General features: G+C 37.5%; 9 protein-coding genes across 11 annotated transcripts; 3 read left to right on the top strand and 6 right to left on the bottom strand.

Annotated features, from left to right (window-relative positions):
* Nucleotides 1-9,965: 9,965 nt before the first annotated feature.
* LOC103449101 (NPL4-like protein 1) lies at nt 9,966-13,690 on the top strand. Its single transcript, XM_029089233.2, has 2 exons — nt 9,966-11,348; nt 13,179-13,690. The coding sequence occupies exons 1-2, from the start codon at nt 10,356-10,358 to the stop codon at nt 13,431-13,433; spliced, it is 1,248 nt and encodes a 415-aa protein (XP_028945066.1). The 5' UTR covers nt 9,966-10,355; the 3' UTR covers nt 13,434-13,690.
* Nucleotides 13,691-14,433: 743 nt separating this feature from the next.
* On the top strand, nt 14,434-22,221 carry LOC103413417 (sister-chromatid cohesion protein 3). Its single transcript, XM_029089232.2, has 21 exons — nt 14,434-14,684; nt 14,778-14,976; nt 15,384-15,496; nt 15,741-15,833; nt 16,226-16,389; nt 16,482-16,718; nt 16,860-17,004; nt 17,094-17,272; nt 17,369-17,514; nt 17,618-17,745; nt 18,325-18,498; nt 18,923-19,084; nt 19,167-19,367; nt 19,450-19,587; nt 19,682-19,879; nt 19,997-20,141; nt 20,391-20,497; nt 20,743-20,880; nt 21,000-21,268; nt 21,370-21,494; nt 21,722-22,221. Exons 1-21 carry the CDS (start codon nt 14,631-14,633, stop codon nt 21,976-21,978), a joined length of 3,372 nt encoding a protein of 1,123 aa, XP_028945065.2. The 5' UTR covers nt 14,434-14,630; the 3' UTR covers nt 21,979-22,221.
* Nucleotides 22,222-22,840: 619 nt separating this feature from the next.
* Nucleotides 22,841-24,710, bottom strand: LOC103413389 (protein SLOW WALKER 1-like). Its single transcript, XM_008351853.4, has one exon. It carries the CDS (start codon nt 24,633-24,635, stop codon nt 22,986-22,988), a length of 1,650 nt encoding a protein of 549 aa, XP_008350075.3. The 5' UTR covers nt 24,636-24,710; the 3' UTR covers nt 22,841-22,985.
* A 950-nt stretch (nt 24,711-25,660) lies between these two features.
* Nucleotides 25,661-29,431, bottom strand: LOC103449100 (pentatricopeptide repeat-containing protein At2g22410, mitochondrial-like). Its single transcript, XM_008388382.4, has 2 exons — nt 27,504-29,431; nt 25,661-27,087 (listed from the first exon to the last, which is right to left on the bottom strand). The coding sequence occupies exons 1-2, from the start codon at nt 29,353-29,355 to the stop codon at nt 27,062-27,064; spliced, it is 1,878 nt and encodes a 625-aa protein (XP_008386604.4). The 5' UTR covers nt 29,356-29,431; the 3' UTR covers nt 25,661-27,061.
* An 868-nt stretch (nt 29,432-30,299) lies between these two features.
* Nucleotides 30,300-36,595, bottom strand: LOC103413390 (serine/threonine-protein phosphatase BSL1). The gene is made up of 21 exons (XM_029089231.2): nt 35,969-36,595; nt 35,813-35,873; nt 35,620-35,698; nt 35,349-35,428; nt 35,144-35,238; nt 34,926-35,025; nt 34,775-34,844; nt 34,545-34,646; nt 34,201-34,282; nt 33,931-34,101; nt 33,625-33,811; nt 33,331-33,532; nt 33,083-33,250; nt 32,724-32,962; nt 32,388-32,472; nt 32,199-32,297; nt 31,912-32,111; nt 31,752-31,827; nt 31,102-31,237; nt 30,892-31,031; nt 30,300-30,790 (listed from the first exon to the last, which is right to left on the bottom strand). The coding sequence occupies exons 1-21, from the start codon at nt 36,171-36,173 to the stop codon at nt 30,707-30,709; spliced, it is 2,661 nt and encodes an 886-aa protein (XP_028945064.2). The 5' UTR covers nt 36,174-36,595; the 3' UTR covers nt 30,300-30,706.
* A 346-nt stretch (nt 36,596-36,941) lies between these two features.
* On the bottom strand, nt 36,942-40,614 carry LOC103449097 (uncharacterized). 2 transcript variants are annotated; one of them, XM_008388379.4, is made up of 11 exons: nt 40,391-40,614; nt 40,107-40,315; nt 39,940-40,028; nt 39,789-39,845; nt 39,440-39,548; nt 39,245-39,346; nt 39,085-39,149; nt 38,857-38,960; nt 38,690-38,754; nt 37,962-38,016; nt 36,942-37,551 (listed from the first exon to the last, which is right to left on the bottom strand). In XM_008388379.4, the coding sequence occupies exons 1-11, from the start codon at nt 40,446-40,448 to the stop codon at nt 37,391-37,393; spliced, it is 1,074 nt and encodes a 357-aa protein (XP_008386601.3). In that variant the 5' UTR covers nt 40,449-40,614; the 3' UTR covers nt 36,942-37,390. The 2 variants fall into 2 exon arrangements, with proteins under 2 accessions (XP_008386601.3, XP_070664675.1); XM_070808574.1 differs by having other exon boundaries at nt 39,245-39,298; nt 40,391-40,590.
* Nucleotides 40,615-41,529: 915 nt separating this feature from the next.
* On the bottom strand, nt 41,530-42,601 carry LOC103449096 (histone H2AX). The gene is made up of 2 exons (XM_008388378.4): nt 42,302-42,601; nt 41,530-41,842 (listed from the first exon to the last, which is right to left on the bottom strand). Exons 1-2 carry the CDS (start codon nt 42,494-42,496, stop codon nt 41,621-41,623), a joined length of 417 nt encoding a protein of 138 aa, XP_008386600.1. The 5' UTR covers nt 42,497-42,601; the 3' UTR covers nt 41,530-41,620.
* A 1,517-nt stretch (nt 42,602-44,118) lies between these two features.
* LOC103449095 (protein VAPYRIN-LIKE-like) lies at nt 44,119-46,154 on the bottom strand. Its single transcript, XM_008388377.4, has one exon. It carries the CDS (start codon nt 45,760-45,762, stop codon nt 44,278-44,280), a length of 1,485 nt encoding a protein of 494 aa, XP_008386599.3. The 5' UTR covers nt 45,763-46,154; the 3' UTR covers nt 44,119-44,277.
* Nucleotides 46,155-64,867: 18,713 nt separating this feature from the next.
* On the top strand, nt 64,868-67,406 carry LOC103449094 (gibberellin receptor GID1B-like). Of its 2 annotated transcripts, none has more exons than XM_008388376.4 (2): nt 64,868-65,557; nt 65,891-67,406. In XM_008388376.4, exons 1-2 carry the CDS (start codon nt 65,519-65,521, stop codon nt 66,887-66,889), a joined length of 1,038 nt encoding a protein of 345 aa, XP_008386598.3. In that variant the 5' UTR covers nt 64,868-65,518; the 3' UTR covers nt 66,890-67,406.
* The last annotated feature ends 1,039 nt before the right edge of the window (nt 67,407-68,445 follow it).

Genomic DNA, 68,445 nt, shown 5'->3' with positions numbered 1-68,445 from the left:
GTCTTTCTCTAATACAATACTCTTGACCACATTGTTTGGTTTGATAGTTTATTCATGTTTACTATCCAATGTGATTCATTTACTTATATGATTACCTTGAATGTGATTTGGAACGACTTCCTAAATCTCATTCATACTCTGGCCAGAGATTCTTAATCATATCATAGAGTATTCTCCCTCAAACAGTTTGAAGGTTAGATATCCCTTGTTGCGCATTCACTTGCCTCCATGGCTAAGTGACTTAACCCCAACTATGTCGTGGACACTATCGGATAGGGTGACTTTGACATAGTCAAAGATCAAGGACCTAACCACAAGACAACTATGATGCCTCAGGTCAAATGACTACATTGCATTATCCCAACCATGAGTTCTCATGTGACATGAGTAAGAGAACTCCTTGTTGATCGCGTTCAGTGAACTCATTCTCTATTGAACACCTACGTACTTGTCTTAGTATCAGTCACGGCAATGACTCGAGACCAGTCACTCTCCCTAAGAAAAGACATAGCATGTACTGATCTTAACGGATTGTCAATGCTCAATTGGCAATCCTATGATCAGGAACGTTTAGGATATGTATACGAAAGAGAATGGTCTCATGAATCTAACTTCTTTAGATCGCATTCTCCCAATTACATATTCCTTAGACTTATCGTTTAAGCGTATAAAATTTATATGAGACGGCTTCAAACAATAATCTTTGCCCTTTAAATTAAACTATATTAGTTTAACATGTGAAATGTCCGTAAAGTATTATCATATGATTGATTTTATGGCACATTTCCAACATTCTCCCACTTGCACTAGAGCCAAACAGCTTAGTCATCAATGATGATACCTCTTATGTAGTCATTTCAAAAATGGCTAAGTAGTAGGCCTAGACAATGAATATCTATATGTTATCCATAGAAGCAACATTGAGAATAACGGCGTCACCATTATACATGATTCCTAATCATGTGGTTTAGTCTCTCATTTGAGTTCGGATCATGATGAGACCTTGATTCCATGGCTTGAGCTATCGCCCCATTAGTGTCATAGTGTCGGTACACTGGAGACACTTTCTGGTTGGAACCGAATAGAGAGTTCATAAATGAACTTTCCCATCCAAACAACATTATTGTAAGCTTCTATATGGCAATATATTTTGCATTCACAATGGAACACACTAAAGTCATTACTTTTAATGTTTCCATCCAAATATCTATTTAGTCATAATAAAGAGATATCTGATTATCTCTTCATTCATAATGAAGAAACATCCAATGATGGATTAGATTCATAATCTAATACATTTACGCCTCCATTACGTTACTCTAATTCTTCCTCATTCTTGAGGAATCCATCCTTTATTATTTCTCAAATACTTAAGGATTCACTTGACAGTTGCCATGGTTCTGATCCTGGGCTTGCATTGATATCGTCTTGTACCGATTTTGGTACAACTCGTATCAACGTTTTTCATACAATATGAAATACATAAATCATCTTTTTGAGTATACATAAATGATTCTATTTACGCCTTATTTCTTTGGGGGTCAAAGGGTACGTTCCCTTTGAGAAGAGTTACCTCCTAGTCTCACTAAAGTTGTTCTTCTGATTGAAGTTTATCATCATATGAGAGAAGCTTCCTAGCATCTTTTGTCTATCATTAGGGCTTGATATAATCCAATTATATCCTGAAATCTATCATTATAGATTTCCATCCCATGTTTATAGACTATGTCTCCCATATACATTCTATCGTTATAGAATGTTTAAAGTCATAACTTTAACGAAGAAGTATTCTTTTCATTTCCAAAATTAATATATCATATATGTCTATATATATATATATATATTCAAATTTAGGAACATGATTAACTCCCACTAATCTTTTGTAAACCTAGTAAACAAAAGATTCATTTACATCTTTATGAGAAATCAAACGATTTGATCTTTCTCTCATAAGACGCTTATAGCTCCCACTAGCTTGCTAAGATTCATGATGGATGGATCTCTACAACTTACATGTCTTGTAATTCATAGTTTCAGACATATATTATCAAGACTATCTTAATAATGGTTTTGGAAACCCATATTATATCCAAACATTGAATCACCATTTAATTGTAGCTAGCAATCTTTGATTGTAGTCACCTTAAGCTACCAATTAGCTATTAAAGGTTTCACTATTTCGGGTCAAATGATACTTTACCATTTCCTTGAGTATATGTCGTATGTACACTCAATGTAGTCATAAGGATTTTCATTCTTATTTCTTTCGAATTAAGAGGTGTAACTCTATGACATAGTCATAAAGTTCAAACCATTTAATTGAGACGGTTTATAAATTCTTCTCGACCACCTTGGAGCTTGTGGTGTAAGAACTAGGTTGTTATATTTGTTGATTATCTTGTCTCTCAAATAACCCATTCTTTGAGTTCTATCTCTCGCTCACTTGCGCTTAGGCAAATCATATTGTAGGATTACAATGAACTACCCAACAAAACAACATTTGTTAGTTGGTTTATAGAAGTGATATCCAAAGGTTAATTTAAGGATATCCACAAGATAATTCTCAGACAAATATTGCTTATTAGCACACAACCCCAAATCTTAACACGATTAAGACTTATCTTTCTTTCCAACTACATCCTATGGAGTCATGAAAATTTTGGAAGATCTTCTAATTGACAATCATATTGTCTTAGAAGTATATATCCTATATATAGGTAATTGATAACATCCAACAAACTAAATCTTATTCAAGTTCGTTCTTCTCCTAATGGAGAAATCCATTATCTTATGATGCTTCTTTCCTTGATATCTTTCAAGGAAACTATTCTAAAGTGTTACCTTTCCTTGGATCAAATCTAAGGAGGTAAATACTTTAGACGTCTTACTCATCAACTTACATTATTGAATTCTTTGAAACCTTTTGCAAAGTATTCGGACTTGTGTTTATTCAAAATAAATGATAGTCCAACCGAGAGCGATCTTCGGTGAATGTCATACAACATGAGTAATATTATATTGTGGACAAGTGCCACTAACATCTAAGTGAATTAACCTCAACAACTTTATGATTATTTCTTCATTTCCAAAAGAATAAAGATTCAAACATTTTGCCTCTATACAATTTTAACAAGAAGGCATTGGATCCGGATCTAACAATCAAAGCATCCATCTATGACCAACTCATAATTTATGTTTTAGAGGTGTCACAACTCAGTTGGGATTAGTCACTACCTTGAAACCTTTTGAGTTTTAAGCATCATTATATTCTAAACAGTTGACACTACCATATCATCTCTACTATAGAGATAATCAATTAGATTACAATAATCTAATCATTCATTAATAAAGAACAATGTTTTGTCAAACAAAACATTCATCCATTTCTCATACGAAATTAAGTTCCTTTATTCAAATTGGAATGTAAAGACAATCTTTGTTTTTCCATTTTCTTTGGTAGTTTATATGAGGAAGTAAGTACTACTTGCTTTCACAGAGATTTACATTTGATTCATGTTCCGAATGTGAAGTACTTTCTATTCTCTCATTAATCTTCTACTTCTTATTAGCCACATTTTTACAATGATTGTAAAACATAGTTACTAATACGGAATCAAGCATTCAAGTAGAAGAACCAACTGTTTTGAACTATTCAAGAACAATTTACAACACCTTCGAAATGTGTGTTCTTGACATTTGCAAGACATTTCTTGCAAATACCCCTTCCAATGTCCATCATTTCATAAAGAAAGTTTGTTCCCTTGGAGTTATTTCGCCTTCTTCATTTGACTTCTCCTTTGACTACAATAGTCATGGTCCTTGAACTCCCACTATCTCTCTTGAAACTTATTTCAATTATGTTATATACATCAAACAATTTGGAGAGCGTGTGGTTATTGTTCACTATATAGTTTACAATAAACTAAGTGAACCATTTGGATAGGGACACAAAAGTGAAGTCCTTGCCTAGTTTCTATCTCGTGAAGTGGTTTTAACACTTCAACACTCAATGATTCAAAATCATCATAAGTCCATGTTGATGGACTATTTTTGTCAACCAACCATTATGTTCTAAACATAATTACAAACTTTCAAGAGTTGTTCAAGGCAACTCTCACTTCTTCATACAACAATTTGTAAGTGAAGAAGCATGGCACATAAAGTGTCCATACCCTTGTGCTTACTTCTCAAGTTCTTTGTTCATTTAACAAAGAAACAAGCACTAGTGTTTGCATTAACTAAGGGTTGTTCAAAGCAACTCTTATTTCTTCATATAACGATTTGTAAGTGAAGAACTATGACACTAAAAGTGTCCTTGTCTTTATGCTAATCTTCATAAGTTCCTTTGTTCATATAACGAAGGAATAAGCATTGGTTGTTTGTGTTGTCCTCTTTATGATAGACTTATCTAACATATTCTTCCAATGATACATTATCAATAGGAAGATTATGAGGATGAGACTACTTAGGTACATATACAATCCATTTAAGACAATATATGGGATTATGGTACAAAGTCTGGAAACTAAAGCATTCGGCTTTTCTTTGTCAAGTTTTGGATAGCGTTTGCAAATATATTGGTAAACAAATACATAACGAATATAAATTGATTGATCTTAAGCCATTTGATCCGGGTCTTTAAATCAAATAGCACCACCCACTAGTTTGGCAAATTCCATATCCCTCATCGGAATTCGAGAGTTTTAGAGGAAACTCTTAGTAGGGTATGAAAGACTCACCATTACTAAGCCCACCTCACAATGATATGATGTTGGCTAGCATCAATAATAATGAGAGAGTACGTTTACTCATTTGCATCTCTTGCAAGTACCCATCTTATTTGGCCTCTAGAGAATGAAGCCTCACAATGATATGATGTTGGCTCCATTGCACTTAGTTAAGTCATTCCTACCATGCAAGTTCGAGTAGGGGTTCAAGAACAACCTCACAATAATATGATGTTGATCATTCTCGTTGCTTACCTTCACAACATCATGTATGCATATAGAACTCCTCCTGAGTGTAAACACGCATTTTGTACTCCCCCATGATAGGGTGAACTCGATGTACGAGTCACAAATGGTCGGAGCCTACCACGGTGGAAGGCCATGAAAGAGTGTTCAAAGCACTCTCACGCTTATCAACTTAATAATGGTTTGGTTGAGGGTTTTAAGTCTCATCACATATAAGCATGCATTTTAATCTTATTAAAACAATTTGGTCATATTACAACTATTGATCCATGTGATTGATTTAGTTGTATATGATACTCCCACTATGCTTGTAAAATGGTTTTTAAAGCAAGAGTATATGGTAATACTAACATAAGGTTTGCATTCATTGATGGACTATATAGTTGCCTTAGGGCCTTAGGATGACTATGAACCTTTGATTCAATCCAACACGAGCCTAGTGTTGAATCTCGGTCTAGGGATGGTGATTGATTTTAGTTACACATTTAATCACATTAAGGCGTGTTTTCTTATTGGGCGTTGGACCCTCTACTTCATTTTCATGCATATCAAATAAAGTAAGAAAGAAGTACTTCAAAGTAAAGAAGAGCTTATGCTCTTTTACAACATTTGATCAAAACAAATTACTTTAAAGTAAAGAAAAGCTTATGCTCTTTTACAATATTTGATCATATCAAATTACAACCAAAATCTAATCTACACATTCCCATGGTTCAAACAAATTTGAGACGGCATTTCACATAGCTCAATTATTGTAGGCTTAGGTTCATAATCATCATTTTTTTAATTAATTAACGCTTTAACTAATTAAACTTGAATGCAACATTTTCATTTGGTTTTTGTAACCATAGAATTGATTTAAATGGAGCTAAATGAAATGAAAATCCAATTCTCATTTAAAGATACAAAACTATTTTGTTCTCAACTAATTTGGGCCGAAAAACTATAACCTCAACTATTGGGCTATATTGCAAAACATAAACTTTTGAGGTCCCTTTGTAAAAACACAAAAGTCCACTACTTCATGGAATTACAACTAGAACCCAAAAATTTCAACAAAAGCAAAAATTTCATTAAAGGAGCAAAACAATTTGTCCTTTAGTGATTTTGGGCCTTTACGTAAAAACGTAAACTTTCGGTCAAAGTACAAATACACAAAAGTATCAAAACTTTATGTAATTGCATAAAAGCCCCAAAAGTACCCTATTTAATAGGGTGGCCTGTTTTTGGTGAGAGATGATGTCATAAAACTTTTAAATTTTTCAACAAAAGTGAAAGGTGATTGGTAGGTTTGAAAAAGTGATTTCCATAAAACATGGTTCCTTGAAACAAAGAAAATGTGTAAGTGATTGGTATGATGTTGATTGAAAAATGACAAATCCTGTCATACCATTTATTACAATAAAGTCACACCAACCACCATAAACAAAACTTTATGAAAAACATCAAACACTTTGAATCAAAACACCAAACCTTTTTGTTATTGGTTAGAACATAGCAAGAACAATGAAGAACATCCATGAAAACCCATAAGAGCTCCATGAACATTTTTCACCCAAAGACACCCAAAAAACTCTCAAACTTAAGGGAAAAAACATATTACCATACTAGGGTACTTAGGGGTTCCTAATGTCACTTTAAAACATTTTTAACAAGACAAACATGAACCCAAAAATCCACCCTTTTGGATTTGGCCGAATTTCCCCAAAAACATGGCACCAAATTTTAGCTCCAAAATTCATGCTCATATGAACTACATCTACAACATTTGAGATGGTAAATTTTCTAACAAAATTTACATTCAAAGAAGCAAGAATAAAGCTTGTAACAATTACAACATTCAAATCATAAACTATGAAAATACAAAACCCAAAATAATTCACCAACTACTAGACCTAGGCTCTGATAGCACTTGAAGGAAATTTTGTGAAAAACATGTTCATTTGAGCAACATCTATGTCATGCAATTAACAATTAAAGGCGGAATCATGCTTGTATGCACTCAAAAACAAAATATTACCCATGAAATTCAAAGCCTAGTAGAAGGGTGAACCAAGACTCAACTCAAAACAAAGTGAGTTGAGAAACTTTATACCTTTGTTGATTCCTCTTTGCATAAGCAAAGGCTAATCACCCAAGAAGAGGGCCTTCATTCTTGCTTCTTAGCTCCATGGATTTCTTGGATGAGGATGGTTGAAAGCATTCTCCAAGTTCCCAAAGTTGAGAACCTCTAAGTCTCCACACCAATGTAGGATTTGAAGAAGAAATGAGTGACCTAGAGGAAGTAAGATTGCTATCTAAAATCCTCTAGGATGGCCGGCCTCTTAGAGAGAAAATGGAGCTTGTGTTCTCATCTTTTCTCCAAAAGAAACCCTAAGGATGAAATGGCTATAAAGTTGCCTTTATACCACCTCACAATGGAATGGCAAACTTGCAATTAAGCTAAGTTCACTAACCCTCTCTATATGGCCGGTTTTCCCAAGCCTTTGGACTATTTTGGGCTTCTTGAATTTTGTTTGTTAAGTTGTCATACAACTTAAGCTAATGGGCTTGATGATTCGAAGCCCAATTTGGGCTTTAAGGCCCAAAACTAACTCAAGGTTTAAAACGAACTTATTCGTTTGATTAATTAACATATTAATTCATTATTGCCATAAACAATTAAACCATTTAATTGTCCTTACTCATCTCCGTCAAATCTTTCAAGCATTACCTTACACGGTGTGCGATCCATTAGGTTCCTTTTAGCGAGGCAGTGGGCGATTAGAACTCTTTCAAATCGATTGTGAATTGAAACTTACTTTCAATTCTCCCTTTAGTGATTATATACGTTTAGGGCTTTCACAAACCATGAGTGACACCTAGCAATATATCATGGTTACCTAAGCTAATCAGAAGAGGTGGAGAACCTATTCAGTTTAGGATTACAATGCAATACGGTATTTCTCTAATACAATACTCTTGACCACATTGTTTGGTTTGATAGTTTATTCATGTCTATTATCCAATGTGATTCATTTACTTATATGATTACCTTGAATGTGATTTGGAACGACTTCCTAAATCTCATTCATACTCTGGCCAGAGATTCTTAATCATATCATAGAGTATTCTCTCCCAAACAGTTTGAAGGTTAGAGATCCCTTGTTGCGCATTTACTTGCCTCTATGGCTAAGTGACTTAACCCCAACTATGTCGTGGACACCCTCGGATAAGGTGAATTTGACATAGTCAAAGATCAAGGGCGTAACCACAAGATAACTATGATGCCTCAGGTCAAATGACTACTTTGCATTATCCCAACCATGAGTTCTCATGTGACATGAGTATGAGAACTCCTTGTTGATCGCGTTCAGTGAACTCATTCTCTATTGAGCACCTACGTACTTGTCTTGGTGTCAGTCACACTAATGACTCGAGACCAGTCACTCTCCCTAAGAAAATACATAGCATGTACTGATCTTAACAAACTGTCAATGCTCAATTGGCAATCCTATGATCAGGAACGTTTAAGATATGTATATGAAAGTGAATGGTCTCATGAATCTAACTTCTTTAGATCGCATTCTCCCAATTACATATTCCTTGAATTTATCGTTTAAGCGTATAACATTTATATGAGACGGCTTCAAACAATAATCTTTGCCCTTTAAATTAAACTATATTAGTTTAACATGTGAAATGTCCGTAAAGTATCATCATATGATTGGTTTTAGGGCACATTTCCAACACTCCCTTCTCCCTTGTCTCTTTCCTATCTCCCACCCCACCCGTTTCTTCTCCCAAATCCACCACCACCGCCGCACCCACTTCAACTGATGCTAGTCTCAGGTATTGAATTATGGACTGCAAACTCTTTCATCCTCCCATCTTCCGGTCCATATACGGCCTTACAACTACTCTATAACATTTTGGATATCACAAAAAACCTTCTTTTACGAAAGCCTATATTCGATTATTTAAGGGAACTTTAACGAAAAACTCTCGGTAATGTTCACTTTAACGAAAAACCATATTTTTACACTAAAAAATCAATCATAGTACTATTCACTTTACTCTTTATTTTGTCCTTATCATTAAAACTTAAAATTTCAAACCTTTTTCATAAGTTTTCCTATTATTTAAAACTGGATTTGCTGCATCTTGATCAGGCTGGGAAAGACTTCTGTGTAGTAAGGTCGATTTATGCGAGAAAGGAAACATATGCTTACAGTGCTAACATTAGACAAGAGTGGGGCAATCTTCCTGCTACTCCTTTCATTTCTCTATATATGTTTTAATTCCGACACACATATTTCTTTGCATCTGTTTTGAGAGCCTAACTGGATTTGGGAGAAGAGACGGTATGGTTGGGTGGTGGGCAAGGATGAAGCTAGAGATCTGCATGGATGGGGACATCCGCAAATAACAAAGTCATAAATTAAAAAGTTCATGAACGTATTCAACAAAACACACACACACACACACACACACACACACACACACACACACATATATATATATATATTAATCCATAAGGTTTTTTATACAACTTATTACAATATTTCTCGACGCGTTTCATGTTTTTAAACGTTGAATGACAACTTCATTACTAATACCATCAAATCATGTTATCATTTATCCATTGATCTCCTATCCAATTTCTTAACAAAAACTTTACGGCTGAATATGCTCTTCCAACGATGGCAATAGTGCATAAAAGAGTTAATACTAATGTCACAAGCAACTAAAAGAGGCATCCGCCCCCGCTGAGCCTAAGCCAACTCTGTCCATGGTGGTGGGGCTATGGTGGACTGGTGGGAGTCGAAGAGAGGGGGAAGAGAGTTAAGAGACAAGGGAGTAGGGAGGGGCAATATAAAAACTTTTGCATGCATATTTGGTTAAATTTGTAAGAATAATAAAAAGTAGGCTAAAAATAATTTTGTGGTACAAAATATGGTTAGTTATCTAAATATTAAGAGTATATTAGTACGTTTACATCAAATTTTGGTTGAAATTATCATAAAATTAAAATAGTGGCGATTCTGTATTGGGTTTAAAATTTGGTTACTTTTTCCAAATTTTCCCATTGAATGCACCCAATACAAATCCAATTCCCCTTTAGATTCGATACTCTTCTTCTTCTTCGCTTCTTTCACAGTCTCTCACTTCCACTGTTCCACTGTTCCACAACTTTCCCCTTCCCCAAGTTTCCACCATTATACTATTCCCCTTTCCCTTTCCCCAAGTTTCTGTAAATTCCCCACCTTTCCTCCCTTTCCCAAATCCCACGCCCTCCCGGAATCCGATTCCGATTCCAATTCCAATCCCCACCCTCCCGCCACCGCCTCCTCCACCCCTATAAAAAAACCCCCCATAACCCCACCACCCATCTACAGCCGAATGGCAAAGATGATGCTCCGAGTTCGCAGCAGAGACGGCCTCGAACGAGTGACCGTGGAGAACCCACAAGGCACCACCGTCTCCGAACTCAAATCCCTGATTCAAACCCAGCTCCGAATCCCTTTCCAGAACCAGACCATCTCCACCAACCAGAACCTCCTCTTGGCGAAAACCCAGGAAGAAATCGCCCGATTCACCGACATGGCCAATCCCAATACGGCTCTGACGGCGCTGAATCTCGCACATGGGTCGATTGTGTACTTGGCTTACGACGGCGAGCGCACCGTCGCCGGGCCGGCTTTTCACCCCGCGGGCTCTTTCGGGAGGAAGATGACTATGGATGATTTGATCGCCAAGCAGATGAAGGTCACGCGCCAGGAGAACCCGCACTGTGAACTGGTGTCGTTCGATCGGGATTGCGCTAATGCGTTCCAGCATTATGTGAGTGAGACGCTGGCTTTTGCGGTGAAGCGGGGAGGGTTTATGTACGGTACGGTGTCGGAGGAGGGGAAGGTGGAGGTGGATTTCATCTACGAGCCTCCGCAGCTGGGGACGGAGGAGAATTTGGTGTTTTACAGAGACCCGGAGGAGGAGAAGGCGGTGGAGGCTATTGCTATGGGGTTGGGGATGAGACGGGTCGGGTTTATATTCACCCAGTCAGTGAGCCAGGACACAAAGGACTATACTTTGTCGAATAGGGAGGTGCTTCAGGCGGCTGAGTTCCACTCCAAGGGCGGCTTGAAGGAGTGGGTGACCGCCATGGTTAAGTTGGAGGTGAATGAGGATGGTGGTGCTGATGTGCATTTTGAAGCTTTTCAGATGAGTGATATATGTATTAGATTGTTTAAGGAAGGGTGGTTTGAGACTGAGATTGGAGAGGGTGATGATCCCAAGTTGTCCAAGATGAAGAAGGATGTTGTCCTTGGAGTGAAGGATACTAAGGAGGTGGACAATGATTTTTTCTTGGTGGTAGTAAAGATCTTCGATCACCAGGTGCGCTTCGAATCACTTGTTTTATTTTGTCTTAGTTTACTTGAACAATTGAATTGGACTATTTGTTTAGATTGTTGTTTATCTTGATGATCATTGTTACTTTTTCGGTTATCCCACTAACAATCACAGTCCCGGTTGATAGTTGAAGCATGTCTATAACCTGGTGTGGCATTGAACTCTCTAGAACCTTGTATTGTTGTGAAATAGGCAATGAACCCTTTTGAATAGTGTTATTAAAGTCATGGAAAGAATGTGAAAATGTGGTAAGAAATAAGAAAATCGGGCAAAATCATGTTATGATGAAGGCAATTGCATAGCCTGATTCCTTATTTATTCTAGTTGTATTCAATAGCTAACTTTGGTTTTGAATTGCCTGCTGTTCAGTAGATGTTTAAGACTGGGATGTGGAGGAAATTTTGTTGCCATTGTATCCGTGTGTGGGTATTGGAGATTCCACTTTCCTAGTTAGTGTTGTGCTTTTTGCTGTTGATAAGGTTCTGAGCTGTATGGGTATATATTATAGGGTTATACACGCATTAGTTCTTCTGAACCAATTTTCCAAGAATTAGATCCCATTCCCTATACTTACCGTCGACACTGAAGCTTGGCCAGTTGACTGGATAGTCGAGGGTGCAGTGTTCACTCATATGTTGGTAGTTCGAGTATTTGCAAGTTCAATTAGTGTACAGTTTTTCTTGTTTAGTTTTATTCATTTATTTTTCAATAAGTATTTGTCATTTCTTGCCTCGAATCGGGTTGATTTCAGTAGTTTGCTTTGGTTTTGGGTTGCCTGCAAGGACCTGGGGTTTCCTGGCTTTCTAGCTCGTCACTCGAGTAATAAGATTTGGTTTAGTTGGTACTTGGTAGAACAATTTTGAATGTGCTATATGTGTATACGATATTTCCAGGACAAGAGATGAGCTCTTTCGCATCTCCCCAAACTTTTGCATTTCGTATATTATATTCCTTTCAGGAACCTGTGTTTTATTTGCGGTAAATGTGCTATAGAGTACATATCTTCAGTGGGCATTCTATTCCTCAAAACTCTTGGCTGTTTTTTGGATCTCAATCATTTAGTGCCATACTTTTGCCACGTGATCACTTTTTTCTTGAAGTTGCTTGAACTTACCTATTTGGTAGACAAGGAACAAGAACAACAATATTTGATTCAGCAAGTCCAAGGTTGTGTGGATGATAGCACTGATGACCTATTCTCGGTGTAATGATTAGTGGAAACATATTTGGGGAGGGAAAGAAAAGAAAAGATAAAATAAATTAGGGACAGAGCACTTTGATGTTTAAATAGCGCAGATGGGATGAATCCACTCCAAGTGGTTAATCTTAAAAAAAGGAAAAGTTGTTTGTTATCATTAATAATTTGTGAAAGTGATCTCAGAAAGGGCTCTAGTAGTGACCCTATACGATTCACTCTACTAGGGTTCTTCAGCAAGCGTTGTTGAATATCTAAGTTATTTGCGGCCAAAGTAATGGAAATACTGGGGCGCTAGTCCTGCAGTTATTATGGATTGACAAGGTTGAAGTTATCAAAATGATAGGAGTATCGGGATGCATGGATTATAATCATTATCTGGGAAACACTTGCCGTGTACGACGTTTACTGTTGTGAGACAATAGCTAACTTTCTCTAAATAGTGTATATCACTTGGGAATGATTTATAAATTAGATGGTTTCACCTTAAGATTTATATATCTTGTACAATCACTTTGCTGCATAGGTTTACCTACTTACTGCGTTTTCCGTTTACTTGTGTTTCTTCCTGTGAAGAAGACATATCCGTTGTTCTGACATGAACTTGTATCACAATGCAGGGACCACTTTCATCATCCTTTCCTATTGAGAATCGTAACACCCTAGTGACATTGAAGGCTCTGAAAACTCATCTGGACCGTGCTAAGAATCTTCCACTTGTGAAGCGAATTTCGGATTTCCATTTGCTGCTCTTACTGGCCAGGTTTCTAGACGTTGCTAACGATGTTCCTGCCTTAGCAGTGTGTGTCCATACACAATCACCCATACCAGAAGGCTACCAGTTATTGATCGAGACTATGGCCAATACTTCTTAGTGCTGCCCTTTCGGAAACTGGTACATTGTATACCAATGATCCTTTGTGGTGGTTAGCTCCTACGCAATGCCATGCACCACCCGAAACGGTTGCTTTGCACCTGACTAGCTTACGTTTTAACATGTCTTTTCTCTGGCAGTTTAAGTTATGCATTAAAAGTTTCTGGTCTGGATGTTTATGCTTGCCAGAACTAGGCTTCAGTCGTCGTCGTCGTCGTCTGTATTATAATTTCATGATTTATAAATTGATCTTCTAAACCATGGTGCTAAATAGACTTGGCATTTTGAACCCGACCCATTAATATTAGTATTTTGGTGGATGCTTAACAGGTCGGTCGCTAACGGGTGAATCCGTTAACAACCCGTTAAATAACGGATCACTTTGGGTGAACCCGTTAGACTCGTTAACATCCATTAGCATCCGTTAGTTGAGGATGTTTTAGTAATTTCAGTAAAGTCTTAACAACAAAAAATAAATTCTATGCAAAAAAATGAAAAAAATAATAATTGTTAACGGGTGAAACAGGTGATCCGTTAACTTAAAGGGTTAGATTGAACATAATCCAAACCTGATAAATCCGACCCGTTTATAGGTATAGTACTAATTGCTTATCGGTTGTCGATTGTCGGAGTTTCATGCAACTTTTGTATGAGTGGTAAACTTAGGAAAGGTAGTGGTAAATTTAAAGGGAGGACAACAAATACCACTCGAGAAATTTTTCGATGATTCAACATCCACATTTTACTTTTACTTTACTTTTAGTATGCATAATTTTTCGACAAATTTTTTTTTGGAAAAAACCACATCGTGCCCTTTATATAAGGATCAAGCAATTTAGATTATTCAAATTGAATTCGACGATTTTTATGAACTTATTTTGCTAATTCGATCTCTCATTCATACAAATCAAGGGTCTGAATTTCTTATTCCTAAGACTTCGAACAGTCGGAGAGGATCCAAATTCCTTTATAATGACAACAAAGTCAAATAAAATAAACACAATTACGTTATTTTTAAGAACTTCAAAAAATGAAAATAAAAAGAACAGTTGAAATATAAGAGGCCCTCAGATCTTGATGAAGAAAAACTCCTTTTCACTTATAGGCGGGAGATTTCTCTCTCTCTCTCTCTCTTTCTCTCTCTCTCTCTCTAAGTTAGGGCAAATCTCGTGCTCACTGAACCAGTAGCCTGTAGCCCATGGAGGAGCCACCGTCAGCCACCGCGGCGGAACCGTCGACGACTGTCCTCCGTGTAAGTTTCATTTCTCTTCACTCTCTTTCTTCCTCTCAACTCTGTGAAATTGGTTGTGTGCCTGATACGGTGCGTTTCGCTGTTGACTAGCAGAAGAGGACTAGGGGTCGTACTCAGACCACTGAGAACCTTGAGAGGACCACCGCCGGGAGCGACCAGGAGGAGCGCGAGAGCTCACCCGATGACTTCAAAGAAGCTCGTCCTAGAGCTAAACGAGGGCGACCTGCCGCTGCCGCTGCCGCTGTCCCTTCCCCCGCCGCACCGCAGAAACTCGCCGGCCTCACCTTGATTGGTACTTCAATTCGTACACTAATTATATGTAACCATATGAAACGCCATGATTTCATTGATAAATTACCTGTCCTCTTGATTTATTGCCTATTTAGTTAAATGGTTGAGCTGGATGATTTTACGAGTGAATAAATTTTGAAGGATTGAGATGTGATTGAGTTCTGAATCTATAACGATTGATGGCCCATTTCCTACTAAGTTATCATGCAGGATGGTCATGTTAGTGATGGGTTATGACCTTGGCATAAAACCATTTGTACTCGTTTGTTCAGGACCAGAGTTCTTGTGAACCGACTCAAACTTTTGATTTTTGAATCATTCTTTACAATTCAGGTCCTAATTTCAAAGCCAAACTGTGTGAGATTTAGGATAGGTGTGTAGAGAATTTACTCTGGTGATATTTTGCAGAGGTCATCAAGGGCAATGGGAAACTTATCCCTCAAGCAGTCAAGCTTTGGGTGGAGCGATATGAAAAGGATCCAAAACCTGCTATGGTTGAACTTTTGATGATGCTGTTTGAGGTAATCCGGAAGAAACTTCTCAACCTGAATAATTAAATCAAACAGAATGTTGCTGTTTCGGTTACTAGTTGATTGCCAAAGGCATATCTAAAGAATATTATAAAAGAGGGAAGCGCATTGGGCTCCCCCATCTCAGTTGGACATTTATTTTCCTCCTATCAAAATACTAGTCTCCCTGATTTTCCAAGTACAGAGTTTATTAACAACATGTAGCTTGTGAATGATGAGACTTAAATATGTGTAGGCATGTGGGGCCAAGTATCAATTCAAAGGAGAGTTGCTGGACGAGATCGATGTTGATGATGTTGTGGTTGCTCTTGTCGAGCTTGCTAGAAGTGTATCCTCCATTTCTTTATTGTTATGTTCTTTGTGGTTTATACTTGCTTGTAGTTCTGCCTTATGTTAATAATGGATGTCTTAGCAGCTGTAAAATGAGCTTGAGGTCAAGTTTGTTTGGTAATTGAGTCCTTTTTGTACTATAGCCTATAGGTTTGTTGTTAGTTGGTGAATTTATTATTCACTTTTTGTAGGCCTTTCTGTTGTCAATAAAAGTTTGTTTCTTATAAAAAAAAAAATGGTTCTGTCGTTTGTGATTCTCTTTTACTTGTGCTTTACTTTTTTCTGCTATCTTTCTGTTCCTACTATGAAAATAAGTTTCTAAGCTATTTTGTGGTTGTATATCAATATCTTTTTGGTCCAAAGTTATCCTTCACTCCTCTGACCTCTTAGGGTAATGTTGAAGATTACCAAAGTTCGAAAAAGAAGGAATTTAAGAACTTCAAAGAAAATCTTCAATCTTTCTGGGACAATTTGGTCCGTGAGTGTCAACATGGGCCATTGGTTGATCAGATCTTGTTCGAGAAATGCATGGATTATATAATTGCTTTGTCATGGTTAGTGCTCAAATATTTGAAGTTACTATAGTTACAGTTGCATTTATCTATTAACTAAACTCTTGTTTTATTTTTTATTTTGTGTTAACCAGCACTCCTCCAAGAGTTTATCGTCAAGCTGCTACTTTGACGGGTCTCCAACTTGTCACATCATTTATATCTGTTGCTAACACCCTTGGTACTCAGCGAGAAACTACTCGTAGACAATTAGATGCTGAAAAAAAGAAACAAACTGAGGGGCCTCGTGTGGAATCACTGAACAAGAGGTTTTCAACGACTCATGATAAGATAACTATACTAGAACAGATGATGCGCAAGATATTTCAAGGGTAGGATATTCTGACTTAGCACTATAAGAAGCAACGAAAACTGATTCCGAGTCTTTTCTAAAAAAAAAAACTTGATTTGGTAAAGTTCTGTTTTTATAATAATCCTGTAGTTCTTTATAACAGTTTAAGCCATCATTGTAGGTTATTTGTGCATCGCTATCGAGACATTGATCCAAATATTCGGATGTCTTGCATAGAGTCATTAGGCGTGTGGATTCTTTCCTATCCATCACTGTTCTTGCAGGATTTATACCTGAAGTATCTTGGATGGACACTAAATGACAAAGTAAGTTTGTGATTATAGATTTGTCTAAAACTAATTTCCTTATGTGCTTGACAAACCTCGTGTATTAATTTTTTTTTTCTGCTTCTAAGAGTGCTGGTGTAAGAAAAGCTTCCGTCCTTGCATTGCAAAATCTTTATGAGGTTGATGATAACGTGCCAACTCTTGGTCTATTCACTGAAAGATTTTCTAGTCGGATGATTGATCTTGCTGATGACATCGACATTTCTGTGGCTGTATGTGCAATTGGCCTTGTTAAACAGCTACTAAGGTGCCTGCCTGTGTTTGGAACTCTTTGAAAATTAATTATTCCCTTTTTACTATTTGTGTGAAAACTCATTGAATTAAATTTTTTTCTACACTGCAGACACCAGCTTCTACAAGATGATGATTTGATTCCTTTATATGATCTGCTTATCGATAACCTACCAGAGATCAGGCATGCTATAGGGGCATTAGTGTATGAACACTTGATTTCTCAGAAGTTCAATAGCTCCCAATCTGGTGCAAAAGGTTTCACTTTTTCCAACTCTATTGCACTTGTGGATTTTATTATTCTATGTTATCAACCAGTTCTCAGAACAAGTACATGTGTTGATGAAACTGTTATTTGCAGGAGATGGCAGCAATTCTTCTGAGGTCCATCTTGGCAGAATGTTGAAAATTCTAAATGAGTTCTCCGCCGATCCAATTCTAAGCATCTATGTCATTGATGATGTTTGGGAGTACATGAAGGCAATGAAGGTGTGTTTTTTATTTTTGTTTTTTTGTTAAGTAGTTAGCTCTTCTGGTTCATCCTTTCATACGATATAGTACTTTTAATTCACCTCTCCCAGACCCTGCGTAAAGCGGGAGCCTTGTGCACTGGGTACGACCTTTTTAACCTTTATCTTTATTGAAAGTTACTTCTTCCTCCAAAAAAAGAAAAAAATCAAGAGGCTTATTCCTTGGAGAAGCTACTTGAAATATACTTTTCAATGGAAATTATTCATAAGGATTCGACGTAATCATGGAGTGCCGGCTGTCGACTACCTGACGCCCTCCCCCTCCTCCTTTATCCGGGCTTGGGACCGGCAATGTAAGATAAACTTACACGGCGGAGTTTAGGTGGATTGACCTTCAAGCAAAATCAATACACTCCAGTTGGTCAATATCTTTTATTCTGTAACGCTTGGGAAATGGCTGGCCTCCAAGTTAAATTGAGAGGCTCTAGTCTAACTTGCCAAATATTATTCACTTGTCAATTATAAGATAAAAAAAATGGAAGTCAGAGGCAGCTCTCCATATACTTTTATTGTTTCTTAGGCTGGTGGTACTTTGCAGGATTGGAAGTGTATTATCTCCATGCTTTTGGATGAGAATCCATTGATCGAGCTTACTGATGAGGATGCAACAAACTTGGTACGACTTCTTTGTTCATCTGTCAAAAAGGCTGTAGGAGAGAGGATTGTTCCTGCCACCGATAACCGAAAGCCACACTACAGTAAAGCTCAAAAAGTGCGTAAATTCACCTTATCTTTTATCCCTTTGTTTTCTGAAACACCTATTCAATTAAAGTAGTCATTGTTTTTTTTGTCAGTATATATGGTGTTTATGGCTTGATTAGACAAGCCTCATGAATTTTGGTGCTTTCAAATTTGGATATTGGATTGTTTTCCAGTTACTGTTGCCTGATTTGCTTATGTCTGACTGACTCTGCTGCCTTTGTAAAATTAGTGCTGAATGTTGTGTGCTCTTTGTGTTGCTTGGTATTTGCCATGTTAATCAAGCATGTTTTGGGAATGAATTTAATAGTTGTCATGCTTTCCTTGAAGTTTACTGCCCCTTTTGTGTCTTTTCCTGCCACAAGTCTTCATGCTGGTTTTACTGAAACATACAAAAGGGGTCTTGATTCTAAATTGCATTTTTTTATGAATGTCAGGAAGTATTTGAACACAACAGACGAGATATAACTCTTGCCATGATGAAGAGTTACCCATTACTTCTACGGAAGTTCATGGCTGACAAAACAAAAGTACCATCACTGATTGAAATTATTGTGCATATGAATCTTGAGCTATATTCCCTGAAGAGGCAGGAGCAGGTGGGTAGCTGATTGGTTTTTCCGTTGCTTGTTATATTTCTTTACAATGTAGTCTCAAAGAAATTGCCATATGCTTTTCCAGAACTTCAAAACTGTTCTTCAACTCATCAAGGAGGCATTTTTTAAACATGGTGAGAGGGAGGCACTGAGATCCTGCGTAAATGCTATCAACCTTTGTTCCACGGAGAGTCAAGGGGAACTAAAAGATTTTGCGCGTAATACACTAAAGGAACTTCAGGATGAGCTTATTGCCAAGCTTAAATCTGCAATGAAAGAAGTGGCGGTATATTTCAATCATATACTCTTTTCTTCCATCCTTGCCAACTGACGGAAATGTGGTAAGTTAAATGTTATTGGAACTGCAGGATGGTGGTGATGAATATCCTCTTCTGGTGAATTTGAAAAGGTTGTATGAGCTTCAATTGACAAGAGCTGTTTCTACTGATACCTTGTATGAAGATCTTGTCTCAACTCTTCAGAGTCATACAAGCAGGGACCATGAGGTTTGTTTGTGGTTACTTTATAATAGAAATCGTTGCCTGTATTTTCAGATTTTCTTGCGGTCATTCATTATTTTGCTGCTAATGGTCATTTCAGGTTATCAGTTTTCTGCTTCTCAACACGTCTTTGCATTTGGAATGGTCTCTGCAGTCAATCATCACTAGTGAGACTGTCTCTGAAGCATCTTTGTCTTCTCTATTAGCGAAACGCAATTCCTTGTCTCAGCAACTAGAGTACTTTCTTAACAGCCCTCCTGAATTGGAGGGTAATCCTGCTAATCAGCTAGGTTGCAGGGTAAGCATTGTTACCTGAATTTTTTCGTATCTCAATAAATTCATACTAGCTATATAATTTTGGATTGGATTTGGAAAATTTATGGACCAGTCTAATAAAATATTTGCCGTGCACAAGGTTTGTATTCTGCTATCGGAGTTGTGGTTTATGTTTAGAAAGACACTTTTTGCTTCAACAAATCTGGAAAGGTTGGGATATCATCCAGATGCATCCATTCTTAAAAAATTTTGGAACCTATGTGTGCAACAGCTCAGTATTTCAGGTTAGTTATATGTTCTTGATCTCATCTGTAGCTAAAAGTAATATTTCAATTTCAGGTTCTAATTTTATCTAAGATTAGACTAGTAATCTCTGGCCGAAAAATAATAATTGGACTTTGAATCAGAACAAACTACATGTAAAACTTAACTTTTTGTTATGTACTCAAAGGTCTTTTCTGCGTCAAGATTGTAGGGAGACATTTTTCTATTGTATTCGTATATAAATTGTCTTTTCGATTTCTATTTTGCAGATGAGACAGAAGATGAATATGCGAACCGAGAGTATATTGAGGAGGCAAACAGAGAAGCAGTAATTATTGCTGCTGCAAAGTTGGTTGCTAACGATGTAGGTTCTAAGGTGAGGATAGTATTTTTTGTATTTGTGTATATATATATATATATATATACACACAAATCATATACTAAATGGTAAATTTCATCCTGTTAAATAAGAATCATGTGCGGTCCGGTGGGTTTGTGATTTGCTATCCTAGCATTTAGTTGCTCATGATTAAGCAAGTAGAAGTCCCAAAATGTATTTATGCCTGCTTGAGTTTATATATAAAGCTTCTGTAGGTTTTCTATAATTGATTGTTAATGCAGGAATATCTTGGTCCGGAGATTATCTCTCGATTTTTGATACATGGAACATCTGTAGCAGAGATTATTAAGAATCTCATTACCTGTCTAAAGAAGAAAGATGACGATCTTCCCAAAATTTTCTTTGAAGCACTGAAAAAGGTATGACTCGTGAATATTGTTGGGGTCTTTGTTGTTGGTGGGGGCGACAGGTGGAATGACGGTTAAATTTACTGATGTGTGCTGATATAAGAAATGTCATTGTTTTTTTAATTGATTAGGCCTACCAGCGGTATGTGGTTGAACTTTCTGAGAGTGATGATGATGAATCTTCAGCAAGCAAGCGTTTTCAAGAATGTAAAGAATTGGCTGCTCGGATTTCTGGGATGTTTATAGGTGCTGCCAGGAACAAGCACAGATCAAACATTCTAAAAATTGTTAGTGATGGCATTGAATATGCATTTCTAGATGCACCGAAGCAGTTATCTTTTCTGGAAGGCGCTGTGATCCATTTCGTATCCAAATTGCCAACATCTGATATCCTGGACATGTAAGACTTTTTTCTAATAAAATATTGTCCTCTTCAGAAATTTTCGCAAGTTATACTTTCGCCATTTGCTATTAAATCTTTATGATTTCTTCTGCGAGCAGTGTGAAGGATGTCCAGAGCAGAACAGAAAATATAAATACGGATGAAGATCCCAGTGGCTGGCGCCCCTATCACACGTTTATTGACAACTTGCTTGAGAAATATGCAAAGAATGAAGGTGTCCAAGGTATAACCAGACAGAACTCGTCTCAGTACTTTCCTCGCTAATCTTTCGTCTGCATTATGTTTACAGGATTTTGGTTTAACGAAATATTTAAATCCTTGATACGTTACAATCATCTGGAGCTTCTGATGCATGCAATTGGATATGCTGCATTTTGTTCATCCTTGAAGGCTTTGTTTTGCAAGTACGATATTCTCTTGTGTTTTAATCCGAGTATTGTATAACTGCAGATGAACAGGATGCCCCCTCTGTAAAGCGCAGGGGTCGCCCACGCAAAAAGCGTCGGGGAAAGGGACTCTTTGATGAGCAGAGTTCGAGTGAAGAAGAGGATTTAGTAAGCGCATCGGACCATGAAAATGCTCAAGATGAAGAAAACAAGCAAGACGACGAGGATGACGATGAAGACGCTCCGTTGATACAGTCATTTAGGTCATCGGCCAAGTTGAGGGCATTGAGAGTTGCAAGAGAGGAAACAAAGGCCAGATGAGGGCATTGAGAGCTTAAAAGTTAATTTCGCCGCGTCGAAGCGGCCGATCGATGGTTTTTCTTTCGCTGTGCAGCATCGTTAAATTAGAATTGCAACCTGCACGTCGTACATTTGAAGGCGTATATAGTTTGTCGACTTACACGTTTGTCTAATCGTTTTCGGGTCTCCCTATTGGCTCGGTGGATCTTTATTACTGCATATTTGAGATTAATTAACCTTCCGAAGTATGTCATTACGCATAAATACATGTTCGGATCGAGCAACACTCCACGACGAGTCTGAGGATTCCGGAGATCTTCAAATAACATCAGTGCATCATGCGGTTAGAAATCATTTTAATTTTTTTATTTAAAATTGAATATAAACAATACCTAACAAAAATTGACCGCACGATGTATGATAAATGGATATGATTTGAGGATTTTCGGAATTTGAACAAAGAGAATCCGGATGCTCTCTCCTCCACGACATAAGGAGAACTTGTACGGTAAGTTCGATGGACTAGGGTTGGTTCAATTCGCTGCACGCCAAACCCGAAAACCAAACCGAATTAACAATTTAGTTTGGTTCGGTTTCTGATCGGTTCTATTCGGTTTGGTTTGTGCTCGAACCCGTTAGATCTTTTCTTGTTGGGAAGTTGGCTTCCTAATTCCACTGCACAAATGATCAACAAAACTCAGAGAAACACCAAAACGAAGTGGATGACGGTGTTGTAGGTGTGGATGAAGTACTAAAGCGCGAGGGAGTCGAAGGCGGCTGAGGGCGCGATGGAGACGAAGGAGGCTGAGGCCGCGATGGTGACGGAGGAGGTTGAGGCCGCGATGGTGACGAAAGGATCGGAATACTTAACATGAGCCAAACGTTTTCTATCAGGAAAATCTGAGATTGCTTAAAACATAGAAATAGATTACAAAGTAACAAAATTGGAGATATTGTCTTTTGCCATGACAAGTGACCTCAGGCAACTATTAAGCAAACGCATCGGAAAAACCTAACCACCGAAGTTTTCATCTTCTTCCAGTAATTCTCAACAGAGGAGAAATTATACCCTGCATCTCCTGCAACGACTGTTGTATCCGAATTTCCTCCTCAACAGACCGTTTAAGGTTTCGAATATGGCCCTTCAACGCTTCGGAAGCTTTAATGTCCTCAGTCCTCATCTCAAGAACCTTCTTTGTCAACCCCATCAACAACCCCGAGTAACTTGGCACGGTCAAGTGCTTCTGCAAGAACTTGAGCAGCAATTCCAGCTCCTCCGAATCCAAATTCAACACGCATTTCAGCAGTTTATTCCTCGCCACCAATTCCTCCATCACCGCCACGGCATTCTCCGGATTCTTGCCGCGCAAGACAGACACCAGAGCATCCTTGTGCCTAAACTTCTTCAATAGCTTGTCATGCTCGGCCAATTTCACTTTCTTTGGCCTCATTACCACATAGTCCCGCTCGGACGGCTTCTCCCCTTGCCCTCTATGGAAATACCGAAAATTCGAAGGCCTTAAAACCCGAATCTGCGGTTCCTCCATCACAGGTCCCAAACCCCCAGCATCCCCTAAGGCCTTCAACCTTTTCTCCCTCTTCTCATACTTCGAAAGCGGCCTATCTAGCTCCTCATCAGAACCGCCCCCTGCGCCTTCCTTGTACTTCCTCCTCCCGGCATAGATCATCCCGTTCGAAGTTCCAATCACCCTCGTCATACAATCGGGCGAAAACCCTACCGACATTAGCGGCGCAGGGAACCGCATTGAGTGAGTGACCTTCATCTTTGAATAATCAAACACCTTCATGTAACCATCCAATGCCACACTCAAAATCCTGTATTGCTGCGCCTCCTCCCCGCTGTCCTTTCCGATTTTCGCGACGCAAATCGAAGTCACAGTCTTATTGTGGCTCTCCATTGAATACACCATTTTCCCACCTGCCATCAAATCCCATATCTTCACGGAATCGCCGCCAGCCGTCGCAATTAACCCACCGGATGGCAAGAAAATCACGTCCTCCACCGGCTTTCCGTGATTCACCTCCATCACCGACCCCGAATCTCTAACCCTCACATCCCAAAGCTTCACCGTGTGATCATAAGACCCAGTAACAAACATATCCGAACTGACCGGCGAGCAATCCCCGCACCGCACGTAGTCCTTGTGGCCGAGCAAGTCGGAAATCGGAGTCTCGCCGGCGACGTCCCAGTACTTGACAATGGCATCGTCGCCGCCGGAGACCAAATGGAGCTTGTCAGAAGCTGGGTATTTGACGAACCGAGCTGGGCGCGTGTGGGATTTAAGTTTCCGAAGCGGGTTTCGGGTTTTGACATCGAAGACCTGGACGAGGCCAGAGAGGTCGGCGGCGGCGACGAGGAGGCCATCGCAGCGGAATGAGGCTGAAGAAACGACGTCGCGGAAGGCGGAGATGGTGGCGGTGGGGGAGAATTGGTTTAGGGGGTTGTAGAGAATGAGGGAGGCGGAGTGGGCGGCGGCGAAAGAGTGTGGGGCGTTGGGGGAGAAGGTGAGGGAGGTGATGGCGGAGATGAGGTCAGGGATTTGCTTGGTTTTGAAGGAGGACCAGTATTTGGATTCGGGGGATTGTTTGGGACTTCGGGGCTTAGGCTTGTGCTTGGGTTTCACAGGGAAGGTCTTGGAGATTTGTGGTTCCGCCATTGATGGAGATCGAATTGGTGCCCGAGCGCTCTTGGGGTCAGGGTTTTGCTGGTGTTAGGGTTTTGGCTTTGATGGGGGAGATGGCGAAACGACGCCGTCTTATATAACTCTTTTTGAGAAATTTTATTTGGGCCCATTTGTTTTGTTTTTATCCCTAACAATTGTGCCCTTAAATAATTAAAAAACACTTAAAATCCAACCCAATTAGTATACTGTCTAGTGATATTTCTGCTACGGTCTATTGATATTTTTCTTCATTTGTAAGTGAGAGGTCTTAGGTTTGATTTTTATCAGAAAATATTTGAACCAAATTATTATAACTAGCACACTATGTGAGGCTTAGGACAATATAAGTCAGATGATGTGGAGTACGTGAGGTCGTTAGGCTTACACATGGAACGACCAGCTTCGATACTAAGAAGAAAGTTGGAGTTCCACCATAAAGAGTTGTTTAATTACTTATAACCAATGTAAGGTCCCTCCGATATGAAATTCATTCTCAACAGGAACATTACTTATTGTTCTCTAACTTAGTGGCCGATCTCAAGAGTTGGGTGAGATATCAAAAAGAAAACTCTCACAGGTTCCTTTGAATGGATCACATTGAACATAGTGAGCTTTGTTAGCTTCACATAATTTTAGTGACACATCAAATTTGTACTTTCTGATTTCTTTACAAATTTTTACAGAAAAAGTATAGAGACGTTGGAACATTGTTCAATCAGAACACCGAGGACTCATGGGAACCTAATCAAGGCGTTTCCATAAACAAAAAAAAAACAAGGTTTTCGTTTGAAATTTCATGGACTTCTACAAAAAAAAAAAAAAAAACAAGGTTTTTATGCTTAGCCCACAATTGGCATTTTTTTAAATAGAAATAACATGCATATCGTCATTTTATTGAGTCTTAGTAGGCCTGAAATCATTTGGAAATGCATACTGCACACCTGTTAATGCCTCGTTTGCATGGGTAACTAACATGTTCCTAAGCTGCTCCCATATGAATGTTTAACAAAGAAACACACTTATCTTGAACACACTAACATTGTTTGATATCATTGCATCTCATTAATATGTTTGTCCAAGAATGATAATGCTTTGTTATTCTTTGAGATCACCATTTCATTTACTTTGCATTTTTGGATAATTTTTTACTTGGTTCTTTTTTTCTACCTACAATTGTAATCACAACCAACAAACAAGTCAGAGGTAAATAATATTAGGACTGGACTGTAAAGGGGCAACACCTCTCTAAGGGATTTTATCAAGCAATTGAATGGCATATATGAAGGGCAACTCCAACCTTTAAAGAGGCAGCACTCAAGTCATCCATGGACATTCACCGAAATTCAAAGGGCCAGCACTCAAGTTATCCCTGGACGTTCCCTGCCCCTCATCCGCCCCTGGTGGCAAGTCTAGTGAATTGTCTCCTGGTGTGGTCCTGATCTATGAACCCTGCTCCTACTTGTTTTCCTTTGCAGCTCATCATCCCAGAAGGCTGGCCCCCCTCCAGCCAAAGTCCATCTACATCTTTGATATTGGGCGGCGGGAATGGCTCCCGGACCCTATTGAGGGGCTTGGGGATGTCCTTCTTCAACCTCAGTATCAGCATGGAGTCGAACCGTTCTTGTTTCAAATGGACGGCAACAAGCTGGCTTCGGTTTGGTGCTATCCATACTTTCCAATTGCACAGCAATGTAAGCACTCTCTTCATCCTTTCTTTTTCTTTTTTTCACTCTAAATTTTATCTCTTGTGGTTGAATTTAACGAGCATCGTCTCCTCAACCAGCTCAACCTTCCACTGACCAACCTATTTCCTCTGTCCTTCAGTCTAGCCATGACATTGGAAGTAAGACTAGGAAGAGCGACTTTGGTTCATCCTGACATCTTGGAGAACGCTGCGCTGGAGGAGTTTGATGGCGTTGATAAGCATGTGTCCAAGAAGCTCCAAGTGGATAAATTGTCTCAAGTTAGCTCTGCCTTATCTACCACCCGTCATCAGGAATTCGTCAGTGCTCAAGAAGCTCCAAGATGAAGCGGAGAAACCCAAAGAGTTGAATTCTTCTCTGGTGTCGAAGCTCAAGGATTCCGTTGAAAGAGATTCCAAGTCCTTAGTTAACCTTTTTACTGCATAGTACTTGGAAGGGTTCAAGGATTGCAAGGCCAAGGGCCAGATTCTTTGTCCCCATGCTGAATGGGATAAAGTTCAACCTGACCAACTCGAGGATTGAAAGACTCCTTTATGTGTTTTCGTGTGAGAATTCTGTACGCCGAATATTTCTCTTCTTCTATTCGTTCATTGTCATCCTCATTGTCTTGCTTGTTTTCTTCATCTTGAGCATTTTCATGGTCCGATGTGCTTACTAAATCTTCTTCTTCACTCGAACTCTGCTCACCAAAGAGTCCCTTACCCGGACGCCTGCGCTTTACAGGGAGGGGGCATCCTTTTCATCTGCAATTATCCAACGTTCAGATTAAGCACAGTACGATATGATAATGTGCAATCCCTTAGGCCTCTAGTCGATCAAGCTGAACTTAAGCAATCCTGAGCAAAATTATGTTACCATCATTGCAGTGCTTTCGGCACAAGCACGTAAGGCTAGTACCCCTGCCCACTCGAGCTTTTAATAAAAATTTCAACGTGTAATAAAATCACTTCTAGCAAAAGCCCTTATGAGAAACAGGCGTTTTAATTTGTTCAGAATGCCGAAATAAATAAAGAAACTCATCTCCATATGGATATATGTTCATCAAAATGCTTTGCAGGTAACACTAATTTGGAGAACGAATATATTTCATTTAGTACTTTATAAATCTCTTCTGAGTGAGCGTGTGATTTATCAGCAGCCAAAAACTCATGAAACTCACCCTCTACCTCTATCAAGCTTCGCCCCGGATTCTTCTTCACACCCCTCTCTTTCATCATGCTCCTAACTATCTGTACATCGTCCCACCTTTTCGTATTAGCGCATAAATTTGCAAGCAATACATAAATACCACTGTCTTCGGGATCCAATTCTAAGAGTCTCTCAGCAGAAAGCTTAGCCATCTCAACATTCCCATGAATTTTACATGCATTAAGAAGTGCACCCCAAGCAGACTCTGTTGGCTCCATTGGCATTTTGTTTATCAACTCGTAAGCTTCTTCGAGCAATCCAACTCTTCCTAGTAAATCTATCATACAAGCATAATGTTCCTTTTTCGGCTCGATCCCATGATCCCTAGCCATGCTTTCAAAATGGTCTTTGCCTTCAGAAACTAATCCACCATGACTGCAAGCAGACAAGACCGCCACAAATGTGATAGAATCTGGTTTCAGTCCCGTACTTTTCATTTGGTCGAACAGAGTAAGCGCTTGCTTCGCATGGCCGGCATATGCGGCAATCATGGTGTTCCATGAAACCACATTTCTCTCTGGCATTTCGTTGAAGAGTTGTGCGGCCAAATTTATACCCCCACACTTGGCATACATGTCCATCAATGCATTCCCCAGAATCACACTGCGTAGAATACGCTTTTGATCGATATAGTAGTTGTGAATCCACTGACCCAAATACAGGCAACCCAATTGACCACAAGCAGATAGAGCACACACTAAACTGTCCTCTGTTGGAACCATACCTGACTCCACCATGCCATAAAACAATTTCAACGCGTCATTTGGTCGGTTATTCTGTGTATAACCAGCAATCATCGCATTCCAAGATACTACATTTCTTTCGGGCATGTCATCGAAAAACTTTCTTGCAGAGTCCAAGTCCCCACATTTTGCATATCCATTAACCATGCTAGTCCATGAAAATACATCCCTGACTTTCATGTTGTCAAAAGTCTCTTGAGCCGCAAGCAAACATCCGCATTTCACATACATATCCAACAAAGCATTGAGCAAATTTAGGCTACAATTCACACTCTTCTTTTGTATGTATTGATGAACACTCTTTCCCATACCAATATCTCCCTTTTCGGAACACGCCGAAAACACTGCAATCATAGTAACCTCATTCGGCTCGACATTACTCAACAACATCGAGCCGAACAATTCCATAGCCTCATCAGAACAATTACTTCCTGCATACCCATCAATCATCGCGGTCCAAGTAACAACATCCCTCGTAGAACTTTCATCAAACACTTTGCGTGCAAGACTTAGAAACCCACCCTCGGCATAATAATGCAGCAAACCATTTCGTACCAGCAAATCAGAATCAAAACCCATCTTCCAAATCACGCAATGAATCGAATCCCCCTCCAAAACTCTCCCAAACTGCCCGCACGCCCTGAGCGCAAAAACAAAACTTCGGCCGTCCATCTCCACACCTTCACGAACCATTCGACCGAAAAACGAAAAACCAATTTCTGGAATTTGAGCCTTTGAGTAGCCTCTGATCATCGTGTTCCACATATACGTATTGGGTTTTCCAATCTGGGTGAAAAGAACACGCGCGTATCGAATGTCGCCTCCGTCGGCGAGAGCGCAGAAGGCTAACACCCTGCTGACCGGAAAGGTGTGCGTGATGAGGCCGGTGGTAGTCATTTGAGCTTGAATTTGCTTCAGCTGGAGTATGGTGGTGCAGGATTCCATGATCTGCAGAGTTGGGTTAGTGATTATTACGTTGGTTTTGGAGTTCCATGTGGGTTTAAGGGCGGAGGCTGACGAGAATTGTCTCAGAATTTGGAGCCAGTGAGAAGAAAGCAGAGAGTGGAAGCGGGACTTCATAACATGGCAAATTATGAGCTCAAATGTAAAGTTAAAAAGGATCCAATTCAATCATTTTAGTTTGTTTCTAATTTAGAATAATACTTCACGACCCAAAGAATGAATTTGAATTCCTACTCAAAATTGTTTGTTGTCGATTTATAGAACTTCGTATGATCAAAACCGCTCATGTTATTAATACACTATAAAGATCGCTTCTGCAAAAAAATCAATTAAAATTAAGGTCGTTAGTCATTGAATTGTATAAAAACAGATGAACAGAAGTGGTAAAAGCATTACAAACCATCTATGTATTTGCTACAATAGATTGACTAAATGACCTTAGGTTTAGTTCATTTTTACGTAAATGTCATCTTTACAGGGTGATTTATAAAATGAACGGTTTTGATTATAAGAAAAAACTCTATCATTCGAACACGAAGAGTTTTGAGTAAGAGTTTCTACTCATCCTTGAGTAGCCGAGCACTGTCCTTTAATTTATAGGAAAACTAATGAAAATGATTTGAAAACTTTGATTCTTAACTATAAGAACGAAATAAAGGGTAAAGTGTATAATACTAAGATTGACTTTTTAGTGTAAAAATATGGTTTTTCGTTAAAATGAATAGTACCGGAAACTTTTCGTTACAGTTCCTTAATTTATTAGGTAGACAAACGAGGTAGTCACATTATTGTGCTATTCAATTTAAAGTGAGTTCCCCGCCGCACATTTTGTTTAAACGAGTGAACGCTTGAATTTTACCAAAAGTAGAATCGAATTCCCGCAATTTAGAAGATTGGATTTGCAATGAGATGTGAATGATTTTAATTTCTTGAGATGCCAAAAATTTGTAGCTCAAGCGGTTAATCACATTTGTCGATGCACGGAGGTCTGGCGTTCGATTGTCCTACTCCCAATATCGCTTGTATCAAGAGAACAAATGTACAATTACAAATGTATGAGGTTGTTCTGAAACACCACTCCCCAAAAGAGAAGAAACACTAATGAAATAATCAAACGTAAGTTGTTGTCTATGTTACATAAATCACAGTGAAACAAAATTTAACCAATTTCCCTTCCATATAAGTTCTCTCTATTTAGCTTCAAAAAGTCTTCTTGTTGTACATATATTACAAAATCGATGAATGAGAAACGAAGAATTTGGTCCCTAAACGTCTAAATCTCGAGCATTCTAAGATTGTGTACACTAGACGAGGCTTCAACTTCTGCAACGATAACATCCAAATGAGAACGCGATGGCGCGCTGTGTTGAGCGAGGCAATCCATAATGTGGGAACTGGGAAAGGATCGGGCCTGGGGAGAAATGTGGATTGTCACAATCACCGGTTGGGAAATACTGAAATCTGTGAGCTATATATATGCAAGTGAGTTTCGATCAAGATCAGGCTGTGGTCGACCACGAGTAGGCGTTGGTGGTCTTTGAATGTTGAGCTCCTGCTCAACAGAAGGGATACGAGAGTATGAGAGAGGCAGCAGGGGAAATGATAATCCATTGAAGGCATATACATATTAAACAACGTTATAGATGTGCTTACCTGCATCCATGTGTCGTCTATGACCCGTTCGGGAGATGTCTCCGGTGACTGAAGAGGAGGCGGCAAAGGATGGATTAATTTTGGAACCACAACCAAACCTCTGCCAACGACCAGTATAGCACCAGCATTGTTTGCCGTCCCTGCAAGAAAAGGCCATATGAGACTGCGAGCACCGCAACATGGAAAGAAACTTACAAAGATTTTGCGTACCGCAATAGTTGGTTGCAGAAAAAAGAGTGATCAACTGTCCCTGGGCAAATCTTTCAAATCCATCCATGACACATTCATGAGCTCTTACAATGAGTTGTAATTTGTTTCTCTTACAAAATTCTGCGACACGATCAGGCTGCAAGTAGCAAGAATATATTAGTATGGCGGTACAAGTATGTATATCTTAAGACTTGAAACTATGCACATGAAAGGAGTGGCCGTACAAAAGGGTTGTCGGAAAAAACAAGATTGTAGAGGAGTTAACACAGTCGGACCGTCGGTATTGCCAAAAGAAAATCGATATTGATGTAATGTCAAACTACTGTAATGATGATTATAAGGTAAAACAAACCTGCTCTCAGATCATCAAATGTACAGTTTGTTTGGTGTTAAAGAATGCAGTTTCAATCGGTTGCCTATTCTGTCGCTTGGACTACAGTTGGGTGTTTTCAATAAATCACAAACAGCTATATCTTTGCTATTATATGTGAATTGTCAAATTGTTTAAATTTAACATCATAAGGTGGCCCCCACCTAAACCCTAACAGATACTTCAGTGCACTATCAATGCCAGAAAGAGGAAAACAAAGTCATATGAAGAGTAATGCTCGAGTAGAAATTGAGAATAATAACCCAAAACTGCGACGTACCCCAAAGGTGACAAGACCAGGCCCTCTGGCATTTGGTCTCAAGCCCTCTACACTGTCGTTTTCTGTGGGATCGGACCTGTGTACATATAAGTCAATAGGCTCACAAACACAAGCAATTATATTAACAGCAAACGAACAGATGAACTGAGCAAGAGTGTACCACAAAAGATCCATTAAAATTATAGAGCCAGCATCCATTGTAATGGGTCTTTCAAGCTTCTCTATCTGTTCTACAGAATTGATAGATCTCCCAATGCCTCCATGCATACAGATAATTTTCTTTTCAATCAGAGCAGCAAGTGGGAGATAGTTGAAAAGTTGATTGAACCGAGTCCATGCCCAGATTCCATCATTCTCGCCCTACATGCACACAAGTTACTATTAACTTTTATTATTCTGAAATCCAGAGAAAAGACTGCATCATGTCTGCATAATTAAAACCCGTACCATTCTCTCAATGCATTCAATACGAAAACCAAAGAGTGCATTGATATCAGCAGCTTCATGGTTTCCACGTATTAAGTGAACATTGTCGGGATACTCGATCTGCAAAAACAATCAGGGCATATGGTCAAATATAAAAGTGGGGATTACAAAAAAAAAATATAAAGTAGATTACTTAAAAGAAGAACTTGCCTTCAGTGCAAGGAGCAAAGTTATGGTCTCCAAGCTGTGCTGTCCTCGATCGACATAATCCCCCAAAAACAAGTAGTCGATATACCTGTAACAATAATTAGACTAGCTGAAAAGTCTGATTTATTCCTAGATTCATAGTTTCTATGGGTGTCATCAGCCAAAAAGCTTCTGAAAAAACTCAACATTTTAAAAATTTATTAAATGAAGAATTGGAGTAAATTCTTCATATTTGACTTTACTTCACCAGTAAATATCTGAGTCAAAGTTCTGGTGTAAAACAAATTCTTTCTACAAGTATATAGAAAGATATGGAATGTGCAAAAATAGTCATCTTACGTTATGTCTCCAGCAGCAGATGGAAATCCATATTCATCAAATAAGCGCATTAAATCACCAAACTGTCCATGAAGATCACCAAATACTTTTACTGGGGCTTTCAGCTGAAGAACTGTTTGCTCGTGCATAAATATCTGTTCAGCAGCATAACAAAGTTCTCCCACTTCATAAGAATCCAGAAAAAACTTCCTATTGACAGGGGGTTTCCAGTTTCGAGGTCTCAACAATGTAGATATAACCTGCAAGGTAATAGATAACCAAAAAAAAAAAAAAAACTGTCAATTAACAATAACAAAAATTCCTTCCAGAAATAGTGTGTAAGAAGAGAGAAAAAAGATCAAATGTTAACTGATGCTTGCCTTCTTATGTAGCCCTTGTGGAGACTTCTGCCTGGTGTACTTTTTGTTGGGATGTGATACGTCATTGTTCATTGGAATCGTTCGTCTGCTCTCATTTTCAAATTGATCCAAAGACAACTGTCTTACCATCCCACCCAAGTTGCCTACAGCCTCTTTGGCAACAACAACCTACAACAACAGCAATTTATAATTTATGCCACTTAAAGATGAAAATTTCCCTCCATTAGGTTTTGATGCAAAAGACATACAGCTCTGTGATGAAGACGAACATCTGCCTCGGTGTCACTACCATCAGACAATGTTTCTGCAACTTGTGAGTTATCATCTGAAACGGATGTTTCTTCAGAAGGAGTAGCAGATGTTGATTGCACAGCTTGCCAAACAGCACTAGCTGCCTCAGCTTCGGCAGCAGAAGCCTCCCGGAGTTTCTCCATTGAATTTTTGTCCATGCTGCCAAAAATAATGATGTTTGGCACAAATTATGAGCACGTAGCTCAGTCAAAGTACTTGGTAGAGAGGGAAAAGAGGATATGGAATAATACCTCAAGCCAGTTGACGAGGGACTCTCAGGTTCACCATCAGACGATGATGTCCCAAAAGTCCTTGTGTTAGCATGAAACATTCTGGGACTGGATACGGTTGGGGATCTCTCAGACGTTAAAACAGGCGAATTACCTTCAGACTGAACTGATGAATTTTCTGCAACCAGGAAATCATCTAGGAGGGTGTCTGTACAAGAAGATAAACAAAAGATATTAAAACATGATTGAACCACATAAGCAGAGGAAGGCTGCATCCATTATTCAATTACATTAGTCATATTTTCATTTAGGTTCTAAAGTCTTTACCTCCTTTAAGACCACCATAAATATATATACGAACACCAATAGATGCAGCTGCATGGCGAGAACGACGCATGAGCTCCAAAGAAGGATCATGGTCATTCTGTCCCTTTCCTGTCCGTGAGGAAGTCACAAGCCCATTTCTGTCCAACCAAACTCCAGCAGCAGTGTCCAATACTATCAAATAAGGAGAAAGGAACATAGAAACAAAAGGTATTAAGAAAACTTAATGAGCTTACAGAATCATGGTGACAAATTTCGCAACCAAAACATTACCTGCAATAGCAGCTTCACCTTCTATACCACGACCTCCCCTAAGAGCACCTCCTGTGACATGTAATCTTGCACCAACAAAAACCTGATGACAGAATATGTCAATTGGATGCTAAAATAAGGTTTGAGCTCAAAAGGGTAAAGATAACTCAGAGATAGTCAGCTAGTTGAGTGGGAAATGAAAAATGAAATAGTACAACAAACACTATATGATAAGTATGGTTTCTACTGCCAAATATATGTTCAGTAAACCATGTGCTTCACTTCAAAAAAAAAAAAAAAAAAAGGAAAAAATACAACATACAAATGGGTAACTTTGCATTCCTAGTTTATATATTAGCACTTACCGCCGCATGTTGATATCTTGGTGAAGGGGATACACCAGGTGCAAGGGTCCACTCCCACTGACCATTCCTATGCATAAGCAGTCCATAAGCGTCTGCTAGTGGCTGTGGGAGCATAGATATGAGCAAATCAAACAAAATCAGATAACCCGTTTAGCTCAAAAGACCTCCAGTATAAATTGATAAAGGCAAAATACAAGAATGATAGAGAGGTAGACTCAGATTCCACATACCGTTCCAGAAATATCTCTTCCACCACAAAGCAAAAACATACCATCTGAGCGAGAACTGGCTGTTGCATACCTGCAAAATAATCTTGGCTCAAAACAAAATCCACCAGAACTTTCACAACTTTTCACTTATCGACATATGAATATTACTCACATTCTAGCAGACGGTCTATCCCCTTCTGGGTTCAGCCTAGCCCATGCATAAGGTTTCTGAGCAGTATCCAGAGCCCAAGCGTCCGAATGAATTCTTTTTCCTATAAAAAAAATATTAAATAAAGACAGTAAACATCAAATGCTTCAAAAAAGGCCCTGCATTTGACAACAGTGAAGCGTATGGATAGCAAACGCGTAGGGTTTAGTGAATACACACACCATCGTTTCCGCTGACGGTAACAAGATATCTTTGAGCAACTAAGTCCATTACATGGCCGTAGCGAGGCCCGGGTCCTTGCCCTTGTACAACCACTCTACGGACAGACAACAAAAACAAAAGTACAAATGTTTTGTACTGCAATTTTGAGCATTAATCAATAAACTCTGAAGTAGAACAAGCTCAGTTAAGGTCAGTTATACTCACCTGTGCCATTTAAATTTATCGTTGGCTAAGTCCAGCACGTAGAGATCATCTGTGGAATGCCCAGCAGGACCTATACCGCCCTAAGCATAGAAATTCACACATATCAAGTTTAACACTCATTCAACCCAGTAAGAAGTTAATTCATGAACTTTGAAACTATCAGAAACCCAGTAAAAGAGAACCTCTAAACTTATAATCCATCTCTAAAACCCAGTAAATACAAAAGCCTCTAAATTTCGAATCATTCTTCGAAATATATAACTCAATTCACCTGAAATACAACCATAGTGCCCACCGCAGCTGCTGCGTGAGCTGCCCTCGGAGAGGGTGGCTCACCTGCAGGCCTCATTCTACAAAATTGGAACAACCCCGAAAGCAGAAAACGATCAGTAAGACTCCATTTCAATTCCAACAAGTTTTTTGAAATACGAAAACCAAAAATTAATAAAGCAATTAGAAAATACCTAGTCCATTTCCTGGTGAGAATATCATAGGAATGCACCGAATTGGTCACCCCAGCTAACCCTACATTCACAATCAATCAAATTCCAAACAAAACCAAAATCCAGATTCGAATTGAAATAGTGAAGCAAACATCGAGGAGGGAGAGAAATGGTAACTGATGCCAGGGGCGGAGGACGCGGCACCGCCTTCAATGGCGGTGGCACCGCCGAAAAGGATGAGACGGGGGCCGTGGGTCTTGGTGGCGGCGACGGCGGTGAGGGTGTGACTGCAGCGCGGACCAGGGGCGTCGTCGTCGCAATCCCAAAAGGTCTCGAGAGTACGATAGGTCGGAGCCGGGAACAGCCATGGCTTCGAACCCATCAAAACCCAAACCCGGAAGCAGGAGCACCACCACCACCACCAGCAACTAGCAGAGCCGTCTGATTTGATCTGCTGATTCTCTCTCTCTCTCTCTACTTTCTGCGCGGGGACGATGATGAAGCTTTGATCGCTGTTGGCTGTGATTGTGGTGCTTCTGGGGCCCGGCCCTCGGCTCCGGACACTTTAATTTTATTTTTTCTTTTTTTAAATTCTTTTAAATATATATTTTGTTGGAATTTAATTGAATAATCGTGGAGGTCGGTAGAGTATGACGACGCTACGTAGTATGGTCAACGGCTTCATATTTTCGTAAGAGAGAATGTCAAAACACGAGACTCAGCTATGGCCCAACTCTTAAATTTGTTATTTTCGTACCTTTCGTGTCGAGTTAAAAAGTCATGTTAAAAAAAAAAATTTAGCTCACTTAGGACCAGTAGCTTATACAATAGAAATATCTAGTTTCGTTGTATAATCAATGCACGTATTATGTTGATATTTTCTACGACTATGAGAAAGTGTAGTGTCTGACGCTCGTATAAAGGGCACCATGCGCAAAGGTGTTGAGACCATGGGGTGTGGTGGGTGCTCCGATGAGTCGAATTTAAAGAATATCTACACTTTTATAGGTGTAATTGAGTACTATACGATAACTTTCAGTAGTATGACAGTCTACTGATATTTCTCTGTCACTTGTAAATGAAAAGTCTAATGTTCGACACTTATGAATGAATGACATAAACATCGTCATTAGAAAGAAGAAGAAAAGTATTACTACGTGTAAAGTGCTCTTTCTCCTTGAAGACTATTAAAAAGTTGAGATAAATGCATAAAGAAGTTCAAAAATGGAAAAAGAAGTAGCAAGTGAATTTGGCGCACAAAGTCAAACGGTGTTAACTCAGAACCTAACGATGCACAACACAACATTTTTCACCTCCGTCAATGCCCGTCAGTCGACGCCAACGGTCAGGTCACTCAGACCGGCAAAATTTTCGGACACTAGGCAGGAAGAATGTACAAGTGGCCTACTTTTCGGTAAGAGAGAAGAAGCGCACTTCCGTAAGTTACAAGGTGCTCTGCGGGAAACAAACTCTGAACTTTTCTAGACCAATGTCATCATTAAACATCAGTTCAACTAATCCGACAGATGATATGATATATACCAGAAACAAGACGATTATATTCCCGACAAGGAAGAAATTTAATAGAATGAATTGTGATCAGGGGCATGGATTCGGAAACCTCTCATGAACCTTGTTAATTTCCGCGATTACTTCTGGTGTGAGCTCGACCTTGCATCCATCTACAACCTCTTGAAGTTGCCATGACTTGGTTGCTCCAAAAACAACACTTGCAACGAGGGAGCGACTCAAAACAAAGGCTGCCAAATGCAAAGAACGTAGATACTGAGTACAAGGTCGATGACTGTAAACAACTGCGATATGAACATAGTTTAAGGACAACCACATTGTATATGTCAAATCTACAAAGGATGTGTTAGCTCAAGCAATTAAAAGAACTACGGTTTTAATCCAACAATTGAGAGCCAGCAATCATTCTGCAATCAGTATATTGGCTGTATGGTTTAAGCAACCAGGTCAAGAAAAAGGGAAGAGGAACGAGTAGATTCGGAACTTATCTAGAAGTAATACTTCTTCATTTATAATTACAGACGTTGTAGTTAGCAACATCAATTCTCTGAACTCAAAACAACAGTTCTACATGGACAAGTACAAGGAGAAACCATGAGAGAGAGAGAGAGAGAGAGAGAGAGAGAGAGAGAGAGCGAACCTATTGCGAGAGATACTGGATGAAGACTGTACTTTTCTGCAATCTTAATGTATTCCTGTGAACATAAAAGAACAGAACTGCAGGTATTCATCAACTGCTATGGCATATATGCAGAAACACCCACCATCTACGTATGATACACTAAACAAAAGTACCATATCGCCAAAAAGAAACAGCTGGGCATGCAAAGTAAGACATAAATTTGAGATTGAAATAAAATTCAGTAAAAAGGTACAATTACAATATTTGTAGCGTGAATTTTAATCATTATGGATAACCAATTCATTTTTAAATATAGTTGGGAGACTTTACCCAAGAAATGGGTAAAAAAAATGGAAAGATCAGAACATGGGAATAGGTCTGATACCAATACGGACTACCCATTTCAATTGTTGTGCTTTCTTAAATTGCATACCTATACAAGGGTTCAAGTTTCGATCGATATTTGCGGAGTTGATTATCCTTCTCGAAAACGAAGATTTGAAGTGGTCTATAATTTACTGAGTACTCGGTATAATTCACGCATTCATGCACAAACCAGTGCAGACGAAGTAACACGAATATCTCCGGTAGTCAGTCTATTTCCATCAGCCGGCCGGTGGGAGCGAGATTTATACGAGTTTAAAAATGTGTTTTCTTTAACTTTCTTAAAATTTCTTTGAAACCCTGGACTCAGAAATCTTCAGTAACCTATTAAAGTTAAATTGTTAAAAGAAGAACATATGTACCAGGGCTGCTGCTCTTATGATGTGATTAGACAGGTTGTATCTGGATTCCCCTTCCGAATATTTCCCTGGCGAAGAAACATAACAGTTTTGTTGATACAAGATCACCACTTGAGAGTGCAGAAAACACCTACGTTCTAAAATATTAGAGGGAAAGTTTTAAAACTGACCTCTAAAAACATTCAACCGAGCATCTGGTGGACCCCCATCAGGCGAAAAATACTTCCCAGAGAGTATACCCATTGCAAGGGGGCTATAAGCTAGTAAACTGATCCTAAAATATTGAATTGAACTTTATCAAGAAATGGGCAAGCGCAGGTCAAATTCAAACAAATTTTCCCTATAGTTTCATGCATGATAAATAGTTTAGTTTTTACTGAAATCTAACACTTGAATACCTCTCATGATGACAGCATTCAGCCAATCCAGAATCAAAAGTTCGGCAGAGCAAGCTGTATGCGTTCTATCAAATAAACAATAAGTTGAATTAGTCCAAAAACCGATGGAGAAATACAGTAACCATTTGAGTGAGAGTATGATTTCTATCAAATAGACAACCTGCAGAGACACAATCTTTGGACGGTAAGTGCTCCTTTCAGCCACCTGAACAAACTTCATGACACCGTACGGTGTTTCATTACTAAGACCAACATATCTGATCTATAAAACAGAACCTTTCAATCACTATGCCATCACCTTGTTCTCAAAACATTGCTATAAAGAGGAGAAAAACACCAACAGTATGAAACTAACCTTACCCGAATCAACGGCTCTCCCAAGAGCATCCAGCTGTTCCTCTATAGGAATCGAACAAAACTGTCGGGTTGGATCATATTCAGTTTCTCCAAACATGGGAACATAGCTACAAAAACAATCATCAATCAGCTGAAAGTTTTACTAAACGCTCGGTGCACATTGAAGCACAAGTTTATCCAAACCGCAGTGAAGTCAAGCAAACTTCTTTGTGAAGTACACGTATACAGTTGGGGGCAAGAAATAAACTTTGAACAATATCTAGCAATGGGATATCCAGAATTAAAATTAACTTGAATTTTCCACTAATTTCACAAACAACTGAACAAAAAAAAGTCTACACACAAACCGATCGGGCCAATGAATCTGATAAAGATCAATGTAATCCGTCTGCAATCTCCTTAAACTGCATTTAATCATTACATATCCCATCACTAAGCAAGCCATAACACAAAGTGCTTAAGCAGAACTAAAATTATGAACTATATGCTTGATCAAACCTGCCGTCAATGGCATCGGCGATATTCCTGGCATCCAAACACTTGGGGCCATCTCGAATCCAAGTCATCTGCCCAGACGGTCCCGTAACCTGCATCAAAAACCAAAAGAAATCTAACATAATAACACCATTGGCGTGAATTGTTAGAACCAGAGCTTTATCAAGTACCTTGGTGGTCAAAACGACGCTGTCCCGAGGGATTTTGCTCTCTCTAATCCAACGGCCGAGGTACTCCTCGCTCCTACCCTGAGTCTCTGCTCGCTGAACCACCGGGTACATTTCTGCCGAGTCGAAGAAGTTGATTCCGGCCTCGAGAGCTCCGCCGAGGAGCCGAAATGACTCGGGCAACGAGTTTTGCTCGCCGAAAGTCATCGTCCCTGCGAAGAATGAGTCGGATTCTCAGTGCGAATGCGAGGGACAGTATTGGAAATGGAGAAGGGAGAGTGACGAACCCAAGCAGAGCTTTGAGACTGTTAGATTCGGTGCGAGGTTAACGAGCGGCACCGCCATTGCTTCCGCCGGAGAAGCTCTCTCGGAGTTTGTGAATTGCGAGAGGGACGGCGGGGAACGAGAAAATGGAAGTGACGGATTTCGGCGGTTCTATTGTTTTTGTCGGGATTTCAGGGGTTGGACTGATAAAACGTCGGCAATGTTATCCTTACACCCATTTTTAATTAGGAAAGTTAGAGAAAAATTTCTATTTTAATGAAAAGTTATTTTTAAAAATATAATGTATAATACCATGAAAAAGTATAAATATAATTTTTTGTTAAAAATAAACAATATCAAAAGTATTTTATTAAAATTCCCTTTAATTTTTCATCTGCTCCTCTCAATTTTTCTTTGTCAAATTAAAAAAAATTAATAGTAAAAAATTATGCACATAAAGTAAAACTAAATATGTGAACAATGCTATTCTAAAAAGATAGAGCTTTTATTTTTACACTACTGCATATTATACAAATTAGCATCTCCACCCACGTTAATATGCACTCGTTTAGCAAGTGTTTTTAAACAATTAAAAAAATTGAAATTTTTTTAAAATTAATTCTTAATAAAAATGTAAATTAATCATGGAAAAAAACTCCAATGCTTCATACAAAAAAAAACTTTAAATACTTTTAAAATCTAAAAATATTTTTCCTTAAAAACACTCCCAATCGTTTAGAAACATTTGCCAAACCAAAAAACCAACTTTCTAGAATTATTATATAAACCTTAGAAGCTATTGCCCTAAATAAAAAATAAACAAAATTTATTATTTACACTTTAAATCTTTTATAATTAAAAAATACACTTATAAAAAATGTAAAATAAAAATTTTAAAATAATAATAACAAATCTCTTTTTAGAATACAATTATAATCATTTCCTTTTACTATTTTGTTTTCTGACATCTAAATCCTTTTTCATTTTACACAAATCAATTGCACCAATAAAACACTTTTTTCAGACAACCAATAGCGCTTGCAAATTAAATTGTTAAAAAAAATTAAATTGTTAAAAAAAAAAACTAATCTTTAAAATCAAACCCGCACCAAAATGCAATGTAATCCACTCTTGAACACAAAAAGTTGCAAACTTTTCCAGGTACCAAACAAGACTAATAATAAATCTGTATTAAGCCTGAAATTTCCCAAAATTTTACAACCCATAAAATTCCAGATTACAACAATACAACCCTAAAATTCTTGTGAGGCGGATCCAATTTCGCCTTTCCCTTTGCCAACCTTCTTCGGCAGCAGATTCTGATGGATGTTGGGCATAACACCGCCGTTTGCGATCGTGACAGCCCCCAAAAGCTTGCTCAGCTCCTCGTCGTTCCGCACAGCCAGCTGAATGTGCCTCGGGACAATTCGGTTCTTCTTGTTGTCTCTGGCTGCATTTCCAGCAAGCTCAAGCACCTGTAAATCCAATCGAACCAAATCGTTTCAGTGCAATTCTGGCATTTTCTTAGAAGCCAAACAGCAACTTGAAGCAGAAAATGAACATAAGCTTAGCAGTAAATTGTTGAAATTTTCAAAATCAAGTCCAATCAAAAGCCATTCACAATGAAAACAATTCAAAATGTAACTGAAATCAGAAGCCGAATTTAATTCCAGATTTTTCTCAGTAGCCAAACAGCACCAAGAATCTAAAATCAGATAAATAACACAAAGCGCAGCAATAAATTGTTGAAATTTTCAAAGTTATGAAAATCGAGTCCAGTCAAAAGCCATTTTCAACGAGAACGATTCAATGTATAAAAAATCGCATTACAAACATTACTCGATTCAGCATTTTCTCGGAAGCCAAACAGCACCCGGAATCGGAAAATGATAAGAGAAATGAACAAAGGAAATGAAGCGGATTAGAGCACAAACCTCAGCAGCGAGATACTCGAGGACGGCGGAGAGGTAGACGGGGGCGCCAGCGCCGACACGCTCGGCGTACTTGCCGGCCTTGAGGAACCGCGCGATACGACCGACGGGAAACTGGAGGCCGGCCTTGGAAGATCGGGAGACGGATTTGGAGGCCTTGGGCTTGCCTCTGCCGCCTTTGGAGGTCGGAGAACTCATATCGAATTTTGAAATTCAGATCAGAATCCGCAACCCTAGCCGCGAAAATTCGAGAGGAAAAGCGACGGTGCGATTGCGGTGGGGGGCTTGAAGGGTTTGGGGAAGGGAGCGGGTTTATATAAGAGCGAGTACTGTGTTTTGATTGGCTGATGAGGTTTGGCGCGGATCGCCAGCGTGGAAATTTGATTTTTGGCGGGGAATTGGAAAAAGAGGGAAAAATTTTAGGACGAGGGAAGCCCGGAAGGTGCGTCGATGGCTCAAAGTTTCAAAACTGTTCCTCCAAAACGGTGAGCTTTGGTCACTTTTGCTAACCCAGTGAATTTTGCTGACAGCACATTTTCTTGCATGAGTATTTTTTTTTTTTTTTAAGGGCGCGTTTGTTTGCCAGTACTAACTTTATTGCATGAGTCTTTTTAAAATTTAAAAAAAAAAAAGTGCATGTTTGTTTGCTCGCAATAAGTTTTATTGGACTGGACTAGCTTAGTTAGGATTACAACTTTGTGTTTGGTGCGAGCAAAAAGTGACTTTAATGAGACTAAGTATAGGTTTGGTACTGAGGTGGTTTTATAAAAAAATTGGTATAAAAAAAGAAGGTGTTTGGTAAACACTTAAAAACTGCTTATTTTCACAATTTTGGGTGAAAAAATTTGAAAACATGAATCAGTAAAAATGAGTTTTGAAAAAAAAAATTAAAAACATGAAGCAGCATAAATGTTGGATTATATGTTTAAAATAAAGTTTATAAATATTTTTCTTTTAAAAATAAAGTATATTTAGTAATTCACCTTTATTTGTTAAGAAAATTAAATTAATGGCACATCTAGTATTATATCTTTTTTGATCATTTCACACAGTTACAGCTGTTTTACATAAAATTTTACCAAACATTATAATGCTGCCTTTTTTTCCAAAAGTACTTTTACAAAAACGTTTACCAAACACTCTACTAATTTATTTCGTAGCTGCTTATTCTCACAACACAGCAGAAACAGTTTTTTTTTTAAAGCACATCAATACCAAACCAGCCCTAAATCGAACTTGTGTTGACTAAATGCTTCATTTGGTGGTCTTAGTAAAACCCCCAAAAAATAAAGGATTGCTAATCCCGTGTCCAACACATGCATCATTTGCACGCTTGCATCGTCTCCAACTCTTTAAAACCCAACTACGGTAACAAGTCCGATTAAACTAGAGAGACACTTGAATTCCCAATATTAGAGGAAACAACTAGCAGGCATTCTGGTGAGGGAACATGGAGGAAGTCGAGGATCAAAATCGTTCTAAATAAAGTTATAACATCATCAACCAGGATAGAAATAAAGGGACTTTAACGAAAAGTTCTCGATATTGTTCACTTTAACAAAAAACCACATTTTTACAATAAAAAGTCAATAATGGTACTATTCATTTTACCATTTATTTTGTCTTTATCGTTAAAGCTCAAAGTTTTCAAGTTATTTTCATTAGTTTTCGTTAGAAATAAAGCAAAAGACGCGTCAATTAAAACAAAATTTTCAATTCATTTTAAGTGCTAGTAATCTTGATTCTCGTAGTATACATGGGTTGAAGAAACCATTAAAACTCATCACCATTCCCATCCACGTTATACAAACATCAAAAAATTAACACAAATATATACCCATTGATCACATAATGTAACAAGAAACTCGACAATCACGGTGTCACGAAAAAAACCTAGTTATATCTGCAATTTGACGTTATTTCAAATCAATCGTACATTTATTACTGCGTTATCAACACAAAATACCGTCACGTTGACGTTACAACGTAGGTTTAGCTCCGTGATAGGCGTTTATTTCCCGGCTAAACTCGCTCTTTTTCATGACGCAAGGGTTGAAAAGAGCAGGGTGGTTCTTGAAGTTGAAACGGTCCAAATTGGTGGGAACAATTCCCTCCAAGCTCTTCACATTGGCCCGAGCTCCATGAGCAACCAGCAACAGAGCCACCTCCACGTGCCCCGCCTCCGCCGCGCAGTGCAGCGGCGTGTAGCTGGCATCGTCCACGGCATCCACCAGAGCACCATGATTAAGCAACACCTTCACACACTCGATCCTCCCTTTGAACGCCGCCCTGTGCAAAGGGGTCCAGCCATTCTGGTCCCTCCCGTTCACCTCTGCCCCCTCCGCAAGGCAACTCTTTATCCCGTGAGCGTCGTCCAACCTTGCCGCCCGGTTCAGGACGTCGTCGTATCGCAGGAAACCCAGCAGTCTCGTGTGCCCGTTCGCGGCGGCGAGATCGAAAGCCGTCCTTCCGTCTTTGGTGACGGCGTATTTCACATTGGAGCAATTTAACAAACACTTTGCGGCCCCCAAATGCCCCTTCTCCGCCGCCCAGTGAAGCGGACTCCAACCTCTACAGTCCGTAACCTCCGCATTGCCTCCGATAGAAATACAAAACTTCAACATCTCGACATGGCCGTGCGCGGCCGCGATATGAATCGGAGTTCGACCTTCCTTGTCAACCAAATTCACGTCAATTCCACCGAGAGTCTTGTACAAAATCTCAAACAAATCGACCCGGTTCATCGCCGCCGCGTCGTGCAAGACCTCGTCTGCTGAATTACCAATTTCACAGCTGGAGGCGATCAGAACCTTCACAATATCAATGTTTCCGGACCGAACACCGAGAGATAGCAAAGACCCGGAATCCGAATCTCTCTGATTCACAACCGCACCGGCGTCAATCAGGTCGGAGACCAAATTAGCATTCCCGGAAGCTATGGCGGGACCGAGCAGCGCCGTGAGCTCAGCCCCAGAGCACCCAGAAATCGCCTTGTTAAAAAACGAATCGAATTCCGAGATCCGGGTGAGCTGAGAAATCAGAAATTCAACCACGTGCGGACCCACAAACGAGATGGGTATAGTAGCGTCCAGGAAAACGTGAGGCCCGGGCCGGCGGAACAGGCGGCGGAGATCCTCCTGGTCGGCTTTCCCTGTGGGGAGCATGGAGGCCTCGACGTTGATGACGGCCTCGACGTTGATGACGTCATGAGGGTTGGCGGTGAGGGAAAGCGGGGGCTGATCGGACGGCTGAGAGAGGAGGAGGGTGTAGGAGGAGGAAGAGAGCGGCGGGATTATGGAGAGGGGGTGAGTGAAGGAAAAGAGAGATGGGTTGGTGGTGGTGAGAGAGACGGCGACGGACATGGTGTGCATGAGGTTGCTAAGCCGGAAGGTTGCGCTGCACTTTTGGTCTCGCTTGAAGTTGAGCTCCAATTCCTTCACGTCTGGCTTCACCAGCCTGTCCATGGCGAAACTGAAACTGAAATTTTCCGGGAAAGTTATTTTCTCGGGAAAATTCGGTGTTGGGGTTTTGGTTGTCTGATGAAAATGGTGATTGGTTTGGTTGTTTGATCTTTTTCTTGGACTTGGATTGTCTGCCTTCTAATTGTGGTACCTTCCGTGCCCTCAGTTTTTGTGGTCACGGTTAAGCCACGTCAATATTTTATATTATTATTATTTTTTTTATTATTTTTATAAAAAAATAATATAAAATATTGACGTGGCTTAACCGTGACCACACAAAACAGGAGGGCACGAGAATAACACCGAAATAAGAGGGCAGACAATCCAAGTCCCTTTTTCTTCCTCCCTTATGTCCTTTTCATGCAAAAGTTATAATATTATTTTTATTTTTTATTTTTTTAAGTGTGTCAATTCAATTTTTTATTGGATAAGTTATTAAGTAATCAAGTGGTTTCATGGTGGGGACTCTGACAATGAAAGAGTGGTTGTTGGCTTGTTTGAATATGGAACTTTCATGTTTGAGACCAAAACTTCTTTTTTTTTTTTCAAAAATGATCAGTCGATGGCTTTGTCACAGCAGCCTACTATTTTCGGAGTCAGAAAAGCTCACAAGGGCATTTATGTTTCTCCCTGATCACCATCATGTGAATATGAAACCTTGAAGATTTAACCACCTTTCTTCGAGAATGAGAGATACCACAGAGAAATCCATATTTTTAATCAAGATAGTATTGTAGCATAACGATATCTCAAATCAATTAAGTAAGATGATATGAAGCTTGGCACGTGATCGTGTTTAGTTAATTTAAAGAAAAACTTACATTTAATCGAAATGTCATTGTATAAGTATCTCAAATCAATCACGTATTATTGTATGAAAATGAAATTTAAGATACTTAATGTTGGATTTTAGATACCATTGAAGTGTCATCTCAAATTGTAGAAAGTTCTTCTAGAGAGATTAATGCAAGAGTTGAAAGTTCAACTGGGATGACCCATGAGGTAGGTTTCGTAGCAGGCTCCATGTTTTGATAATACAATATCCAGAAAGAGAGATCGTATTTGGTCATGAATTCAACAAGTAGTGGCAGATGATAAATATAGGCTCCTCATTTATGGAATACATACTAATTTACTAGAATGAGGATCCTCTCTAGATCCTCTTTGTGAGGATCCTGACAATCCTCCAATCATGTTCGTTTATCGTTTATCGTAAATTGTGTGGTCAGTTTTCATCAGGTACTGTTTATTTTAAATTTTAAATTTTTTAAAAAAAGTACATTGATTTATGACCACACGAAGTACGATAAACAAACGTGATTAAAGGATCCGGCAAAAGATCCTCATTCAATTTACTAATTTATGGCATATGCCATTAGAAAACAAATTAATACATTATAATGGATCTGCCTCAGCGCCAGATTATTTCACTAAAAACATTTTCAGTTATTTTAAAAGAATTTTCAAATACATTTGGCCAGCAGTTAGTTAAAGTTGTTATAAAGAAGTGAATTACTATTGTAATGAACGTTGACTAAATTGATTCTGCATATAAAAATTCTATATGTTGTGTTTTTCCTAAAAAAAAAATTAGTTGTTGTCTTCAACTTGGCAGTCCACCATTCTGAGGGTTTGGAAAACTCACAGAGGCATTTGAACCTTCATTGACCACAATCATGTGATTCATCAGCGTCGTGAATGGAATACAAGACATATTGTGTAGAATACGGGCTTGAAATTCGTCCCTAAAACTCTGGTGGTTGTTCTATATGTTGTTTTTAAGTAAAATCTTCATGAGAGAAATATTATGCCGTGTGCATGATAAGATACAATTGTATGATTTAGTAATATCTATTTTATGAAACACGAGTATAACTATAGTTAGTTATCTTCACATATTCTAAAGTTAAAAGGTGATGTTGTTCAAACATCTCTTTTTACGTACCATACTTTTTTTTTTATTTATAAATTTTATCATTTTTAATTCATTTAATTCGACAGTTAAAAACTGAAAAAGATGTATAAAAGGTAAAAGAAGGTGCGCCTATAATTTATCTATAAAAAATCAATATAAAATGTTGACGTCGCTTAACCATGACCACACAAACAGGAGGGCACGAGAAGTGGAAGGGCAGACAATCCTTGTCCTAAGTTCACATCTATAAGCGTATTTGACCATCATTGCCCTTTGACTAATGAGAATATGGTTTAATTATGGATTAATTTATGTATTTTTTTAATACATCGATATTTTTACTTTAAAGAGAGAATGAGTTCGGTTAAGCCACACAATGGGTAACTTAATTTGGTATTGAATTCGTCATTTACAAGATTCGAATCTAAGACCTCTCACTTCCAAGTGAAGAGAAATACCACGAGACCATAATACTGAGTGACAAATTAATTTATGTATTAAATCTAATAAGATGTTGTCACTTCTTAATAAAAGATAAAGAATATACATATAAATGGACCATTGATTCGAAGGAAAACTAATGAAAAAAATTTAAAAATTTTGAGTTTTAACAATAAAGACAAAATAAATGGTAACATGAATAATACCATGATTGACTTTTTAGTGTAAAAATATGATTTTTTGTTAAAGTGAAAGGTACCGGGAGCTTTTCGTTAAAATTCCCTTGATTGAATGCTTATGTCCAATTAAAATACATTATTTTTTATTTTATTGAACCAAGCTAATGGTTATAATATTTTTAATTTTTTTAGCATATAAAATATAAAAATTAGTGGTCATCTTGCAGCTGGTTTTGTATTGTTTGCATTTCATATTTTGTTCTTTCTTATGAGTTTATATGAAAATTAGTGGTCATCTTGCAGCTGGTTTTGTATTGTTTTCATTTCGTACTTTGTTCTTTCTGATGAGGTAGTGATTTTCGGCTTAATATAAAAACATTGAAAAGCATATTTGGCATATTCTAGTTTTCGTATTAAACAAATTTAGAGAAATCGATTGTCAAAAATATAGAGTGCGTGTAAAGATAATAGAGGTTTTGTCAAATTTTCATTTTAAATTTGTAAGGAGTTGTTCATTTTTCTTGTGAACTTTAATTTTAACTAATTACCTCATAAACTTTTATAATTTTCTAATTTTCCATGAACTTTAATTTTAGGCCATCTCCAACCGAAGAGTCCAGAGGGCCAGAGGGCCAGAGGGCCGAAAATAGCCCTAAAACCGTCTCCAACCGAGGGCTAGGCCAGAGGGCTCTGGAATCTGGGAGGGCCCCACGGGATTGGAGAGGGCTGGAGGGTTGGAGGGCTGGCTGCTTTCGGCCAGCCAGCCAGCCCCAGGCTGGCTTATTTTTTTTTTAATGTTTTCTATTGCTGTCGGTTAAAACCGACAGCATTAAAGAGGTTTTTTTTTTTTTTAATAGTTCTACTATTAGTGTCGGTTATAACCGACACTAATAGTTTGAATGTTTTTTAATATAACGGCTAGTAGCCGTTGTATTATTAGGCTTTTTTTTTTTTTAATGAATTTAAACTTTTTTTTTCCCTTTTTTTTTCCTTTTCATATTAATCAAATTTTGTTTCATATTTTTTTTCAATTCTGTTTTACAAAATTTGTTTCAATTTTTTTTTAAATTCTATTTTTTTCCTATAACTTCTATTTTACAAAATTTGATTCATATTTTTTTTCCTATAACTTCTATTTCACAAAATTTGTTTCATAATTTTTTTCAATTCTATTTTTTTCCTAGGCCATTTATACAACATTAAATTAAATTAAGTAACATGAAACAACATTAAACAATATGAAATAACATTAAATAACATTAACCAACATACAAATTATACAACATAAAAAAACATTTAACAACATGAAACTTAAACAACATTTTTAAAAACATTTAACAACATAAAACTTAAAAGCCTAGCCGTTAGATTTGAATTTAAATTGTAGTTTTTAAATAATAAATTATGTTTGACCCTATGGCCCTTTGGCCCTCGGTTGGAGACGGTTTTTTGTGAAAGGGCTAAAACGAGCCCTTTGGCCCTCTGGCTCTCGGTTGGAGACGGAGGCAAATATGGCCATGTACTGTTCATTAAAATATTAATATCTTGGGGAATCTTGGAGGGCCAGAGTGCTCAAACGAGCCCTCTGGCCAGCCTTCGGTTGGAGATGGCCTTAGCCGATTACTCCCCGAACTTTTATAATTGGCGAAATTCTCCCATTAACTTTAATTTTATAATTGCAAAACACATAATCTTATCCCTAATGTGGACAACATACTATTTTTCTTTTCTTCTGCTAGTTCACTTAGTACACCTTTTTTTAATTTTTTTTATAAACTTTCGGGTTTAGAGTTTTGGGTTGGGGGTTCATGAAGAAAATTGGTCAATTATAAAAGTTCAGGAGGGTATATAGCTAATTAAAATTCAAGAGAGAAATTGACCAATATTATAAAAGTTCAAAGGGTAATTGGTTAAAATTAAAGTTCATTGGCGAAATTGGCAGCTCTTTATAAGTTCAGATAGGAAATCGACCATTACCATAAAAGTTACTAAAGAGTGCATGGGGCGCATTGTCTTGCGCATAAGGTGGACCAATCTTTTAATCCATGCGCATAAGGTGGACTAGTCTTTTAATCCATGCGCATAAGGTGGACCATCCACGCGTCCACGCACATTGGGCGCGTCGCTTTGCTGCGGCCTCCACTTATTTTAGACCCAACCATTGAAGAAAAATTGTGTTGATTTAGGTTTTAATCCAAAAGTCTTTTTTTTTTTGGGTCAAATGATAGATTTGTTAGAGTAGATGTTAGATTAGAGAGCCAACGGGGTTCGAACTCACTCCATAGTGTAAAGGTAACACTCTTTTTCATCATTGTGGTAAATGATCACTTGCAGTTTTATCCAAAAGTTGGAAATGGTCTAATTGTCAAGAAAACTTTTGTTACGAAAAACCTGTTTTACATCCAATGTATGTCCAAAAATAAAAGGGCCTTAAGCTTTTGCAAATCAAACACAGATCATGAGGAGGAAGCCCATCTTGAACAGGCTAAGCACTAACATTTGCAAACTCTTGTCCAAAACACAAAAGGGCCTTATTAAGCATGCAGATCGATTTATCAAACCTACTCTTACACCTCGCTGCTAACGATTTCGTTTTTAGTTTTTTGTTATCATTTTGTACAAAAGAAATGTATAAAGAAAAACACGAACAAAAACTAAAAACTCAAAACAATTTGAAGTTGTTTAAAAGTGAAACCAAATGATTATTAAAGGACTCTAAACGTCTTAACGTTTGATACGAATAGACCCAATTGACTTACGAACAAAACCACCAACTTCTAGTTTGCTAATTTTCTTCTCTTTTTTCATATTACCAGAGACCTTATGCATGGCCAAGATTAGTCGGTTCAGTTGGTAAGGTCTCTATCTTGTGTATCGCCCCATCAAGATGAGTCATGCTACCATCAGTCCTGTGTTGTTGGGCGATTTGTAAAAACCAACAAAAGGGCACGAAAAGACCTTATGCATGAGTTTGTGCTTCCCCTCTCTACATTTACTTTTGAACCTCAACTCCGTAGTTTATACTGAATCAGAATATCGCTCGAATAAAACCAAACTTACAAAATAAAAAAGTTTGGAGCTGTGGATTTGGATTGTACCAAAAGCCCACTTCCTGAATTATGTCAACCCATTTTATTTTGTCCAGTAAAACATTTTGAGGACTAGGCCCATCTTTAACACGACAACACGCTCCTTCACATTACCTTGTACTAGGACATGCTTGAAAATGCCTTTTTAAAAAGTACTTATGTTTTCAAAGCCCTTTTATGATAAGCAAATTGAAATTTCTTGCATATATGAAAACAATTTCTGAAATAAGGATATAACATGTGATTCTTTTAGAAAACACTTAAAAGTAATTTTTTTTAATAATAGGCACTTTAAATCTTTGTATTAAACGTTGATGTAAGCGATTTTAGTAATCCAAATACGTTTTTAGTTATTTTTAAAAATATTTCAAAACGTGCCTTAACAATTTGAAATTGCTTCATAAAAACTAGTAATATGGGAAATCTACGGTCAAAATTGAATTGAAAAAATACTATTTTTGCTTGTCAATCTAATTAATATAAAGTCAGACTGCTGACTACCAGTAATCTAGAATCCCTTAACATGTTCATAACCTATATTTGTTGCAAAGTCTTGTCCAAAAACAAAAGGGCCCCAAGATTCCAAATGAAAAAAAATAAAAAGGAAAACTAACGAAAAGTCCAAAAAAAAATTCCTTTTAATGAAAATTCATTTTTAAATGTATAGTGAATAGTACCAGGGAAATGTATAAATGTGGTTTTTCGTTAAAAGTGAACAGTATTAAGAATGTTTTGTTAAAACTCCCAAAATAAAACCTAACGCTAAAAGCCTTGTCGTTTGATAAAGACAGACCCAAACGGACTTACCAACAAAACCACCAACTTTATTTTCCTAATTTGTTGTTTTTCATATTACCAAAGAGAAAATGTTACGGAGATTAAATATTTAGACCATTTTTTGTAGACCAGACGATGAGACGATTAATAGTTGGGCTCTTTTTGAATGATTTAAAAAAATGAGTCCAATCATCAGCTGCCACATTATATAATAAAGATAGTCTAAAATTTTGGTCTCCGGAACATCAGCCTTACCAAAGACCTTCAATGCATTTTTTTTTAGATTTATCCCTAAGAAGAAACAAGGTAAAAACCAAAGAAACCTATGATGAATCTCGCAAAGGAGGCAAAAACAAAGATGATATCTTTCGGGCACTTTTTAGTCTAAAGTTTGGATTTAGGGTTGTCACTACTTAAATTCCACCCCCATTTCTGTGAGCAGCTTCTTATGTCAAGATACTTGCGAGGTTCGCATGATCCAAAGTCTCCGTTTGAAATTGATCCTATCTTTCGAAAAGTACTTATACTCATAAACGTTGTTGTTATCGTAAGTATGTTGAAATTTTTATTAGAAACCTAACATCTTTCTAAAAAAACACTTGAAAGTCCTCCTTGTAACCCATATGCACCTTATCTTCAAACTTTTCTCTTGTAGTTATTGGGCTTCGGTGGTCCTTAGTGATAATAGATTGAGAATATTTCGATCAACTATAATGACGTATTGATCGAACTAACGATATATCAATTAAATATAAAAATTTATTATTTCAACAATTGAAATTTGTAAATTAATCGTTTCAACCAATTTCTCAAAACCATTCTCGATTTCTAAAGAAATTTAGGATGAAGTTGCAAAGTGAAACACATCATGTGTTTGATAAGCCTCCTGTTTGGATTGGATCAACGTTTTATAGATGATATTTATATGTCATGTTTTATGTTTGCACTCCACACACAATTTGTACTCAAAGTAGGGAACCACATCAACGTTGCCATAGTCGTTTTCTTTGCTTATTTTTTTTTTTCATTTCATCAATTCGTCATCCATGCCATCACCATATTTTATCATAATTTTTTATTATTTTAATAGATTTGGAAATTATTCAATACTAATTTTTATTAAGTTATATTTTGACAATGTGTCCTTTGACTCAATCTAATCCGTAATCTATAGTTTATGCAAGATAAGCAAAGTTTAATCCATAAAACACATATGTTTATATTATCTTGGAGGTAGAGATTGTGAGTTTGCAAGAGTTGTCCACGTTACTAATTGTTTTATCTCATGCATTACCAGAAATTAATATTTAAAGCAACTTATAACCCTAAAAAAAGAAGGTCAATATCTTTTTAAAATATAAATTTCTTAATATGGTCCAAATTATCTATGGTTTAATGATAATCATCTTCACTTATAAGTTAGAGATTTTAAACTTGGCTCCCATAGAGAGCAACATATTAGCCTAACAAGTCCATGGTGTGACTTCTTCCATTACTCACTCATATAATTTAAGGAAAACTAATGAAAAGAGTTTGAAAACTTTGAGTTTTAACGATAATAACAAAATAAAGGGTAAAGTGAATAGTACCAAGATTAACTTTTTAGTGTTAAAAAATGAACAGTACCGGGAGCTTTTCGTTAAAGTTCCCTATAATTTATGGTTGTATTGAAAAAAGGATCAATCTATGTAATAAAATATTTGTTATCTAAAGGCATTGTTAACAAAATACTATGAAATTGTACATTACAATCAACCATGAATTCACTTGTAAATAATATTCTTCTTTATTTATAAGTAAGAGGTATTATGTTCGTCTTACTTTATAACAAGTTCAGTACTTTATTATTATAAGATGTGATACTTTTATAACGAGTTCAGCAGATGCTCCGATTAGAAGATACAATTATGAGATAGAGACTCGGGCGTAAAGGGTTAGAGAAATATCTAGGAAGACTTGAAGAGAGACTATAAGAAATATATGTAGTACTTGGAGCTACTAGAAGACTTGACGCAACACTAACCGCAGTGACATTCTAAGATTCATAAACATGATCCCACTTAATAGAATGAAGCTTTGTTATTAGGGAATTTTAACAAAACACTCCCGGTACTATTCACTTTTAACGAAAAAACACATTTATACATTTTCTGATATTATTCACTATACCTTTAAAAATGGATTTTCATTAAAACGAAATTTTTTTTGAACTTTTCGTTAGTTTTCCTTTGTTATTATTGTTGTCTGTACTAATTATCTATTTAACTCAGTTCAATTATCCATACAAATTAAGCTTTTAGCTCCTTTTAACTTGCTGCACCCCTTTTTAAGTTGAAGCAAATGGCTAATAAATTATCCTAATTTGGGTTAACCAACACATGCTCTGGTCTTGTCATCTAAATAACTGTTTTGGGACATACGGACATTATGTCAACCTTTCACCCCCCGAGGTCTATAGTATATTCGATAACCAGTGACCTGCCGAAAAAAGGAAAATGTATTCAATGAATGTGACATGTGAACAATAACCCTATAGCAATGTCCGAGATTAATGTATAAATATATATATGCATATAGCTACAAAATTAACCAAGAAATAAGCCATAAATGAGGTGATTGTTTGGTTGTTAAATAAGTTGTTGAGTAAATGCACATGGCTAAAAGAAAGATTGATCGAACCTCAATCGTTATGGACGATTCTCCTGGACAATAATTGTTAGTGACTTAATTTACTATAGCTTTAAGTGAAATTCACATATACTCTTGTGTTGTTCGTGTGAAACAAAAAAGACGTTAGTGTTAGTCATGTATAAATGTGTGATTCAACAACGGTTTATCACATGGCGTCTATGTGTAATTAATGCTAACACAAATCTCATAATAATGTTTTTTTTTAATTTTTTCAAGAACTGGACCAGCTGGTAGTTTCGTCACAGCAATCCACATTTCTGAGAGGCCAGGAAAACTCACATAAGCATATCAACCTCCCCCTGACCACCATCATGTGATTCATCATGTCAGGAATTGAACCTAGGACGTATATTATGAAATACATGCCTATCATTCGTCTTAATGTCTTTGGTCCACTAAGGCCTTTACTATATATCCAATAAAACCCCTAATAAGATTAATGTGTTGTTGTCACCTAGTTTTATAGTATAGTAACATTATTTTTCATTTGTAAGTGAAAAAAATTACATTCAATTTTCATAAACTGCGAGTTTAATATCAATTTATTTTCTCGCTTCTTAGGCAAATATATTCAATGTATCAAAGATTAATGCTTTGTTAATAGTTTGGTAAAGCCCAACAAATAAAGCGTCCGTCCTTGTGGCCTTTTATTCTCGACAGACAAAAGTTTGGGGAAGATGCATTTAGACACACGCATGATTCGTGGTTCTTGTTTTACTTAAGACACATGCATTTAATCACCCCATAATATACACATTCATATTCACATACAATGTACATTCTTACATGTTTTTTTTTGTTTTTTATGTTTTTATTTTTTTAAAGGAATCAGCTGGTGGTTTCATTACGATAGTTCATTTTTTCAGGGGTCATGAAGACTTACAAAGATATTTCAACCTCCTTTTGGCTATCATCACGTGATTCATCAATGCCATAAATCAAACCCGAAATGTTTCGTATCGAATACGGGCCTGAAATTCTTCAGTCACAGAACCACCTTGTGGTGGTTGTACATTCTTATATGTTCAGTAGTTTATTTATCTTAATTGATCACACCTAACCATCTGAACCCTCATTCATTGTACATGATGGATTTGTCTTTGTGTCTATCGATTTTAAATCTCAATAATCAAAATGAAGAGTTATGACAATTTCATATTCCATTTTTGATAAAATAACTCATATTAAAGTATAAAACCCCATCCTCAACTTCTCGCATGTGTTAGTTGAACTTGAAATATTCTTTACCCAAAAGAAGACAATACTCATTAGACAAATCGACAGAATAATTCACCGTTAACAAAGAGGGATTAATGTTGAATTATATATATTATGAAGAGTATGACTCAAAATCATGAACTCCATTCATCAAGATTCAACGAATTATATTAAGACTTTCACCACGTAATTTCGTTAATTTAATTTATTATTTATATATATGTCTATTTATGAATATATAAATGTTCGTTTGGATATGTTTTTAAAATGATTGAAAATGCTTTTAGAAAAAATATTTTTGAATTTCAAAGGCACTTTAAGTACTTTCTACAAGAAACACCAATTATGTGCTTCTTCCAGAAAACATTTTAAATATTTTTTCAGGATTTACTTACTTCTTAACCAATAATTAGTTCTAAAAATATTTTCATAAAACACATTTGAACGAGCTCTAACTCTAAATCCGTTTGGAATTTCATCAAAATAAATATTTCTCTACTGTAATTCACCTCTCTCTCTCTCTCTCTCTCTCTCTAACTTAGTGGAATTGACCGGATAGACACAAGAAGCCAAAAGCTACTCCTCGTTGTTGACCTAATGCACAAAAGGCCAAACACAATGGTGGGGCCCCCACGTTGCTACAAAATCTAGTTCCCAAAAGATACAAACACCCTATTCCCCTACTCAATTCCTAGTTTTAATAGGGACAAACATGATCTACTGCCAACCTTATCCATATTATTTCAACTTGATCATTTAGAGAAATTGTAAGGTGACTTTCTCAGACGTAGAAATTTATATAAATTATGTGACGCCTTATAATTTTTACATAATATTTTACAATGGTGACACAGAGAATAGTTTGGGCATAATGTTTTATAATATTGACACGTGAATTAACGTTAAATTGTGAGGTAATAGAGAATCAATAGAAAGTCTCACTTTGAGAGCATTTATTTAGCATCTCAACCATCAATTATTAGGTGTTGAGGTTTTACTACGAAGGTCTCGGTTGTATTAAGAGTGGAAACTCTCATATATTATTTGTATATTATGTTGTCATATAATTGATGTGAGATCATATTCGCCAAATTCCAACATATGTAAGACAGGCCTTAATGAAATGGGTGCATTGTTGTGACAACATTTTAGGTAATTACCTTCTTCATATGACGTTGGATTATTGTTTTGAAATGGTAAAGGAACAATAAATTCGTTACATGAAAGTTTATCTATTATTTTGAACATACCGTATTGTTATCTTGTTGTGATTAACCTATTTTGCCCTTCGAAGTGTAATATTTGAAGTCAATTATTTACTTAGTTTTTTTTTTTGAACAAAATTATTTACTTAGTTATCACTTTGTACAGAAAAGCAATAAAATTAGAGACGAATAAATTATATGTATTAAATATATAAATTATTCGGCCTAATGTTACTAGTTGTTTCCAAAATCATCGATTTTTTTATATATGTGGTGATCAAATAATTTCACAATTTATTAAATTTTACTTAGATGATTGTTAATTTGAGAACTAAGTTGTTTGATACAATATCATGGAATTACACCCAATTCCACAAAAAAATTCTCATTTGTAGGGACAATTAATGTTGCAATAATTTAATATCCTAATAGATACAATGCTAAGTTTCCACTAGACATCCCGAGTATCTCAGGACTTGTTTGATATCTTATTTGAAAATTTTTATAATTTCTCAAAACATTTCTTAAGAATTTTTCTTGAAAACAATTTTCTTTAAGACTTAAAAATTTGTTTGGCATGCGATTTAAAAATTTTAAATCTTACTACTTAAACTGGACAAAGAGATCAAAAAAGGCGAGGTCGGAGAGAAAGAGGAAAGATGAGGAAAGAAAGTAAGAGATGATTGGAGGAAAGAGAAAGAAGTGAGAGGATCATGGGAGATAGAGAGGAAAGAGTCAGAGAAAGAGCCGAGAGAATGAAGAAAACGGATTGGAGGAGAGACGAAAAAGGTAAAAAAAAAAAAAAAAAAAAGAAGGGGTAGATTTGGAGTGAGAGGGGAGGAGGGAGAGAAAAATAATGAGTGCGTTTTAAGTTTAAAAACTCATTTTTTGTGTTTTTAGAAAATAGACTATATTTTTGAGTTAGTCTTAAGTTCAGTTTTTTAAAATAGTCATATCAAACAAGTTTTTAAGGCCTAAAACTTGAAAATTATTTTTGAATTAAAAAAATTTAATTCAAGTAGAGTACCAAATTGACACTTAGTTCCGATCCTCCTTTCGTTATAATAATAATAAGAAATTTTTTCTTTATAACAATAATAAAATATTGTTTTTCATCATTTCTTGTCCTTAAAAGCATGTCAAAAGACAAGTGTAAGGAACACGGCATTATGTTTGGTTTAGTTTGTGTGTTTGTGAGGGGTGTGGCACATGCTTAGCCACCTCTCACAATACGACAACGTATACGTCCCAATATTACAAAGCACTCCCATAATATTCTTTTAAGAGATGTAATATTCACACACCTCATTTTACTTCTCACATACTTTTTTAATTTTTCGGCCTTAGGATTTGATGAATTAAAGAAGATCAACGGACAGAAATTATCAAGGGTATGTGAGAAGTAAAATAAGGTGTGTAGATAGTACATCCCTTTATTTTATTTTATTTTATTTTATTTTATTTTAATAAAAGTTCATATTAATGGAGTTTGGACTCTTGTTTAATTTTCTTACGTATCAATGGAGGTATCGGTTGGGTGTGAACGCCCAGACTACAACAACCTCGAAAGGTTCTAGACCAGTTTGGTGGACTGATTAGGATAAATTGTGATCAATTAAAAATTAAAATGAACTTGAAACCAGATTGTTGTTGTATTTTTTATTTTCCAATGGATTTACATCTTTCATTAATGGAATTTTTTTGATGTAGTGAGTAATGGCTTTGGTTGCTCGCTATTCAAGAATTCTTGTTTAGGCAGTTCATACCATCCATAAATAATGTTTTGATCTAAGATTTCAATTCTTCCATGTTTCAACAGTAGTTAGTATATTGTTCTATGAAGCTAAGGTCCAAAATATGGAAGAAACAGGTGTTTCCACGACTCTACGCCCAATCAATTCTGTTCCACTTAATCCTTGTTTCATGGCCACATATCTTTCCAGCTAAGGAATGGGAAACCTTTCTCTTGTTACATGAATCCAATTTTCATTTTTTTACGTCCCTATTGTGTCAAAATATGAAATGGGCAGCACTGAGTGTGATGGGAGAGAACCCCCAATAAAATGCGTTATTTAACATATCCTTGTCAGTCTCACCTGTATTTCATCCAGCCCACCAAATCAGCCACACATATGGTATTGGTATTGGTTAGTCTTTGTAGACATCCAAAAGCCAGTCGGCAATTTAAATAAATTTGGTCTTATGTTCCATTGTTGTTCCACTCGCCAACAATTATTATTTTTTGTTTGTTTTGTGATGAAAAATGAATTTGTTCTTTACCTAGTCCTTGTGTCTTTATCATTTGGATGGCATAATGTTTTTTTGTCCAATTACAATATCATATCGCATTATTTACGCTGATTTATAAAATTATTGTCGGTTACATATCTTATCCGAATATAGAGTTAAAAAAGCTCATTAAAAACAAGAAAAGTTTTTTTTTTTAATTTTTTTACGCGAAAGTTACATTAAGGGTTTGGTTGAATAAATAAGCTGCGGATATTGGAAGTGAAACAAATACGACCATCAACAGGAAACAATAAAAACATAAAAACAATTGCCCCAACTATCTAAGAAAATAGCTCTCGACCTAAACTCCAACAATTTCACTGAAGAAACATTACTAACTATTTGAGAATGAGACGTAGAATAATCGCAATCCGAATCAAAAGAGAGATATTTTTGTTTATACGAGCGTTATCTTGATTAGCCTAGTATAATTTAGAGTTAATTACGTATAACTACTCAATCTTTTGAGGTGATTTAGTTTGTTTTTACAATGGATGTCTTTAGAGTTCTAATCTCTCAACTCACTACCTTTTAGCAAAGTTAAACCGTAAATTTGTTTGGCCATAATGAGTCGTTTTGGATATTCAAAACTTCATTGATGATTTCAGAGTTAAAATACACTCATATTTTCTTTGCCATCACTTAACGCTAGTGAATTAATAGATGTCAATTTTTTAAAACGTTAGCTAGTTATTTGAAATGCTTTAAAAGATTAGGATCAATCTGAAATCACCTTTAAAAGTTCGTTGTCCGAACTTAGCCCTCTAATATGTTTCGTCACTGTATTTCTTTCATGTAAAAGTGGTCGAACTCCAAAGTGCTCAAAAAAATTAATCTACCACCATGCGTAAAACTCACATTCCGACAACATAACATGCAACACGAAAAAAACTAAAAAAAAAAAGTAATAATAAAAAAATCATCCACAAAGACTCATTGGTCGAAGAAAAAAAATCAATGTTCTTTTAACAATGTACCCCATTACTCGACCCATTCATTAAAAGTTAAAGCAATCAACACCAACGGTGGAGATCGACCGAACTGTCGCACATCAAACGTCTCAAAGGAATATCTTAATCAATCATCTACTAAAAGCCAAACCATCAGGACCACGTGGCGCTCTCACATGGTCTGGTGGCCATCACGGGGGAGGAGCTTCAAAGGGGGTCCCGCCACCGAGTTCATCGTATCAACTTGTATTCGGAAAGTGGGCCCCGCCAGGAAAACGTGAGAGATATCCGTTCGCCACGTGTTCGTAGACCACGATGAGGATTGACGATAGAACACGCTCCAGATAATACGACAAAACTCAAAGCCCACGCCATAAATAAATATTTTATTTTATTGAATCATCATGGTGTGGCCTAGTGATTAAGAATGAATTTTAAGTTCGTATTCATACGATACGTTCAAGTTTCGTTACTTAGTACTGGTGAATCACACGATAATATTAGAAGGCTGAAATGATTTTGTAAATATTTTGATTTTTGAAAAAATAGATTGTTGTGACGAAACTACTTGAAAAACACTGTCGTCACGCGCCTTCCACTAGCGGACAAAAAACATGTCGTCCTCACTCCTCATCAAGGATATGCTCGTGGTTTCGAGGATGTGACAAGGGTAAAATCGAGATTTTGTCGTGGTAGTTTGGCAAAAGAATCGGGACGGAACCCTTTGTCGCCACGTGCTGTCGCGTGGGCCGCACGCAGGTTTTATTTATTTATATATTTATATAGTTTATTTCTTTTGAATTTTCTAAAAGTATCTTAGTGCATCAGAAAATTTGGACTTTAAATCTAATATTTAAATTTAATATGAGTCTAAAGATTTTTTGTGTCCAGAAACTTAAAACATAAATATAAGTTTTTGGCAAAGTTAAGAACCAAGTGCGAGTTAGTGCATGTCTACAAGTAGAAGAGTATGGTGGCAAATAGGGATAGGTAACGGTTATAGCGGACGGATAACCGTGGTTATTCACTCATAACCGTTTATATTTATACCAGCATAACCGTTTACCTATTAGGTAATTGCCTAAACAGTTAACAATATTCATAACTGCATAACCATTTAACCGTAATCATATACCCATTTACTCATTTTTTAACCCGTTTATTTATTTATTTATTTTTTAACCTATTGACCTCGTTTTCAATTGTCTACATGTTTTTTAATAACTTGAAAACTAAAAATGAAAAATTTATCATAATTTTGAAAAGCTCGGGCTGTATTGTTTCCTTGCCTCCATACTCTACTACTTGCTGCCTCTGCACTCTCGAGCACGTTTGAAAATGGAACATGCGGGGCATAAGAAGCACCTATTGTGATAAGCACTTATTTTGTTTCTCAAATCACTGAGTTGAACAATTTAGGGTTTTTAATTTTTTTTAATTTACATATATTAAAATAAACGGATAAATGGAACTCGTTATAACCGCGATCAATACCTATAACCATCTATTTAAATTTCACGAATGAACGGTTATACCCATAACTGTTTGTTTATCTAAACGGTTACATCTAACCGTAACCGTGAACTTTAAATGGACGGGTAACCGCGTTTACCCCATACCCGTGGGTATTTTGCCCATCCCTAAATTGACATATGAAATTGTCAATTTAGATCTATAATATGGATTGTGGGTACCAATTTTTGAGAATCCTCCTCATTTGATTAAAACTCAGCCATTTGATGATACGAAGGGAGTTTATAGGACTCGAACTATATGTAATAACTCTTTTAGCTAATTTTTAGAACGATCTACCATCTTATGTTACCAATAAAAAGTTGAGAGCCAAATTTGAATTTCAATATGACATTTGAGTCTAACGAGAAACCCACGCCAAGTAGGAAAAAAAGTTATTCAACCAAGAAAATTAGATTTGAATTTTGGGTCCAATCATCTCTAATAACATAACCAAATGTTAATACTTAAGCATTAGTTGTTAGTTGTGAGACCAATGTTTTCACCTCCAATGCCAAAAAACTCAAATCTTAACCCTTTTCACATTGAGCAAGAAGATCAAAATACGTAAACCCGCCACGTGTTTAGAACTCAAATATAAATACATAGGTCTAGATATTGAATCTTTGCAAATTTCTACGTTGCTGTTGTCAAAGCTAGATTTTGATGGAGATATGATGAACCCATTTTTTTTAGCTTTTTGCACATCCATGTTTAATAATGGTTATAAATAAAGAGGGATGAGAATCTCATGATTTTTCTTTGAAAATTAACTGGAATTTCAATAATTATTTTGCTGGAAACATTTTCAATGTTGTATCCTTTGAAAGAATATTTATAAAATAATATAGAAAAAGAAGAATGAATGTTTAGAAAATGTGAAATTAAAAAACATAGTTTGGCTTTTATGAGGAAATTATGTAGTCATTAGCAGAGAATATTGTGGAAAATACAACAGAGTGGAAAGTTGTTAACACTTAACAATGCAATGCACCGGCCACCGTCCCTCATTTTTTATTCAAAATAACATCATTTTATATTCACTACTCACAAGTTTTCCGGCTCGTATCAAATTGCTTTTAAAATTTTTGAAATTTTTTTTTGATGAAATATAAGTGAATTCTGAAAAGCATTTGAAACGTTTTTTTTACAAAAAACACATAACTAACATTTTTTTGCAGAAAGCATTTTAAATATATTTGGAACGAAAAATCTTTTTCTCCACAAGCTCTTTCAATCATTTTGAAAACACTTCCAAACGAGTCATTTCGTACTAGATTGGTACTGAGGTGCCTAAAAAGTTGGTATAAAAAAAGTTGAGCTCAAAAAGGTGTTTAGTAAACACTTAAAAATAGCTTATTTTCATAGTTTTGAGTGAAAAATAAGCTCAAAATGTGAAGTAGTAAAAATGAGCTTATTCTCACAGCACAGCAGAAACAATTTTTTTTTCAAATCACAGCAATACCAAACTTTACAAAAAAATATATTTTAAATGTATTTATTCAAGCTATTTTCTAATATAATAGTATTCCGAATCTTCGATTAAGTTATCCTACACTATACACCAGAAAGTCGAAGTTTAAGCTCTAATGGATAATTTTACATCCAAAATAATCAACCAGGATAATACTAATCAAAGTTGAAGAGAACCCAGTAAAAAGTAATGAAATTTGTTCAACGCTCATATATTTAAGAAAGACAAAACTTCACACACAAAGCCGAAATGAGATCATAAACTATATCATCCAAAATATAACAATGATATAATTTTTGAAGTTTGTAAATACCAAAATAGCAAAACATTTACGATGACAATTTTATTATTTATGAGAAACTAGGAAATGGTCGTACCCAGTGCACAAGGCTCCCGCTTTACGCAGGGTCTGGGAGAGGTGAATGTTGAGAAACTAGGAAATAATTAAATAAAAAAAAGTGCCAAAAAAAAGTGAATCCTGTAGAATTATTAGAGAGACAGACCATATAGCCCACTTTAAAAAACATCGATACTCTTCCCAACTTGGTAATTACCACTTGCACAATCCGTCAGATGTGGGGTTTTATTACAAAAGGTCTCGGTGTTAGTTGGAGTGAGGTTATGATATTTAAGCTCTTCTTTTCTCATTGATACGGTCGATGTGAGACATTTCAACACGCCCCTTCACTTGGGACCCAGCCAATTAGTGGGTCACATATGGGAGATCCATATATCGACAACCACGTAGAGCCAAGGGGAATCACCCTACACGCTGGGCTAAGGGACCCATTATCATCACACGGGGTCAAAGGGATCCATCCAACGTGGAGCTAAGGGGACTCACCCTACACGCATGGCCAAGGGACCCACCATCATCGAGCGGGGTCAAAGGGACTCACCCTACACGCATGGCCAAGGGACCCACCATCATCGAGCGAGGTCAAAGGGACTCACCCATCACGTGGCAGTACAGTACGGGCTCACACCTTAGCTCTTATACCATGTAAAATTATCAGAGAGACTAGACATACGGGTCCACTTCCAACAACATCAATACTGTCTCAAACTTGGTAATTACCACCTGCACAATTCGTCAGATGTGAGGTTTTATCACAAAATGTCTCGGTGTTAGTTAAAGTAGGATTATGATATTTAAACTCTTCTTTTTCATTGATACGGTCGATGCGAGCCATTTTAACAAATCCAAAGATATTTTTTCAATATACATAAAACACATAGTGATACCTTATGTGTGATTGTATATCGTAATTTATCACGTCGTGTTCCGATTACGCTCGAAGCAAATACAGAGATGTCATCGCACCTTTTTAACCCATTCGCGCGAGCGAACACGCCACTACACACACTCCTCTCTGTCTGTCTGTCTCTCTCTCTCTCTCTCTCTCTCTCTCTATAACTCAGGAAAACTAAAAAAACGAAGCGGAGCTGCGGAAGGCAAAAACTAAAAGAAAAAAAAATATATAGGAAAAGTGGGTCCCGCTGAACAGTTTAATTCGGCCGCCCGCTTTGTCGTCTCTTTCGTCTCCGTCCACCACCGTCGTTCCTAGGCGTTTGACTCTCAATCTCTCCCCCCCCTCCCCCCCTCTCTCTCTCTCTCTCTTAAATTTGTACTTTCTCTCTCTAAACTGTGATATCCTTGATCCGTCTCTCTGCTTCTGCTCTCTTATAATCTTATTTCCCAGAAGTGTCTTCTCATCCCTCTCTCTTGGTTCAGCAAAACCCAGAACGAGGAATCCAAAATTCATCCGAGTGGGGTACAATAAACCCAGCACTTCACACACCAGAGACCGAAAAAATCCACTGGTTCTTTGAGCAAGCCCATCACGTCCTTTCCGCAAACCCAACAGCTCTGCTCGTACCCTTTTAATTTCTTCTCACTTTGTATTATGTTCATCAAGGGGGGCGTTTTGCTGAGGGTAGTTGCTGGGTTTTGAGCCCTTCTTGCTGGGTTTCTGAAAATCTTGCTGGGTTTGAGAGATACACAGAGATTGTGGAGCCATGGCTGGCAGTAATGAAGTCAACGTCAATGAATCCAAGGTAGCTGGTTCGCCTCTCTCCTTATTTTTCTCAAATTTGACCCCTTTTTTCTTCCAATTTCTGAATTGGGTTGCCTACCAAGGCGACGATTAACCATTTCGTTTGTTTTTTTTGTTTTCGGAGTTTCAATTGGGGCAAAATCCAAAATTTTAATTGGATTTTTACGCCTTTTTGATTTGGTTTCAAGGGGCTTGAATTTTCAGAGTTGTTTCTAATTCTTCCACTTCTTGTTGTGGAAAGTACAAATTAGTCACATCGTTGTTTGTTCTTCCCCTTTTGTTTGTTTGGGGGCTTTTGGTTTGGTTGCTTACGCTTCTTTTCTGTATGCAGAAGGTTGTTCCGCTCAACACATGGGTACTAATCTCCAATTTCAAGCTGGCTTACAACCTCCTCCGCCGTGCCGACGGAACATTCAACCGCGAGCTGGCGGAGTTCCTCGACCGGAAAGTCCCCGCCAACACAGTTCCGGTTGACGGGGTTTTCTCGTTTGATCACGTCGACAGAGCCACCGGCCTCCTCAACCGTGTTTACCAATTTGCCCCCCAAAACGAGTCTCAATGGGGTATCGTGGATCTTGAGCAGCCCTTGAGCACCACCAAGGTCGTCCCGGTCATAATCTTCTTCCACGGTGGAAGCTTCACTCATTCCTCCGCCAACAGCGCCATCTACGACACTTTCTGCCGCCGCCTTGTCAACACTTGCAAGGCGGTTGTAGTCTCCGTAAACTACCGCCGTTCGCCAGAACATCGGTATCCTTGTGCTTATGAGGACGGATGGGCGGCTCTCAAGTGGGTGAAATCGAGAAAGTGGCTGCAGAGCGGGAAGGGGAAGGACTTGAAAGTTCATGTCTACTTAGCTGGAGACAGCTCCGGCGGCAACATTGCTCACCACGTCGCGGTAAAGGCGGCAGAAGCGGAGGTTGAGGTGCTCGGAAACATCCTTCTGCACCCGATGTTTGCAGGGCAAAAGAGAACAGAATCAGAGAAGAGATTGGACGGGAAGTACTTCGTAACGATACAAGACCGCGATTGGTACTGGCGGGCATTTCTCCCCGAAGGCGAAGATAGAGATCATCCTGCGTGTCACGTTTTCGGCCCGAGGGACAAGAGCCTCGAGGGCTTGAAATTTCCCAAGAGTCTCGTTGTTGTGGCGGGCTTCGATCTTATGCAAGATTGGCAATTGGCCTATGTGGAAGGGCTCAAAAATGCAGGGCAGGACGTGAAGCTTCTGTTCTTAAAGCAGGCGACGATCGGGTTCTACTTCTTGCCGAACAACGAGCATTTCTACTGCCTCATGGAGGAGATGAAGACCTTCGTGAATCCTGACTGTTAATACATTGATTCCACTTAACTTCACCCGCAAGGCAGCCATTGATATATAGCAAAAAAGCTTGTCATTTTTACTCGGGTGCCCTATCGTGTGTACCTGTACGATTGTCTGGTATTTACTTACTTTGTTTACCATTTGTTGTTGTAATTCGAGGGTTCTGTTCTGCTGCCTCGGAACCGTATGTTCGGGTTCTTGTTTCGGCAGCTGGGAAGGATTGGAACTCGTTTATTGGATTCGGCATAGCCACCGGATGTAAGAGTCGGAGAAGAACTTGCCACGGGGATGCTACTCTGTCGGTATCCCAAAAACATATGGCAGTGCGTGATATGACTTGGGATGCCGCCAGAGTGGGATTCCCGGTGTAGGCAAGTTCCTCTCGAAGCGTTTGGGGTAATGCTTTGGTGGTTAATTAATATATTGTTTAGTATATGGATTTTATTGTAAGCACTACTAATTTGAAAAACATGAGACTCTGGAACGGGAATGCTTCTTGTCTATGAACATAAAATGTTATACTTAATCTCGAGTCCTAATCTTCTCTTAATGCTTTATTTAGCTAGTAATCTGGTTTATTTTACTTTTGATTTTTTTGAGTCAATTTTGCTTTTTACATGCAACCGAAGATATAATTCGTAGTATTTATGATTTTTGTTGCACGTATTCATGTTAAGAGACATGCATATACGTGAGAATAGTAGTAGAACAAGATGATATATCACGCGTTGAGAGCTTTGAATGCAATCACGTGATTGATGCTGAGGACACATCGCGTATAAGAGATGTAAATGCAAGATGACGTATATCTTCGATTACACAATAAAATCTCGCTTTAATTCATGTAAAATTTGGATGTGAAGCGTAATGAATAGTGCCATCCTCACCACTCCACAAATTATTCTAGTAAGTGGTTGAAAAATGGAGAGTGGCATATGACTTGAGAAAAAGGAAGTGATTATTTCCACTCTTTGGGTTGATGAACATTTCTTTTTGGTGTTCCATTTAAGGATTTAAAACAATTGAAAAATAAGGTACCAAAAATAAAAGGAAAAAGATGGGGGAGTTTTCTTTGTTTTTTTTATTCAATAATGCTATATATTTTTATGAGTTAAGTACAAAAAATTATTGAATTTTTTAGGGTGATTTGAAATTAGTCTTAACTTTTTGAAATATTTTAAATAACTACCTAACATTTTGAAAATTAGACATCTGGTAGGTTAGCGGGTACCAACATTAAGTGATGACGTTACTAACATTAAATGATGTGATGGACAAATACAAAAGTTGGGTTTCACTAATCAACGTCTTTAGAGTTTTAATTCCTCAAATTAACCCTTTTTAGCCAAGTTAAACAATAAAATTGTTTAGCTAAATGGCTTCAACTTGGTGATTCAAATATACATAGATGACTTGAGAGCTAAAACATGTTTAATATTGTTCTCATCATCATTGAACGCTAGTGAACCTAATAGATGTCTATTTTTCAAAACCTTTAAGTAGTTATTTGAAATGTTTTAAAAGATTATAACTTATTTAATATCACTCATAGACATTAGATAATT

Source organism: Malus domestica, chromosome 11, assembly GCF_042453785.1.
Source record: "Malus domestica chromosome 11, GDT2T_hap1".
Taxonomy (NCBI): domain Eukaryota; kingdom Viridiplantae; phylum Streptophyta; class Magnoliopsida; order Rosales; family Rosaceae; genus Malus; species Malus domestica.
The sequence above is the reverse complement of the archived record's forward strand: the minus strand, read 5'-3'. Positions and strand labels throughout refer to the sequence as shown.

What these genes read in the sequence shown, in the direction of transcription:
- LOC103413417 (XM_029089232.2), top strand. Translation starts at nt 14,631, where the DNA reads ATGGAGGAGCCACCGTCAGCCACCGCGGCGGAACCGTCGACGACTGTC. An exon ending in CCCTGAAGAGGCAGGAGCAG is followed by an intron (nt 19,085 to 19,166) that starts GTGGGTAGCTGA and finishes ATGCTTTTCCAG; the next exon opens with AACTTCAAAACTGTTCTTCA. An exon ending in CTAATCAGCTAGGTTGCAGG is followed by an intron (nt 19,880 to 19,996) that starts GTAAGCATTGTT and finishes GCCGTGCACAAG; the next exon opens with GTTTGTATTCTGCTATCGGA.
- LOC103449096 (XM_008388378.4), bottom strand. Translation starts at nt 42,496, where the DNA reads ATGAGTTCTCCGACCTCCAAAGGCGGCAGAGGCAAGCCCAAGGCCTCC. An exon ending in TCGAGTATCTCGCTGCTGAG is followed by an intron (nt 41,843 to 42,301) that starts GTTTGTGCTCTA and finishes TTGGATTTACAG; the next exon opens with GTGCTTGAGCTTGCTGGAAA.
- LOC103413390 (XM_029089231.2), bottom strand. Translation starts at nt 36,173, where the DNA reads ATGGGTTCGAAGCCATGGCTGTTCCCGGCTCCGACCTATCGTACTCTC. An exon ending in GAAGAGATATTTCTGGAACG is followed by an intron (nt 34,647 to 34,774) that starts GTATGTGGAATC and finishes ATGCTCCCACAG; the next exon opens with CCACTAGCAGACGCTTATGG. An exon ending in TAGACGACACATGGATGCAG is followed by an intron (nt 30,791 to 30,891) that starts GTAAGCACATCT and finishes TCTGTTGAGCAG; the next exon opens with GAGCTCAACATTCAAAGACC.
- LOC103449101 (XM_029089233.2), top strand. Translation starts at nt 10,356, where the DNA reads ATGGCAAAGATGATGCTCCGAGTTCGCAGCAGAGACGGCCTCGAACGA. An exon ending in TAAAGATCTTCGATCACCAG is followed by an intron (nt 11,349 to 13,178) that starts GTGCGCTTCGAA and finishes ATCACAATGCAG; the next exon opens with GGACCACTTTCATCATCCTT.
- LOC103449100 (XM_008388382.4), bottom strand. Translation starts at nt 29,355, where the DNA reads ATGAAGTCCCGCTTCCACTCTCTGCTTTCTTCTCACTGGCTCCAAATT. An exon ending in AAGCTTGATAGAGGTAGAGG is followed by an intron (nt 27,088 to 27,503) that starts GTGAGTTTCATG and finishes GGATAATTGCAG; the next exon opens with ATGAAAAGGATGCCCCCTCC.
- LOC103449094 (XM_008388376.4), top strand. Translation starts at nt 65,519, where the DNA reads ATGGCTGGCAGTAATGAAGTCAACGTCAATGAATCCAAG. An exon ending in TCAACGTCAATGAATCCAAG is followed by an intron (nt 65,558 to 65,890) that starts GTAGCTGGTTCG and finishes TGTATGCAGAAG; the next exon opens with GTTGTTCCGCTCAACACATG.
- LOC103449097 (XM_008388379.4), bottom strand. Translation starts at nt 40,448, where the DNA reads ATGGCGGTGCCGCTCGTTAACCTCGCACCGAATCTAACAGTCTCAAAG. An exon ending in GCCGATGCCATTGACGGCAG is followed by an intron (nt 39,846 to 39,939) that starts GTTTGATCAAGC and finishes GATTAAATGCAG; the next exon opens with TTTAAGGAGATTGCAGACGG. An exon ending in TCGGTTGAATGTTTTTAGAG is followed by an intron (nt 38,755 to 38,856) that starts GTCAGTTTTAAA and finishes TTTCTTCGCCAG; the next exon opens with GGAAATATTCGGAAGGGGAA.
- LOC103413389 (XM_008351853.4), bottom strand. Translation starts at nt 24,635, where the DNA reads ATGGCGGAACCACAAATCTCCAAGACCTTCCCTGTGAAACCCAAGCAC.
- LOC103449095 (XM_008388377.4), bottom strand. Translation starts at nt 45,762, where the DNA reads ATGGACAGGCTGGTGAAGCCAGACGTGAAGGAATTGGAGCTCAACTTC.